The sequence below is a fragment of the Labeo rohita genome, chromosome 5 (genome assembly GCF_022985175.1).
Source record: "Labeo rohita strain BAU-BD-2019 chromosome 5, IGBB_LRoh.1.0, whole genome shotgun sequence".
In the NCBI taxonomy this organism is placed as follows: Eukaryota; Metazoa; Chordata; class Actinopteri; order Cypriniformes; family Cyprinidae; genus Labeo; species Labeo rohita.
The window spans coordinates 6,997,307-7,069,395 of NC_066873.1; the positions used below are offsets into that span (position 1 = coordinate 6,997,307).

The 72,089-nt window shown below is 40.7% G+C and overlaps 1 protein-coding gene across 1 annotated transcript; it reads right to left on the reverse strand.

The window, feature by feature from the left end:
- Positions 1 to 5,008: 5,008 nt before the first annotated feature.
- On the reverse strand, positions 5,009 to 59,977 carry LOC127165735 (transmembrane protein 47-like). Its single transcript, XM_051110619.1, has 3 exons — positions 59,607 to 59,977; positions 37,936 to 38,076; positions 5,009 to 6,508 (listed from the first exon to the last, which is right to left on the reverse strand). Exons 1-3 carry the CDS (start codon positions 59,800 to 59,802, stop codon positions 6,327 to 6,329), a joined length of 519 nt encoding a protein of 172 aa, XP_050966576.1. The 5' UTR covers positions 59,803 to 59,977; the 3' UTR covers positions 5,009 to 6,326.
- Positions 59,978 to 72,089: the final 12,112 nt, after the last annotated feature.

Sequence of the window (72,089 nt, forward strand, 5' to 3'; positions counted from 1 at the left end):
AGACTGTGGAAACTTAACACTGGACTTAAAGCAACTTGAGCTATGAGCTTCTCCACCCTTCCTCCAGACTCTAAGACCTTGGTTTCCAAATGAAATACAAAACTTACTCTCATCTGAAAAGAGGACTTTGGACCACTGGGCCACAGTCAATTTCTTCTTCTCCTTAGTCCAGTTAAGACGCCTCTGACGTCGTCTGTGGTTCAGGAGTGGCTTAACAAGAGGAACACGACAACTGTAGCCAAATTCCTTGACACGTCTGTGTGTGGTGGCTCTTGATGCCTTGACCCCAGCCTCAGTCCATTCCTTGTGAAGTTCACCCAAATTCTTGAATCAATTTTGCTTGACAAGCCTTTCAAGACTGTGGTTCTCTCGGTTGGTTGTGCATCTTTTTCTTCCACGCTTTTTCCTTCCACTCAACTTTCTGTTAACATGCTTGGATACAGCACTCTGTGAACAGCCAGCTTTTTTGGCAATGAATTTTTGTGGCTTACCCTCCTTGTGAAGGGTGTCAGTGATTGTCTTCTGGACAACTGTCAGATCAGCAATCTTCCCCCACGATTGTGTAGCCTAGTGAACCAAACTGAGAGACCATTTTGAAGGCTTAGGAAACCTTTGCAGGTGTTTTGAGTTGATTAGCTGATTGGCATGTCACCATATTCTAATTTGTTGAGATAGTGGATTGGTGGGTTTTTGTTAAATGTGAACCAAAGACTTAAACTACTTCAGTCTGTGTGTGTTAAATTTATTTAATACACAAGTTTCACAATTTGAGTTGAATTACTGAAATAAATTAACTTTTCCACGACATTCTAATTTATTGAGATGCACCTGTATATCTTGGAATACATCAGGGGTGGCAAACGTCGGTCCTGGAGAGCCACAGCCCTGCATAGTTTTGCTTCAACCCTAATCAAACGCACCTGCACAAGCTAATCAAAGTCTGAAGGGTTACTAGAAAGCTATAGGCAGGTGAGTTTTAATTAGGGTTGGAGCTGAACTCTGCAGGGCTGTGGCTCTCCAGGACCGGAGTTTGCCACCTCTGGTATATATAAATGACAATTTATATGAACTCTATTCAAATTGAAATATTATAGCTTTTTGTTAAAATTAACAAAAATAATAAAGAAAAAAAAAAAAGAAAAGAAAAAAAGAAGAGAAAATAAAAGAAAAAGTTCACCCTACATATCTGATTGTATAGAGCAATCTTATTGCCACATTCTTTCAGTCTAAAGGAATGACGTAAAAATTTACCATAGTTTAGTTGGTACACTAACTGTAGTCTACCCATGGCCCATGACATTTGTAGAAAAACTGTGGTTATACAAATGGTAATCAATAAGCCAAACAAACGTAAAGCCATGCATACCAAAGCACATTTTGACATCTGTATACTGTAATGGACCACTCAAAAGTGAGTACATTTTCAGGAAATTGTCATTTGTGGGTGTCCTTTAATGGTTGACAGCTGTCCATACCAGACAAGAGCATCACATTGGGTCAAAAGCAACTAGAATCTATTATAATCAGTTACACTTTCTATATTGGAGGATGTGGATACATACATGCTACTCTCAAAAACTGCCCCAGTAGACAGGATATGATCATGATTTAGACATGTTTTTATAAGCTGTAGTTTACCAGTGCTTCTCAAAGTCCCACCACTGTACATTTCATATGTCTCCCTCATCTAACACAGTGGTTTACCCACTTAAGAACTGCAATACCACTGAACTGCTAACTCCAGACTATAAATGTTTCAGACGCCTTGACCCAAGGAAGAGAATTTCATTTTCATAAGATAAGGATAGTGAACAGAGTTCAGCTGGGCTCAGGCTAAAATGGACATTTATACACAGAGTCTCATTAGAATATGGTTTTATCTAACCTCAAAGTTTTATTCCCACCCTCCATCTACCTTATTTAGTTTTCATTGCTCTCATTCTGTCTTTTTTTTTTACTTGCGCGTTTTATTTATTTTCTTTCACTGTGTATTTTTCTCTTTTTCATTCCTAACTCAAGATTGTCTGACTCCCAGCCTAAGTGTATGAATGGCATTATAGTTTTCCTTAACCATGTGAATATGTATGGAAATAATTTCAAATCAGCCCGTCTCAGTGAAACCAACTGACTCTGTGAATGAGAGAGTGAGGAAAACACTGCTGTGAAACCACAGGAAAACATCCCTAGTGAGGGATCCCATTTTATTCCGCTTGGAAAACTCTAGCACTGGCTCAGTCACACATCACCCATCACAGGCCGGACGGCGCATTGCATGTGACTAATGGTACATTTAGCATGCGTTTTTCTTTCCTTTGCTGTGGAATTGTTTATCACAGTAGATTTAATACGAAAATGAGCTTTGAAAAACTGCTTATAGGCATTTTATTATTATTATTATTATTATTATTATTAATAATAATAATAGCCCCAAGCTCAAATCTTATTGGACAATGTGAAGTGGAGCAGTATCTTGCCAGTCTTATTAAGAAATTGGTTGAAAACTAACTACAATTTTAATTACATACTATTTTATAATACTTTTGATCCAGCTGCTTGTGTTATGAGGTTTGGAAGCAGTATAATATACGTGTTTTTAGAAGGCTGAGGAAGCATTATCAATATCCTGCCAGCTCATCTCATGGAGCTCATATAACAGCAACCTGAAGCTCTACCCTTACATGCCCATTTTGCATCTCACTTGTAACTGGAGGTAAGATTTCCCTATACTAAATAAAGTTGTTTGGGTAAGATAATGATAATTATCTTAGAAAAAAATAATTTCATCCTTTCTTACCAAGAGAGAGAAGAAAAAAGAATGAAGAAGAAGAAAACACTGTCAGCAATTTTGTTATTTTAGATTAATCCTCACCCCAACACATGCTATATAATGGCCCTATTGTATTTAGAGTCTTACATTCCTTTAACAGTGGCTATTTTGGGATATGAGAACCAGTGGTGGGGGAGGGTTTGTGAGGGGTGGTGGCAAAAGTATCAGCCTGACCTTCTAGAGCTGTGCTTTTAAAACTTGTCCAGCCACTAATTGCCAGGAAAAGACGAAGAATAATAATGATAATAATAGTTTTAAATCAATCAATCAATACATAATAAATAAATAAACAAATAAACAAACAAATAAAATACAGCCGTTTAAGGCACTCAATAATATCATGTTCATCTCAGCTCTGTCCATGTAATGCCACACAATTCTTCAACGTCCAACACAAACTATTTCCCAAAATAGAGATGAAAAGGGTCTCAAGTTTTTTAGAACTGAAATGTTTGAAAGTTTTAAATGTTTTGAAAGTTTGAAAAACTAAGAGTTTTGTTTTTGAGGGAAAAAACTCAAGGCTTCAAAGGCATAATGCCCAATTAGTCCATTGTGTCTTGGTTGGTGGTTTTTCAGAAATCCACTGCAGCAGTATGCAGTGTCTGGCAGTAAACTATACAATTTTGAGCAACTGAATCTTAGAAGAGCTCCAAGATCTATAGCTTATGTATAACTCTAAATTGCATTTCAGCAGCCTTATTGATAACTAAATATCCAGACAACCCTAACTACATGGCATCTCAGTCACACCCATCGATCAAAGAACCCAGATCCGTTTCATACAACTCTTTAGACCCACGCATGCTTTCCCTTGAAGATTCCAACAGTGCATACATACATATTCCATATGGATTTTCTCTTAGTATTTTTAAAATGAACCTGGAGGAACCTAAAAAAAAATGTAAATTTGGTAGGCCAAATTTTTCCTTGAATCCATCAAAGGTTATAATCTCACCATATATTAATAGGTCTCCGATATCAGAGATTCCTTTTTCCATCCAAATCAAAAAGGTCCTGGTTCAAGGCCTGGAGGGAAATCAGGACTCATAAACAGAGGAGTAAGAGGGAAATGCTCACTACAGAGACCCTTCCAATGTGGAATGCAGCAAAAAATGTTGTCTGACAGCTGATTTAATCTTATTTTTTGAAATCCAGCAAGAACAGCATATGCTGGTTAGGTAGATTTTGAAGCATGGATGCTGGTTTTACCTGGTCTTTAGCTGGTTTATGCTGGTTCTAAGATGGTCTCTCCTGCTCAGGACCAGTTTAAACCAGCAAAGGACCAGCATAAACCAGCTTAAACCAGCTCAAACCAGCTTCCATGCTTACCTACCTAACCAGCATATGCTGCTTTTTTTTTTTCAACAGGAATAGGGGATATTCTTTCTATGGAAAACTCAGGATTGCTTAAATATAGAAGTATGTCATTAGCATTTAATTTTATTTTGTGATTGTTTGATCTGCATTAATCCCCTCTACAGTGGTATCTTCTCTAATGGCCTGTGCCAAGGGCTCCATCGCCAGAGCAAATAACTATGGGGACATAGGGCAACCTTGCCTTGTTCCTCTGCCCAGTGAAAAGAATGGAGAATGAGTGCCATTGGTCAAGACAGAGGCTCGTGGAGAGAAACAGAGCCATCTTATAAGATTGTTACCAAGGTTAAATTTGTCTAAAACCTGGAAAAGTTAGGGCCACTCTATCCTGTCAAAAGCCTTTTCCGCGTTGAGAGACATCACCAGTGATTCACCCTAAATATTTTGCCCATGCTGTATAACATTCAATAAGCATAGAATATTATTACAGGAATTTCAGACTGGAATAAAACCAGTATGAGCAGGATGAGCATTCTTCTGCTGGCCTTTTTTGTTGCTGTTGTTTTGTTTTGTTTTTAGAACTAACAATATATTAGCCCCTAACACTGAATGTGGCAAGCTGCCCATGTCAAAAGAGTGAGACAGTGTTCTACGTAAAAGAAGGACTAGAAGATCTTTGAATTCTTTATACACTGACTAAAATTATAAATGCAACACTTTTGTTTTTGCCCCCACGTTTTTTTTTTTCTTTATAATTTTTATATAATTCGAAAGTCTTCTCCAACTTTCACCAGGTTGTCTGAAAGTAAAATGTTGATATTACATATACTTACTTTTGATTTTATATATATAAACGTATTTAAAAAAAGTGTACAGTATGTATTTTTGTACTTGTTATACATGTTTTATTTCTTTTTTTAAAACAGAGAAAGGAAACCAATATGTTTGAGCTGTAAAGCCTCATTAAATGCCTCTTTCCCAAATCGAGTTAGTATTTCAAAAACTGCAAATATCAAATAACATGACATAAAATAAATCATTTAAATCCAAATATATGAATATTATAAACACATTACCAAGATCACACAGCACAAGTAATATACAAAATGGTAAAATCAACTATATATTGGATATTTCTTTATAAAGAAAACAATCCCTCGAGAACCTGCTCCAATAATTTTTCTTCCTTATGGAAGGAGATCCATGGGATATGCTGCTGAAATGGCCAAGAGCCAAACCAAGTGGGTATGGCACATCCATATCTCTATAAATGCTCATCTGAACATTTAATATCAACACTGAATTCTTGCAGTCCAGTTCACACAGCTGTTCTTCATACTTCATCGTCATCCATTCTGAAGCTTGTAACAACAGCCTGTCATGCTCAGTTTAGGCTCACACTCTGTACATGAGCAAAAGAGTAATAAAGCTAGGGTGTATGTGTACTTGTTTATGGCTGCATTCCAAATCACATACTATATCTGTCCTGAATCCTAAGTCCCAAATCATAATACTTGAAAACAGTATAAAATTAGCACCAAGGGTGCCCTGACTGCATATTATTTCTAGTGGATTTTCAAAGTATGCATCAGTGCATACTTTGTTTTATAATTGCCCACAAACCCATGGAAACAGAGGCAATCACATTCAAGTCTTTCAGCTGTAGAGCATATGCCACAGTCAAAACAGCATTTTTTTAAATGTATGAAACTGAAAGTTAGGTAGCTAGAATAATTAAGCTACATGTGAATGCCAACAGCTTTTAAGAACAGCATAAGCATTTGCATTGGGAAGCAGCCAACACAGTCCCATGATTTATTATTATTTTTTTTTAATTTGTGTAAATTCATAAGATCAAAAAGCCCCTCTTATGGATAAGTTTAGGAGTTGACTTTCCTGGTCATGTTTTACCTACACATATGTTGTTAATAAATCATAAGTCAGATCAAACAAATTTATACAAAATTTCTAACTTTTACAATACCTAGGAATTCTGATGACATCGGGTTGGACAAAACCTATGTTTGTATGTGTTGTGAATTTGGAGTATGTGTGAGTCTGTAATATGTGAGTAGGCTGCATGTGGGTATGCTGTGCTTGATGATACCACTTGATTGTTACTTTTTTGCTTTGACAGGTGTAGTGTTCGAGTCTACTTTGTGAGCATGATCATGTATTGGAGCCTTTAGTACATGGCATCTTCATACATATCCGTTCTAAGGCATAACAAGATTCCTCCACCCAGCATGAAGATGGTGGCGCCCCAACCCAACCCATAGCCCCAGTTGAACTCATGATATGTTTGCAAGACTTTGCCATCAATGAATTTGATTGGGTAGAGAACCAGAGCACACGCCTGGACGACCACTGTAAGAGAAAAAGACAATGTATTAGAATACATGAACAACACAGGTATAAATAATGAGAGATTTAAAAGTCACTCTACCCCAGTTAAAGGACTAGTTCACCCAATAATGAATAGATAATATATATAACATATAATATATAATAGTGGGTTAAGATGAGCCATTTTTTTTACTTGATCCTCAAGATAAGGGAAAATGAGGCAGAAGTACAATTAAAGTATCTAAAAATATTGGTTTAAATGAGTCTACTCCACCAAGCTACTGTTATAAGCATGACCCCCTGTCAGATTGGTCGTGGCGGTGGTGTTGCAATAATAATACAGTGATATTCTCAATGTTACTTAGAGAAAACGTGTTAATGTAACACTGTCAGATATGCAAAAGAAATCTCTCCCATCTCTTGCTCTGGCTACTGTGTAAAGACCACCAGGTCTAAAAGGATTTGGAGTTTTCCTCTCAGACCTATTGGTTAATATTGCTAAAGCGCTAACTCTCGAAGACTTTAACATTCACGTTGATAATACAAATGATGCATTAGGACTTGTGTTTACGGACTTAATAAACTCTTTTGGAGTCAAACTCACCAGGCACACTCATCATTTTAATCAAATGCTAGATTTAAGTATATTGTATGGAATTGATCTTACTGATATAGCTATTGAACCCCAAAGTGATGATGTTACTGACCACTACCTTGTATTGTGCATGTTGCGTATTACTGATATTAACTATAGGGCTCTGCGTTATCATCCAGGTAGAACTATTGTGCCAACCACCAAAGTTAGATTCACAATTAACCTGCCTGATTTCTCTCAACTGCTCTGTGCACCCATAAATACACATGGACTAGACAAAATGACTAGCAATATGGGCACTATCTTCGCTAATACATTAGAAGTTGTTGCAGGTTCTCCAAAATGCAGCTGCTAGAGTCCTTTCCAGGTCAAGAAAATATGATCATATTACCCCAATTTTACAGTCTCTGCACTGCCTACTTAAGTTCCGTATAAGTTACAAAATAGTGCTACTTACTTAAAAGGCCCTTAATGGTTTAGCTCCTGCCTACCTAACTATTCTTCGGTAACACTAGTATAGGGAACAGTTCTCAGTATTAATTAGTTGCTTATTAGCATACCTATTATTAACATATTGGCTGTCAATTGTGCTTATAAAGCATATATTCTACATCCCTAATCCTACTCAATGCCTAAACTTAACAACTACCTTACTAACTATTAATAAGCAGCAAATTAGGAGTTTATTTAGGCAAAAGTCTTAGTTAATGGTTTGTTAATGGCGAGAAGTGGACCTTAAAATAAAGTGTGACCTAGTCTTCCATCATGCTTCCCTAAGGTTGAACAACTCTGGACTCTTGGTAGCACCTAGGATAGCAAAGTCCACTAAGGAAGGTAGAGCTTTTTGTGCATTTGGCTTCCAAACCAGGTTTTAGACACACTCTGTTTAAATCTAGATTAAAGACACTTTTCTTTAGCCAAGCATTCACATAATATATCTCATAACCTTGTACTTCAGTTATATCTGATCAAATGCACATTATCATTCTTTTGCTTGGGTTGAACACACAATTTTTGCTTGGTTGGAACAGTCTCTATTGTCTCTATTTGCTTCTCTGTTCCTGCCACGGGACTGGCATCCTGAGGTAACTAAGATTTACTCAAGCTTCAATCTGGATCCAACCATTACAAAAATCTGAGATGAACAAACACCTGAGAAGAGATAATGCCAACCCCTCAGAGGACCTCAGATCATGCCAACCCTGAAACGACATACAAAACTACCAAATTTTGCTTTCCAAAGTTTGTTCAAAACATATGATCATTGCTGTTAATAGTGTTCACCGTCTTTTTGATGTCATTAACTAACTGTATGATTTTTACTGTACATTTTTGCCATATGGACTTCAACTTGACAGTCACCACTGCCAAGCTACTGCTAAATATAATGTAGAACCTTTAATTTTCCCGAAAAGCTGCTTTGCAATGATTTGTATCATAAAAAGCACAACACAGATAAACTTAAACTGAATTTGAATAGTCATTGGTCTCAAACTCAATGCCTGGAGGGCCACAGCTATGCACAGTTTAGCTCCAACCCTAATCAAACACACCTGATCCATCTAATCAAGGTCTTCAGGATTAGTGCTCCCTTCATGCCATGTCGTAATTACCGTAATTCCGAGATGACAACATGTGACATTTTACTCATAGCTTTCCATGTTGTCGGACTCAGAGGTAGCGCCTAAGTAGCGCCAAAACGTACTTGACAGCGGTCATGTGGTACATCTGTAACTGGTTTAAGTGGTAATTCTAAAAACATTCAGAGTTTACAAGTTGTAATTACGAGTTCAGAAACACATGAGGGCTTTGGCGCTGATAGTTTTACCATAGAAACACATAATTCAGATAGAGTAGAATGTCACCTGTTTTCATCTCAGAATTACGGCATGGCGTGAATGCAGCATAGTAGAAACTTCCAAGCAGGTGTGAATTGGAGCTGGTTGGAGCTAAACTCTGCAGAGCTGCAGACCTCCAGGAATTGAGTTTGAGACCTCTGGTCTAGTTTCAATGTAACAAATTTAAGTATGAATTGCTAATCGATTTGTGGGCATCTGGTGCAACTGAGAGAGCTGTGTGTCATCTGCATGCAATTTTAAAGTCAAAATGAATGTTCTACAAATGTCAAGATTTTATTAAAAAAATCATTGCATTTTTGGGCAGTCTCACCACATGACATTTTACAACCTGAACTGACCTTGCATTATCATAAAAAGGTCTTATTATTTTTAGTTTAAAGGTGAAGCTTGTTCAACTTATTTATTCATTCATTCATGTATCTATCTATGCATGCATGCATACTTGTATGTATGTGTGTATGTATGTATGTATGTCAAAATACAGGGGTTGGACAGTGAAACTGAAACACCTTGGTTTAGACCACAATTAGTATGCCGTTTGGCCTCCTTTTGCAGCCAATACAGCATTATTTCATCTTGGGAATGACAAATACAAGTGCTGCACAGTAGCCAGAAGGATTTTGAGCCATTCCTTTTGCAGAACAGTGGCCAGGTCACTATGTGATGTTGGTGTATGAAAACATTTCCTGACTCGCTCCTCCAAAACACCCCAAAGTGGCTCAATAATATTCAGATCTGGTGACTGTGCAGGCCATGGGAGATGTTTAACTTTACTTTCATGTTCATCAAATCACTCTTGTCACCAGTCTTGCTGTGTGTATTGGTGCATTATCATCCTAATACACGGCACCACCTTCAGGGTACAATGTTTGAGCTATTGGGTGCACAAAGTCAACCTTCACACTCTGCTCTTATTGGTGGAATGTGCGATCAGTAAAGACTGGCCACCAGGCTGCATAAATATAGCCATGAAACCTCCAACACTATATTGGCCAGTGTTTCAGTTTCATTGTCCAACCCCTGTACATTCTTTTAATACATTCTCTTAGTTTGTTTACTGACTAAAGTATGCCATTCATGGGTTTATCTTCTCTAAAAGTGTAAACATTGAGACCATCAAAACATTTAGAGGGCCACGGTCCTTCTCTTTTCAGCTCAAGCTATAGCAAGATTTTATAGCGGGCTGTAGTTTGTAGCACTTTACCAGGCAAAGCCAGAGCCTGTTTAACCAGTAGGGACCATCGATGACACGTTAATCCCAAAGTATACATAGTTTTGTACATGTATGCTAGCATATGCATGCAGTTGAATGCGTAGCTTTTCAAAGTATACTCCATTTGATAGTGTGTGCGAACGCAGGCGGTTGACACGTGTTTTAGCAAGCTTCATCTTTGTCCAGCATCTGCATTTACAAGTTATAAAACAAAGTACAAGCAAACACACCTACCTAGCATTCAACTCCACAACATATAACATTAAAAACCACTACAAATATAACACAAGTCTGAACGAGTGCAACAAGACATATAAAGAAGCACTTACATCCTAACATCTCCTCCCTGGTGCAATCAGAACCAGATGGAATAATCCACCATGATGCAAATGCTAGGTTTAAATATGGCTTCTTTCCAAATGCACAAGTTTGACAAGTGAGAGGTGAACCACCAGGTATGTACAGCGATTTGAAATAAAGTGCAATAAAAATGTTATGTATGAAGTATTTGAGTTATTTCTTTGAGTAAAGATGTTGAAACAACCATTATATCACTTTTGAAACAAACATTAAACATTTAAACGAGCCAAACCCTAAACAAACAACAATAAAACTAGCAACTTGGGACAATTAATGCGGTGATACAACACCAAACCCGGAGGTATAAACACAAACTATGTAAAGATGGTATATTTGCCGGCATTTAGTTTGTGTGTATGCACAATGGTGGAAACAGTTTGTGTGTGTAGAGACCCACACTCAGTCCCTTGAATATTAAAGTCCTGGGTCACAGTTAATCTGTGACACACATACTATTTTGTTGATGAAATTTGTGTCATGCACACTGTATGTGTGTGACGGGTCTAGTGACAGATCCGGAGACGTTAGATCCATGTGCGACATCTTTAATGAACAATGAGAGTGGTACACCAGGCAGAGTTCAAAAGCCAGCAAACGGGAACAACAAAGGTAATCCAAGAATAACCGTAAATCCAGGCAGTAGGTCGGGGCAGGCAGCAAGAATCAAACACGATAACAAACAGTCCAGTCGGTAACAGGCAATCAGAAATACAAGGGAAAACGCTCGGAATTGCTAGACAAACTAAACAATACTTCGCGAGGGAACCCGCCGAACTGACGGTCCTAAAATGGCCGCCAGAGGGGAAGTGAACCCGGGTGAACCGGAACCGGAAGCGGGGGGGTCCCAGGTACGGGGTTATGGGAAATGTAGTGAGTCAATAGTCCGGAGACGGTTCCCGCTGACGGCGGTTAGAGGGAGCCACAGAGACCGCTGTCGTAACAGAGCCCCCCCCCTGCGAGCGACTCCTGGCGCGAGGAGGTGCCCGACGCCGGGGTCTACCCCTCCTACGGGGAGCAGGTCGGTCCGGGTGCGCCGAGTGGAAGTCGAGTGTGAGAGAGGGGTCGAGGATATCCTCAGCCGCGACCCAGGACCTCTCTTCGGGGCCGAAGCCCTCCCAGTCTACCAGATACTGGAGGTGACCTCTGCGGCGTCGGGAGTCCAAGATTGCGTTGACCTGATAGGCCTCCTCGCCGTCGATGATTATGGGGGGGAGGTCCCTGTGGTGCGGTCTCGTCTAGGTCCTCCGCTCCTCCCGGCACGTCAGCAGGCTTCAACAGAGAGACATGGAAAGTGGGTGAGATACGATACTCAGGAGGTAGGTCTAATCTGAATGATACGGGTGTAATTTGTTTAGTTATTTTGAAGGGACCCACGTACCTGGGACTTAGTTTCTTGCAGGGAAGGCGGAGACGTAGGTCTCGGGTAGATAGCCATACCCATTGGCCCGGTTCGTAAGGGGGGTTAGGCCGACGCCTGCGGTTGGCCTGGGTCTGGGTACGGCGGACGGCTCTTTGTAGATGAACATGGGCGAGATCCCACGTCTGCTCGCTGTGCTGGAACCAGGAGTTGACTGCTGGTAGATCTGCGGGTTCGCCGGACCAGGGAAGAGTGGCGGCTGGTAGCCCAGGATACATTGGAACGGGGTGAGTTGAGTGGCAGGTTTGAGTAGTGAGTTCTGGGCATATTCGGCCCAGAAGAGGTAGCGGCTCCAGTCCTCCTGTTGGTCGTGGCAGTACGAACGGAGGAAGCGAGTCAACTCCTGGTTCAACCTCTCGACCTGGCCATTGGCCTGAGGGTGGTAGCCCGAGGTGAGGCTCACGTTAACTCCTAGGAAGCGGAAGAAGCAGGCCCAGAGACGAGAAGAGAACTGAGGTCCCCGGTCCGATACTATGTCCTCTGGCAGGCCGTAGAGTCTAAACACCCAGTTACAGAGAATTTCTGCTGTTTCCATGGCGGTGGGGAGTTTAGCGAGGGGAATGAGTCGGCAGCCTTTGGAGAACCGGTCAATAACAGAGAGGATGGCGGTGTAACCGTTGGAGGGAGGCAGATCCGTGATAAAGTCCACAGCGATGTGTGACCAGGGGCGTCGCGGTACGGGCAAGGGCTGGAGCAGCCCAGCGGGCAGACGGCGGGGAACCTTGGAAACATTGCAAGTCGTGCATCTCCTGATGAACTCTACGGTGTCTGCACGTTGAGTGGGCCACCAGAACTTGTTGGACAGCAGCTGTAGTGTGGCCTCGATCCCTGGGTGACCTGAGCTGGGGGTAGTATGTACCTCCGTAAGGATCCGGGGTCGAAGGGTGCGTGGAACATAAACGAGGTGGCCTGGACAATCGGCTGGTGTAGGGTCCAGAGCCTGGGCCTCTGTTATCTCACTCATGATATCCCAGGTTACCGGTGCGACGAGAACGGTGGGGGTAGGATGGTCTCCGACGATTTGACTGGCTGGTCGGGCTCTTGCTGTCGGGAGAGCGCGTCTGCTTTGGTGTTCAAGGAGCCGGGACGATAAGTAACTTGAAAGTTGAAACGTGAGAAGAACAGAGCCCACCGAGCCTGGCGGTGGTTGAGCAGCCTGGCCGAGCGGAGGTATTCTAAGTTCTTATGGTCGGTTAGCACCGTGAAGGGGTGCTTAGCGCCCTCTAGCCAGTGCCGCCACTCCTCGAGGGCCAGCTTGATTGCCAGAAGCTCACGATTGCCCACATCATAATTTCTCTCGGCTGGACTCAACTTGTGCGAAAAATAGGCGCAGGGGAACATTTTCGGAGGTTCTCCTTGACGCTGGGAGAGCACAGCTCCAACACCCGTGCTAGAGGCGTCCACCTCCACGAGGAAAGGCCTTTCGGGGTCCGGATGATGGAGAATGGGTGCTGAGGTGAACCTCTGACGGAGGTCGTTGAAGGCCTGGAGTGCCGGTTCGGACCAGGTGAGACGTGTGGTTCCCTTTTTACCATGGCCGTGAGTGGGGCGGCTACGGTACTGAAATGGCGAATGAAACGCCGGTAGAAGTTCGAGAACCCCAGGAAGCGTTGGAGTTCCTTGAGCGTGGCAGGGCGAGGCCAGTTCAGTACCGCGTTCACCTTCCGTTCGTCCATAGAAACCCCCTCGGGGCTGATGACATAGCCGAGGAAGGAGATCTTTTCCAAGTGGAACTCGCACTTTTCCTCCTTTGCGTAGAGCTGATGAGCAATGAGACGCTGCAGCACCGCCCGGACGTGAGTGACATGTTCCGAGTAGTTGTTGGAAAAAATGAGGATGTCGTCTATGTAGATGATCACCCAGCGGTTTAGCATGTCTCTGAACACCTCATTAACGAAAGCCTGGAAGATCGACGGACTATTGGCTAGCCCGAAGGGCATCACCGTATATTCATAGTGGCCTGAGGTTGTGGAGAAGGCGGTCTTCCACTCATCCCCCGCACGAATACGAATGAGGTTGTAAGCGGATCGCAGGTCCAGCTTTGTGAAAACCTTGGCCTTGCGTAACTGTTCAAGGGAGGCGGGGACGAGCGGGAGTGGGTATCTATATTTGATGGTGATATCGTTGAGACCTCGATAATCGATGCACGGACGGAGACCCCGTCCTTCTTCTTGACAAAGAAGAAGCCCGCCGAGGCGGGTGAGGTAGAAGGTCTTATGAAGCCCTTGACTAGTTCCTCCTGAATGTAGGTGTTCATGGCTGCTGTTTCCGCCTGAGACAATGGGAAGATGCGCCCTCTAGGTGGAGTAGTTCCGGGGATCAGGTCGATGGCGCAGTCCCCAGGCCGATGGGGAGGTAACTGAGTGGCCTTGATGCGGCTGAAGGCCTCGAGAAGATCCTGATACTCGAGGGGAACGGTTCTTCGGGATGGTTGAGGTGACGTCTCAGGCTGGAGACAGTGTTCCGTGCAGTAGGGTGACCAATTGGAGATGGAGCGATCCGCCCAGGTGATGGTAGGGCCATGACGGTCGAGCCAAGGGTATCCTAATATGACAGGTGAGTGAGGTGATGTGATGACGAAGAACCGAATTATTTCATGATGGTGGGGTCCGATCTGGAGGGTGAGGTCCTGAGTGGTGTGGTGGATCTTGCCGGAGCCTAGCGGTCGCCCGTCGAGGGCGGCCACTGTGACATGTGAGGAACAAGAGGAGACAGGGATTCGATTAGCAGTGACGAAAGCAGCATCAATGAAGTTACCCGCAGCCCCAGAGTCAATCAAAGCAGTGGTCTTGAGAGTAACATTCCCTGCCCTCAGCATGACTGGTATCTCACAACGTTTGAGAGAAAGTTCCTCCGTACTCACCGAGGCTGGCTGGCGTGGCGGGCGCGTGGGGCAGTTGGCTCGGATGTGTCCTGGTTGTCCGCAATACAAGCAGAGATTACCGCGGAGACGCCTCTCTCTCTCCTCCAGTGATAGCTTCGTTGCGCCAATCTGCATAGGTTCGGGCGCCGCCTCGGCAACGGGCGCAGCCTGCGGGATGGGTACGAGCAGCCTACCAGGCCTGCGAGCCCGCATGACGTTATCCACCCTGATCGAGAGATCGATGTACTGTTCACAGGAGAGACCCTCGTCCCGACACGCCAACTCCACCTGCAGATCCGGATTGAGTCCCCTTCGATAGTGCAGCTTCAAAGGGCCATCGTTCCAGCCGCTCTGGGCCGCGAGGGTTCGGAAACTCAGGGCGTAATCCGCTGCGGTTCTCCGGCCCTGTCGCAGCGTCAGGATCTGCTCCCCCGCCTCTCCATCCTCCGTGCACGGCTGAAAGACCTCCTTGAAGCGTTGCAGGAAAGCGGAAAACGAAGGGAAGGTAGGCTGGTCTAAGCGCCACACCGCCGTGGCCCACTCCAGTGCTCTTCCTATGAGCAGCGAACACACAAACGCGATTTTACTCTCGTCGGTGGGGAGAGATGTGGCTGTTGACCAACGAAGAGGGAGCATTGGAGAAGGAAGCCCTTACATTTCGTGGGAGACCCGTCGAATTTCTCGGGAAACGCCAGGCGAGGGCTGGCGGCGGCCGGTGGTGCCGTCGGAGGTGATGTTGGGGGCGCTGGTGGTGAGGACGCTGGCGGAATCAGCTGGAGTCCCTGCAGCGCTTGCACGAGCTGTCCTGTCAGGTCGGTCAGACGGTCCAGCTGTTGTTGGTGTATTTGCAACGTTGAGGCTTGAGCGGACAATTCCGTAGCGATCTGTTGTACCGCCGTGGGGTTCACGGATGACGTTGTCGGAGAAGTCGCTGGATCCTGAGGTGGCGAAGTATTCTGTGACGGGTCTAGTGACAGATCCGGAGACGTTAGATCCATGTGCGACATCTTTAATGAACAATGAGAGTGGTACACCAGGCAGAGTTCAAAAGCCAGCAAATGGGAACAACAAAGGTAATCCAAGAATAACCGTAAATCCAGGCAGTAGGTCGGGGCAGGCAGCAAGAATCAAACACGATAACAAACAGTCCAGTCGGTAACAGGCAATCAGAAATACAAGGGAAAACGCTCGGAATTGCTAGACAAACTAAACAATACTTCGCGAGGGAACCCGCCGAACTGACGGTCCTAAAATGGCCGCCAGAGGGGAAGTGAACCCGGGTGAACCGGAACCGGAAGCGGGGGGTCCCAGGTACGGGGTTATGGGAAATGTAGTGAGTCAATAGTCCGGAGACGGTTCCCGCTGACGGCGGTTAGAGGGAGCCACAGAGACCGCTGTCGTAACAATGTGGACCCTTGTGTACGCATAAAAAACAAGGTCACTAAGTGTGCAAGCCAAAATTCAAAGACAAAATATGCAGACAATGTGATAAAAAATGGGGTAAACATTGACAGAGGTTTAACAAGATGGAGTTACTTAATGGTATGTTTGGGCTTTAATCGAGATGCTGAATTCGCAGTGTTTCTTCTTGACAGATAAGCTAAAGTCAAATTTTTGCCACATGTTAACTCTTTACTTTCAAGCCTCAGATAACGGTAATGATTAGGGTGTGGTGAGTGTACTGGAAGTAAAATAATGATGTAATATGTATGAATCAGAAAAGCATGGTGCATGCTAATTGGGGAAACAAAAAACAAAACAAAACAAAACAAAACAAAACAAAACAAACAAACAAACAAACAAAAAGACAGTGCTTGCATTTTAATCCCCTGTATTTTCAGGGCTTGCATTTTTAGGGGCTACAATGTTGTATTTTGCAATGCAAAATTTGCTTCCACAACATTGCTCATCCGGGAACTGCAGGATTAGCAGTACTAGATGACCTAGATGAGATAGATGACCTCCATCTGCTGTTAGTCAGCTCACCAGCAGGTAATGAAAGCACGGGTGTTGACGAAGACCAAAGCAACAGGTAGAGTAAGGGTATGTCTCAATCAGCTCAGTTTTTGACTCTACTAAAGTAACAAAACTAGTGATCGACCGATATTGATTTTTTATTACCCATACCGATACTGATTATTTGCATAATTATGTGCCCGATAACCGATATGCAGAACCGATATTTATTTACTGTTATAAAGTAAATCAGTGACTGAGTAAAGTAAGTCCATACTTCACTTTGGTTTTTCCTCCTTTAAGTCATGCTACAAAGGGTTGAAAATTAGCATACAACAAACAAACATAACACATAAAACATGGTATTTTATTGTATTTCTCAACTGGCATGTTATATCAGAATTACTAATATTGTTTTAGTCGTTCTATTCTGAAATGCCTGCTGACAGCACGGTTTATCTATGCATTTACATAGAAGTATACTCAAACTGTGATCGCTGGCAAAGATAATACATAATTTCCATAGGGTTGTACATATTTAGAAGTGTATTAGAAAAATAATGGTTATATAGTACGTTATAGTACAAGTTGAGGGTGTTTTAAACAAGTGAATTTTGTTAAAAGTTACATGCATTGGCCGTCAGAGCATCAACCCGGTGAGTGAACTTAGAGCCCTGCATTTCACCCCAAGCCTGATGGGCCCCGACTTTTTTACGTCCCTAGGGCCGGGCTTCGGGATAATATTCACGTCATAGCTCAGATGCGGGCCGGGCTTCGGGTCTGTTTTATGCTTCTTCTTATTTTTATACGTTTGACATGCACAATTTATGGTGATGAAAAAATTCCGCGCTGGTGAAAACAACACAAAACTTCACTTTCACTTTTGAGACCAGCTCGGAAGGCGTTTAGCGTCTCCATCAGCAGCATCAGCGAGCGCGCCTTCAGCGCAGCGGGGAGAGATTCGCGTTCAAGTGCGCGCAATAGGCTAAAGCTTGCTGCAAAGCAAAAGTAATTACCATGAATGTGTCGAGGGGAAAATAGTAAGGAGATTTTTTAGATTTATTTATAAACTAGTGTTTTGATTTCAGGAAAAAAAATGCCGATCCGGACTCGCCATCTTCTCTTTGAACGCGCCTTTAAAAAACATCATTACAGGTTACATAATGAAAGAGTTTTTGTTTTCGATTTGATTTATTTCGTTAAGTAATAATTTTGAGCTTTCTATAGGTATATTTATCATGTCTGTGCGGTTTGTATTCGCTGAGTTTCGGTTTATTTTTGTGAAGCGCTCCTGTTGAGACAACAGAAAGCGCATAATGATTGTTTTATAAAAGCACCGTTTGCAACGTTTTGTTGATATTGTGAGTACACACAAACAAAAGTAGACCCTTTACAGTTCCGAATGATGTATTACTCTACCTTTATGACCAAAAATGACGGAATAATCAAATAGTTTCCACTGAAAGAGATGTGATCGCGCTGGCGCCTCCGTGTCCTGTAAGCAGCTTTAGCTTCCACTCTCCGCACAAAGCATTGGGTATGTGCCTAATAGCGCACATTTATCCAAGTTTAACATTGAAACTCACATTGCTTTATACTTTAACTCTTTTAGACCTATATCTATAGATTTTATTTAAGGCAAGGATTATTAAGTGAGTGAGTTCAAGCTATTTCTCATGACGGTTTAAGCTTATATGTGACTTCATAAGACTATAATGAACATACAACAGACAGAGAATTAAATTCAGCGCTTTCATTTCCAACATGTGCTCATTAATGGCTGTGTATTATTTAATTCAGGCAAAGTTATGTTTATTGGGACAGGACTTGAATAAATTTACGTGACTGTAAATTTAAATTTTTTACTGTAAGTTCTAACCAAAAGGGGTTAGAGTCAGAGATCAAACATTCTACCTATTCTAAAAAGCCTCGGCAACCATCAAAAAAAAAAAAAAAAAAAAAAAAAGTGTATGATCAACGGTATAATAAAAGCCATATAAACATATTGGAGATGCATTTGAGAGATGGAGACAGCTTAAAACAGACAAAGGTTTCAAAACGAATGCTGACTTGGCTAATTTTCTCCTTGGCAGGTAAATAATTATTTACCTGCAACTGAATTAGTTGATGTGGTGAAATTATGCTAATGTACACTGCTAGGTGGACACTTCTGTTATATTCTATATTCTATATTATTTCAGCATAACAGGCTTAACTATGTATGTTTTATGCATAAGTCATTGAGGCAGTCTTGTTTGAGACTAGTATTTATAGTATTTTACAACTCACAATGAATAACAGTCTAGATTATGGTTTCAAATACAGTAATCAACATTTGAAGTGGATTAAGTCCAAAGTTGTCCTAAGACAAGAATGGGTATTGTTTTTGGTTTTAGGACAACTTTGATGAAATGTTTTGATCCACTTCAAATTTTGACTACTGTATAGTTATCTTTATAGTTATCATTCTTGGTGTGAACGGGCCTTAAGGCAGATGCTTTCCATCATAATGTGCGCTTGTTCCTGTTGGTGTCTTCAATTTGGCAACTTGCCAAAAGTCTGAAAAGTGTGCTGATCAAGAGTCTGAAGCCAACAAGGGTAGGTGAGCCAAAGTACCTCGGACCAGCCACTGTGATTGCAGTAACCAGGACGGGAGTTCTGACGGACTACCAGCCACAGTGGATACACGCATCAAGAGTGAAAAGCAGACATGACATAAGTCTAGCCTAGAGAATCATAAGACGTTGTACTTCCTTATATGGATGTGATGTTTGATCTTTCTGTATTTCTGCTGACAACTAATATTTTTACTTCTCTGTATCTACCATATATATATATTGGAAGCTTCTCTTAATAAAGTACCTTTGAGTGAATTGCACTTCTGTGTGTGGTCATTTCATTCACTGGTCCAGGATCCTGACTCTATTTTCCATCGCTCAACCAAACTGAATCTCAGCAGTTGATTAGATATTATATTCTAACAGTGTGCATCAGGTCTGAGGAGCAGGGGCCGGTGAAAAACCCCTCTCCAACATTTTGAATTTGGACTCCAATACCTTGTTCAACCACTACATACAGCACCTTTAAGTCTCAGCCTTAGACGTCATGCTAGCGTTCTACAGCATTCTACAGAAGTGTGTCATGTTCTTTAACGTTCTATCCGGAAACAAAGATGTCGTGACACCAAACCCCTCATGGAAGAAAAAAAAAATGTCACGTTTAAAACTGTGACAAAGGCACTGGATTTTCCCAAAAGTATTTGAAATATGTTAAGTTAATGGCACAGACAACACCCTATTTTGGGTAAAAATAGGAAAGATAATACTTTTCTATAAAGAAACAGGATTTCCCTGAATTACCATCATTGATATCGTTATCACAGTAAATACCACAAATTATCGTGATAAATTTTTAAGCTCATATCTCCCATCCCTAATCACTCTTCTTACTCTGATGCACCCATCATTCTGCAACAGGGTAAATCTGGACTCATCAGACCACATGACCTTCTTGTATTGCTCCAGAGTCCAATCTGTATGCTCCCTAGCAAATTGAAGCCTTTTTTTCCAATAAGCCTCACTGATAAGTGGTTTTCTTAATGCTACACAGCTGTTTAGTCCCAATCCCTTAAGTTCCCTTCGCATTGCGTGTGTGGAAATGCACTTAATTTCACTATTAAACATAGCCGAGAGCTCTACTGTTTTTTTTTTTTTGTTTTTTTTTATGATTTGATTTAACGTTTAATTGATTGTCGATCACGATCATTTAAGATTTTTTTCTGACCACATTTCTTTCTCGAAGATGATGGTTCCCCACTATCCTTCCAGTTTTTAATAATGCGTTTGACAGTTCTTAACCCAACTTTAGTTGTTTCAGCAATCTCCTTAGATGTTTTCTTTGCTAAATGCATGCCAATAATTTGACCCTTCTAAACACAGATTAACGCAGGATGTGTTATTTAAGAAATGAGAAGCTACTCACTGCACCAGTTAAGGTTAATATAACTTGTTGCCAGCTGAAACATAATCATCCATGCAGTAATTATCCAATGGGAGGCTCTTACCTATTTGTTTAGTTAAATCCAGGTGGTGACTTTTTTCTGTACATAATAAAATGCAATTTTGTGGCAAAAGCATGGAAATTTGTATTTACATGCTTGGTGCAAAATGTGCAATAATGATAATGAGAGTAACACTAATAAGAAGAAATGTTAAAACAGAAGGAGATCATGTCAATCAAATAAATACAGGGCACATTAATGAGAGAAATTGTGCATGGTACCATGCTGCAGGGTCTGGCACAGTATGTGTAGAAGACCTGCCAACATGACACGCATACACAGACTCACACAGAACTCAGTCCCTCAGGGTCTCTTCACACACTTCTGCTTCTCTGTGTGAGACTGAAACAGATTTGTGGTGCTGCTGGGTAATATACCGTAAAGCTCCTATGAATATGCTTCATATAAATAATCAAACAACAACCCTAGAATAACACACTGCTTTTAGACCAGCGACTGACATAGCTTCACACATCTGCACCAGACTGCATTATATGCAGTTGTAATGATTATTACAGCAGAAGTTTTTTAATGTGAAAAAAAGTAATTACTGTGTTACGGTTGCTGGTGCTGGATGGAAGACAGGATACAACGTACGAAACAAATCTTATTTTAATTACTTTCAAGAGGAACAGGCAGGAACACAGAGTGATATCCACACACACAGAAACTCAAATCAACAATAAAGACCGACAAGGAACTCATGACAAAGACAGATTTATAAAGGCAAACTAATAATGACAGACAGGTGAACCAGATAACGTTAACAAGGACTAAACCAAAGTAGACAGATCGACGGGGGGAGACAATGGGAGAAACCAAGAATACAAACAGACAGAACTGTGACATTATGCCCCCCTCGGAATAGGCACGTCCTCGCGCCGTAGAAAACAAAAAACAAAACAGACAAGAGGGGCAAAAAAACAGCAGAAAGACAGAGTCCATGTGGGAGGAGGCTTCGGCGGAGGACGGAACCCCGGGAGGGGGACAAAAAACAGAGAAATAAGGGCAAAAAACAAAGTCCAAGGCGGTGACGATGGTGGGAGGAGCCAGGGAGGAAACAGGAGGGACCCAGAGCAGGAGGAACCTAGCAGGACCCAGAACGCAGCCATGATGACCCACGGTGGAGCCGATGGAGGGAGGAGCCATGGTGAAAGAAGAACTGACGACTCCATGGGGCCGACCGACGGAGGCGGAGCCGCTGGCGGAGGAGCCCGAGGCGGAGACGGAGAGCCGAAGATCCAGGGCGACACCGAGGATCCGGAGGGCCAAGGCGGAGCCCTAGGCTCTGGCGACCAAGGCGTAGGCGGAGATCCGGAGGTCCGCGGCGGAGCCGGAGCGACAGAGGATGGAGGCTGTGCCGGAGGGAGGGAGGAGTCCTTAGGAGCCGATGGGACGGAGTGACGAGGCGCAGCCGGAGGAACAGAGTCCTGAGGTGACGGAGGGACGACGACCGACCAGGGCGGAGCCGGAAAGACGAGGGAGCCCGGTGGAGCTGGTGGACCGATGGGCGACGATGGAGACGAGGGCGCTGAGAGCCGTGGTGGAGCCGCAGGGTCGGAGGGCCGAGGCGGAGTTCTGGACTCTGAGGCTGGAGGCGGAGATGAGGGATCCTCCAGCCCTGACGCCAGGAAAGCTGGCAGACCCGCGGCGAGCCCACTGCACAGGTGGAAGACTGAGGGTGAGCAGAGGGGCTGTCAGGGGACAGCGGTGAGCAGACAGACGTTGACGTAGGCAGAAGAGGGAGGGTGGGTGGGGATTCCATACAGGCCGGCATAACGTGACAGGTAGATATTTCTGTAAAGAAGTCTATTAAATCCCCAGAGTCATTTTCTAGAATTTCCGTAGAAAAATCAATTAAGTCCCCAGAGTTATCTTCCAGCTCACCCCCAGCAGTGGTGCAGCGGGCAGGGCTCTCCATAGCCCTCTCTTGCTCCACGCAGCACTCCACCGTCACGAATGTAGTGGCCGGCTCTCGCACCTGGTCAGATGTGTTAGGCTCTGGCTCTGGCTCTGTCGCTCTTGGCTCTGGCTCTTCATCTGCGGTGGGCTCGGGCTCAAACTCCGCTTGTCGGGGTGATGGTTGGCTGGGTTCTGGGTCTGGAGTGGGGATGACGTCCTCCTCGATGATGTCGATGGTCCACGACGATCCACAGGACGCCAGCACCCACTCGATGTACTCCAGCAGGCTCTCTTGAGGACCCTCCCCAGATAGCAGCGCCTTGGTGGTGGTGTTAAGTCCAGTGTAGTAGAACTTGCATAGGCTGCTATCCGTAAAGTGGGAGTGTTCTGCCAGGAAGATGTAATCACGGGTGTGATCCTCAAGAGAACGTTCCCCCTGCTTCAGGAGGATGAGGAGAACGGTAGGATCCATAAATATAAACAAAAAACAAAAACACTGAGGGAAAAACGGAAAAATAAACGCAGGGGAAGATGCCGGGAAAAACTGTTTAGGTCGGTCTTTCTGTTACGGTTGCTGGTGCTGGATGGAAGACAGGATACAACGTACGAAACAAATCTTATTTTAATTACTTTCAAGAGGAACAGGCAGGAACACAGAGCGATATCCACACACACAGAAACTCAGATCAACAATAAAGACCGACAAGGAACTCATGACAAAGACAGATTTATAAAGGCAAACTAATAATGACAGACAGGTGAACCAGATAACGTTAACAAGGACTAAACCAAAGTAGACAGATCGACGGGGGGAGACAATGGGAGAAACCAAGAATACAAACAGACAGAACTGTGACATACTGTGCCACTAAGATCATCAGATGCATTTAATTAAATACTTAGGTGTTTTCTGAAATCTGAAAACTTATGGCTGGAACAACAATTACAGTACAGCTCTTCACCAGCCTTAATCTGATCACATTCTAAACTATGTTAGTGTCACTGCCCAAACACCTTTGGCTATCATTATAGTAAATGATCACGCTATCTGTGCACTGCTCACCAGCACCACAAAGTGTGAGTAAGCGGTGCAGAGATAGCATGATCATATATTGAAACACTACCCAAAAACTAAATGGATACTGCTGACAGTGTTAAAGAGCAAATATAAATCACAGAAATAAACACGCTTTCCCATCCCTAATATACATATATACAAGTTAGAACAATGGAGAACAAAAATAGTAAAGTGACGTTGTATATTCAGGAGTAAAGTGTCCACCTCATACGTGAATGTAAATGGGAATGCTTCTCGTCTTTTAGCAATAAACAATTACATGAGTTATTGTACTGTACACAATTACAGTACATGAGTTATAATAATGTAAAATTAATTCTTGATTAATTAGCAGAATGTATGGTCCCACTGCATACATTTATTTATTTGGTCACACCTTATTTTAAGGTCCAGTTCTCCTTTAACTATGGACCATTAACTATGGCTTTTGCCTCAGTAAACTCCTAATTTGCTGCTTTTTAATCGTTAGTAAGGTATGTAAGGAATGTTGAATATGGGCATACAGAATAGGTGCTTTATAAGTAGTAATAAACAGCCAATATGTTAATAATAGGCATGCTAATACGTAACTACTTAATAGCGAGAATTGTTCCCTATACTAAATTCTTCCCTATACATTTATTTCAGGTATAATGTAAAACATTATATACACAATTACTATTTTATCAAATGATCAAATTCAATGGTGCGACTCCGCTTGTTTCCTACAGCCCCCTCAAAGTGTAGGTTTATGGGATTTTCTTGTGGGGAAACAATCAAAGGGATCATGAAATTATCAGTTTTAATCATTTGATTTTGTTACCGTGCAATTTCAATTTTTGAGCTGGTTTTCTAATACACAGTATTTGGGCATCACCAGTGACAAAAACATGCACATTTTATTCTCACTTTAATATTTTGTTTGAGACGGTTATTAGTCATACATGAGAGTGTAGTTAATACACACCATAGAACTTAATTTCAAAGAATGAAACAGGTTGGTAACACTTTAAAATAAGGTGCATTAGTTAACATTAGGTAACTATTTTAGTTAAAATGAACTAAAAATGAACTATACTTCTACAGCATTTATTAATATTAGTTAATTTTTAGTTTAAATTAAAAGTTGCATTTGTTAACATTAGTTAATGCACCTTGAATTAACATGGTAACACTTCATTTTAAGGACCAATTCTCCCTATTAACTACTTGCTTATTAAAATGCCTATTACTATCACATTAGCTGTTTATTACTTATGAAGCACATATTAATGGGTAATTCTGCATTTTCATACTTAGATCCCTTAATCCTACCCATACCTAAACTTCACAGCTAATTTATGAGCAACAAATAAGGAGTGTGTTCAGGAAAAACTCTTAATAGTGAAGACAAAGATATAGGTAAACAGGAATCAGTTCCCCAGTTAACTGCTCGAAGTTTAAATGAACTAATAACAATTTGAGCCACTGGTTTATTGAAAGAGCTGTTCTGTCTTTCCAGTTAAGTAAGATGTGTTTCTTTGCTACTGTTAGTGAAATCAATAAAAATGGTGATGAAATTGATTAGAAATCTGCAGTGTAGAAGTGTCTCCAGGTAAAGCGATTTTTGGACAAACTGGGATGCTGAATTCGAGGATATCTGAGAGCCTGCTCATGACCTCTGACCAAAATGAATAAACCAGTGGACATTGCCAGAATGCATGGAAATAATCATCAGTGGAGCCTGGACAGTGTAGACAATTATCATTTTTAATATATCCCATTCGTTGTAATTTGTATGTTGTGAAATGAGTTCTATGAATAACTTTATATTGAATCATTTGAATTTTGGCATTGCAGGACATTGAATAAATGTTATTGCAAACTTCTTGCCAGTTGATAATTTGATCTGTACCCATGTCCTTAGTCCATTGTTGAACTGGAGCAACTATGTCAGTTTCTGTAGATAATAAGAATGTATATATTTGTGATAATGTTTTACTAAGTTTTAAAGATTCAATAGTTTGGTATATGTGAGAATTACAGTTTGACAGAGTATAGGAACCAATAGATTTTTGTATGACTTCTTTTAACTGTAAATACTGAAAGTAGGTTTGATTTGGTAAATTGTATTAAGACTGAATATGTTCAAAGGTCATGAAATGGTCCCCATTATATAAGTGGCCCAGGGTAGTTACCCCTCTCTGACTCCATATGGAGAAATGAAAAGGTTTACTGTTAATTAAAAACATTGGATTATGCCATATGGGTGTACTGGCTGATGGTTTCATTCTACAGTGTAATATCATATATTTTAAATGGTCAGCCGGGTCCGGGTCGGGTCCCAATCTATTACCTCGGGTCCTGGGTCTGTTTAACATTTGTGTGTAATACCCGAATCGATCAGAGAACACCGCACCCACCAGCGATCAGTGTCGGTCAGCACTTTGCGTGTGTGTTGTAACTTGCAACTTGTAAAATTAAGATGAGAAAAGTGTGAGCGGGAAATAAGGTGGGAAAAAAGTTAAACGCTAGTATACTGCAAGCGGACGGTATCAAGCTGTCTCATGTGAATTCCTCCTTTAAGCTTCATAAGATTAACTAGGTGGAGCTTTAAGCATATGTTTTGTATTGTTTTCTTTTACTGAAGAAGAGACGCACCTATTGAACACGCACGATGGTGCAGTGCAGTCGGCTTGTACCCACTCCTAAATCCATTCAGTAGTGTCTTGCATTAGCCAAAATCATGACAGTCGACCACATAGTATCTTATCCAATTGCATGTGAATAAATGCAAATACTCAATAAAAGCAAACTGCTCCAAGCTGGAATAATAAATAAATTAAGAAGGTTCTTTCACTTGGCAAGAGAGAGGAACAGCCAAACATGGACGAAAATGTTAGTGTCAAGGAGGATTTTTGTAATATGTGCCGACCTGGTGCAGTCGGGTCTGTGTCAACCCAGCCAGGTTCGGGTCCAACTTACGAATAACGGTCGGGTCCGCGTCGGGTCCGGGTAGTAAATTTAAGGCATTTCTCGGGTCTGCACGGGTTCGGGTCCCACTTTCAAATTAAATACGGTTCCGGGTCGGTTCCGTGCAACAAATTTACGGGTCTCTTCGTGTTCGGGTACGAATTTTGGACCCGTGAAGACCTCTACTCCTAAGTCACTAAGACCAAATCACAAAATGTCTGTTGCCGGCAATTTGCCTCAGAACTCAAACATTTTAGAAACATGCTGCATGTATCTGCACACATGTTTTTTGGTTTTTCAGGTTATCCCAACTCCAAATTTTCCTTTGATTATATCCTTGTTTTCATTAACAAGTTGGGCAGGAAGTAACACTGTTCTTGCACCCAGTTTGGTTTTCTTTTACGCATGTCTTGCCATGATTATTCTACTCTGTTAATTAAAAGCCTGTTTATGCATATCTGCTGATTGTTTATGAGAAGCACACATGTAAGAGGCTGACATATACCCTGTTTAATTAGTGACACTTAGCCAGCATTTTAAAATCTTTATTTGAATGTGGCAACATTATGTTTAAATGTTTATTTGAATATGCCAACATATCACACTCTACAATATTTCTATGAATAAATCTCTGACAGAGACCCCTCCCCTATCAGCCAATCACTGTGTGCATAATTAGTAAGAATGCTGACATCATCCATAGCAACAAGGTCAGCCCTGCCCATATCTTTGCTTAAACGGGTTATCGGATGCCATTTTCCACAAGTTGATTCTTTAGGGTCTTAATGAAAAGTCTCTAATATACTTTGATTAAAAATTCTCAATGGTTTTGTAAAACAACACCCTTTTTACCTTGTCAAACTGAGCTCTGCAAAAATCATCTCATTCTAAGGGGTTGTTCCTTTAAATGCAAATGAGCTCTGCTCGCCTCGCCCCTCTCTTCTCTCTGCGGAATGATGAGCTTGTTTACTTTAGCCACGTTTGGCCGCATTTAGCCACTAAACTTCCTAACTACCACGTTATAAGGAAAGGCAATCGCAAAGATTCATAAAAAATGCTTATACACACTTCTGCTGTAGGTGAAGCTGGATCACGAATGATTTGCGCGAACATAGATGGATATATGTAGATCGGGAGGCGCATTCCATTCACAAACAAATGTAATCCACTGCATCTTTAGCGGCTCAGATGTCTGGGGTAAGTGACGACCACTATTTTCATTATTAAATACAGCAACACAACACCTCAACCGCTCAATCTGAGATATTCTTGTCTAACTTACATCCCTGCTTTGGCATCGAAACAAGGAAAGTTACTGGACTGTGACAGCTGGTCTGAGGTAAGAGCTTATGTCAATCAGCTATCGTGGGAGCAGCCTCTGTCAGTGTGACAGGCACCTGAGAACGGTTCGATTTGAAAAAGGGGTTATTACTTTTACAGATTAATTAAAAAACACTGCATGGATTTTTATCATTATAGGGTAGATTTGTACATACACTGCCAAAACACATTAATGTTCAAACAACATGAAAAAGTGAATTTTGCATTCGATGACCCCTTTAAGACATCTCTTTATTCTCTCTGTTTGTCTCAGCAGCTTTGTTAATAGGTTTTAAGAGAAAACTATTAGCTAAAAACTTTTACTGCTATTTAGGAGAACTCTTAGTGGTAAGATAAAATGTTTTGTGAATACGGGGCCTGGAGTCATTATGTTTGTCTCAGACAAATAGTGTTTTAGTATCAAATGCTATTAGGACAAGCATTAATGCATGTCTGCATCAGGTGGTGGAAGGATCTACAAAGTTGCTGGCACTTTGAAAATGGACGAGTACTTAGGAATCCTGCTGAACACAATGTAACCAATTTGTTGAGTCAACTTAAAATAATTTGTAACCTGGCTGCCTTAAAATTTTAAGTTCAGTCAACTAAAAAAAAGTTAATTCAAACTGAAATGTTAAATTATACTAAGTGACAACTTAGATTTTTGAGTTGCATCAACTTCACATTTTAAGGCAGCTGGGTTACTTACCCATCTGTTAAGTTTAGCAAACACAAATATCTTGGTACAACTTACTTAGTACAACTTAACATTTCAAGTTGAATAAACTTATTTTACTTGACTGAACTTAAAATTTTAAGGCAGCAGGGTAACAAATTATTTTAAGCTGACTCAACAAATTGTGTTTTTTATATTTTTTACAGTGTATGGAGGATCTGTTTGGAGATCAAATGTGTATTTCCAACATGATAATGATCCCAAACATGCTAAATAAGAAAATAAATAATATAAAATATGATGAATATGAATAATATTAAAATTAAATAATTTGAAAATAATGTCTATAATAAGAAATACATGCTTTATTAGGTTATGACATTTGTTTGTGATGTTAAGTGTTATTTATTGTTCATTGTGTGGTGCTGTCTCGGTCCTTAAAAGTAAAAGTAAAAGTTGTTTGTAAATCCTGCACTGAAACTGACTCGTTCACCAAAGAATTCACAATGAAATATACTGGACAAACAAACAATGCTCTTTTAATCTTGAAATCAGCTGATAAAAAACAAAACGCAATGCATATTTGTTGCTTTCAGGGACATGAGGATGAATTGAAGATCAGATTTATATTTATTGTGTGGAGACATATTTATGTTGTCAAGTGTAAACTGTTCCATTTACAAATCGATAGCCAGTAATGTTTTAACAAATCAGATAGCTATCTGATCAAAGTGATCACTTTAAAGGGGTCATCGGATGCCCATTTTCCACAAGTTGATATGATCCTTCAGGGTCTTAATGAAAAGTCTATAATATACTTTGATTAAAAATTCTCAATGGTTGTGTAAAACAACACCCTTTTTACCTTGCCAAAATAAGCTCTGCAAAAATCATCTCATTCTGGTCGAGGCTGCTTTAAATGCAAATGAGCTTTGCTCGCCCCGCCCCTCTCTTCTCTCTGTGGAGAGACGAGTTTGTTTACTTTAGCCGCATTTAGCTACGTTTAGCCACTAAACTTGCTAACTAGCACATATTTAGGAAAGGTGATCGCAAAGATTCAGAAAAAAAAAAACCTTATACTCACTTCTGCTGTAAGTGAAGCTGGATCATGAATGATTTGCACGAAGATAGATGCATTTATGTAGATCGGGAGGTGCATTCCCTTCACAAACAAACATAATCTACTGCAGCTTCAGCAGCTCAGATGTCGGGAGTAAATGACGACCACTATGTTCATTATTACATCCAGCAACACAACACCTCAATCGCTCAATCAGAGATATTCTTGTCTAACTTACATCCCTGTTCCGGCATCGAAACAAAGAGGGCGGACTATTACAGCTGATCTGAGGTAAAACGCTCATGTCAATCAACTATCGTGAGAGCGACCTCTGTCTGTGTGACGCCACACCGACAGGCTTCTGAGAATGGCTCGATTTGAAAAGGGAATATTATTTTTACAGATCAATTAAAAATCACTGCATGGATTTTTATCATTATAGGGTAGATTTGTACATACACTGCCAACACACATTAATGTTCAAACAACATGAAAAAGTGAACTTAGCATCCGATGACCCTTTTAAGTAACAAGTGTCAACCAGGACTGAAAACCATTGCAGTAGCCCATTGCTACATCAAGCATAAGTACTGCTATTTTCAAAATACAGCTAAAAATGTTAGGTGAAGCATATGAGACAGAGACATGAGCCGTTTCTCAATACCAAGTACGCAAAGTTCGTACTTGCGTCCTTCGTAGTTCAGACTTCGCAAGTTTGACTCGGGAGTGCGAACTCCCCAGGACAGGAGGACGCAAGTCCGGTAATTCCGCAAATGGAACAGCAGCATACTTCACAACATCAGTCAGCTCGCCTTTTCTACTCTGGTTATCTTCACTGTATGAGACGAAATATGATATCAGCCACCACGGCCTCTTTTCATTTTCATTTAAACATATTAATAGATGTAAAAATGTAGTACATACATTAGAGTGAAACGAAATATTATATCAAACAGCATTGCCTCTTTTCTGTTTCATTTAAACATATTAATAGCCACAAAAATGTGGTTCATGCAACGCATGCACGCATTACAATAAAACGAAATGTAAAACACCACTGCCTCTTGTTGTTTTCTTCAAAACATAAACCAAAACCCTATTTTTCATTTTCATTTTAAAAATATAAAACGTATTAATGTGGTTTAGGCAATATGTGCACATGCACTCTGATTATCTTCACTGTGTGTATAATAAAACAAAATATGACAAGCACAACTCTGCCTTTTTGTTAAATGTCGGTTTTAATGAACACTAATAGCCATTATAAAAGTGTAAGTATAAAGTATAAGAGACTTATGTAATCGGAAATAAAGACCGAAGCAAGCAATTCAGTCAGATGCATGCTACAAAGTCAGCGCTGTATTACGATTGATAAATAAATTATTTAAGAAACGTAACTTTGTCCTCAGCCAAAACGATATCACCTGGAGCAAATAATAGCTTCACAAGACCAAAAATGACCTGTTAGATTTACCCAAAACGAATCATACTTCATGTTTAAACACTACAGAGACACCAAAACCAGCGGCAAATATCAGAAGGACTAGCCGAGGTGAGGTGGGATACATGAGCTCTGAGCGCCCAGTGATCGCCTGGAGCTCACATCTCCGAAATCGGCAAAGCAAATGTTCAAATAGGCGCTTTCTTTATAAATAAACTGCAGATTTGAGTTTTAAACAACTATATTCTCACTTGAAATACTCTTAAAACTGCATTTCATAACAACATAACAGTAATATGTTGAAAATTATGTGGGTTTTCTCCTCTGCCATTAATGCTCGCTGATTGGTACGAAATGCATTCAGGGATACCTGGCTGCCTCAAGTTTGCACAAGTCACCTCTTGATGCGTCCTTGATAAAAGGGGCGGTGAAAGATCTGCCGACCTTGAGATTAGCTTTGTGTGCAAGCCAATAAAAAGCTTGTCTTGTCTTACTCTGCCTGAACTGTTTTTTTGTCTAGCTCATGACATGTTCTCCCTTAACTTCAAAATCATCCTATATCGGGATCGTTTACAACCACATTTGGGATCGTTTGAAGCTGCATTTAAACTGCATTTTGGTTCAAACTCTGGGCACCATAGCAGTCTATTATATGGAGAAAAATCCTCAAAAAACAATTTCCTTATGACTGAAGAAAGACAGACATGAACATCTTGGATGACAAGGGGGTGAGTACATTATCTGTAAATTGTTGTTCTGGAAGTGGACTTCTCCTTTAACGACTTATTATTTTCAGGTTTTTTTTTTTTTCAGATTCAGACTTTTTTTTCCCCCTCAACCCCATAACGGACAAAATAGGACTGGTTTAAAAAAGATTTTACACAGAACCTGTTATAAATTATAAATCTACCTACTGCTCAGGTGTCCCTAATAACAATTCTTCCATGACAATGTTAATGTATTTGGTCTTGGTGGAACAGATCTGCTACGCTGCTACTGAATTGCTGCTGCTGTTGGTTATTGCTGTAGTTGTAGATTATTGCTGCTGCAAACAAGTACAGGAACTTGCTAGTGCTAAAGCATATGGCCATATGGGGCTGTGAGTATTTAAGACATACTGCTGCTGCTGCACAATGGCATAAAAAATAACCCGTAGCAGATCTATACAAGTGGAGCTGGGGAAGGTGGAGAGTTTCAGAGGAACTCAAAGCGCGCTGCTGCGAAAGGCTCAAATGAATGCCAACCAGCCATTTAAAGGTAAAGGTTCAAACTCATTGGCTGTATACGCGACGTGAACCAATCAGCTTGTGCCAAGTGATATAAGGCTATGAATATCATCAGTTACGTTAACACCCGTCAGCCTGCTCCATCTAGAGTTTCATGAATAAACTAGGCATTTTAATGATAACAATGTAACACTTATTACATTGTTCACATTTTTATAGGACTGAAGCTAAAAATACACAAATTGTGTGTCTATGGTCTCCATATATTTGTAAAAACAATATTTTTAATTTAGAAGTTAAACTAAAACTACAATTTTATTGTTTTAGTCATTAGCACGTCAGAGGGTAATCAGCAAGAAATGCTTTCATTCTTAATTGTCTTCCCTATATTTTCCAAAATAATTTATCCAAAATAATTAATATGACAAGGTGTGATGCTGTTGAAGTCTGTAATATATTTGAAGGGATAGATTGCATTCAAATTTAATTTTTGGTTTTGTTTCTCCCTCATATTTTCCCCATCTTTCTGGGTGAACATATCTGCATGGCCAACATTGTCTTTCTACTACAAATGTGGGTGCAATTTCTGATCTAGGATGCTTGTTTAAATTTAAGTGGACATACTACATCAAAAAAAAAAAAAAAAAAAATTGAGTTGTCATGATTTTGGTAAGTATATATTTACAGAAACATACTTTTTGCATTAAACTTATTCATAAATGATGTAAATAACTCAACCCCATCACAGATTTACCCTGTAACAAAGAGAAATACATATATTTGTGATGGGTTTGATGTTTTTTGCTCAAAAATAGCCACTGCTCCTCATGTAGTTAAGAGAGTAGACGATATATGGCAGCAATAAAATAAGTACATTGTATATACTTACAGATTAAAATAAAAGGTTGAAAAATATTTATTTTTCATCTTCATTTTATGTGACAGGGTTCAGTTGTTAGGCTTCACAGTCCCTAACTATAATATGCCTCAAAAATATAAATAAAAAGTACTAATTATTTTCTGCACCACTTAAAAAGAGACCTGAATGATGCCATTGTTGGTAAATAATGCCACATATGAGCAGAGTCATGGGTGCACGTTATGGGCGTAGAATGGTTAGTGTAATAGAGTTGAGTTCAGACGGAGGGACATAATTTTTTTTTTCATTAATTAATTAATTAATTAATTATTTTTTTTTAAATAAAATATCTTGCAGTTTTTTAGAAAAAAACAAAAAACAAAAATATTCTTCACAAGAAAGGAACACAAATAAACAAATATATTATTGTCAAAAATCACAGACACTACGCACATTTTATTAAGAATTTTCTAAGTACAGACTAAGTGAAGTGCTTCAGGGTCATGACAATGCTTAAGATAGATATATACAGATATACAGATAAATATATAATATTTATGGTTAATAAGTCACTTACAAAGCATTATCTTACATATGAGATAATTAACCAATAGCAACTGTTTAAATTACAGTGACAATGAATGAAGAACTCGCTATTTATAGTCTATTAATGTGTATTAATGTAATGTATATACAGTGCCCTCCACTAATATTGGCACCCTTGGTAAATATGAGCAAAGACGGCTATGAAAATAAATCTGCTTTGTTTATCTTTATGATCTTACATTCAAAAAATTCACAAAATGCTAACCTTTCACTGAAGTAGAACAATTAAAAGTGGGGGGAAACTTACATTATGAAATAAATGGTTTTCTCATATGCATGTTGGGCACAATTATTGGCACCCTTAGAAACTATAATGAGTAAAATATCTCTGAAGTATATTCCCATTCATATTTGCATTTATTTAGCACACTAGAATGACTAGGAGTATGATACTGTCCAGCAATAACTTCCTGTTTCACAGGATTATAAATATGAGGAGCACAAAGGCCAAATTTCCTTAATCATCCATCAAGGAATAAAACCAAATAATATAGTTCTAATGTGCAGAACAAGATCGTTGAGCTTCACAGAATAGAAAGTGGCTGTAAGAAAAGAGCTAAAGCATTGAAAATCCCAATTTCCATCATTAGGACAATAATTAAGAATTCCAATCAACTAAAGATGTTACAAATCTGCCTGGAAAAGGATGCGTGTCTATATCGTCCTAATGCATGGTGAGGAGGAGAGTTTAAGTGTCCAAAGACTCTCCAAGGATCACAGTAGGAGAATTGCAGAGATTAGTTAAGTCTTGGGCCAAAAGACTAAAAAAAAAAAAAAAAAAAAAAAAAAAAATTCAAACAGCCCCTACGTCACCACATGTTGTTCAGGAGGGTTTTAAGAAAAATCATCCTTGCTCATCCAAAAACAAACTCCAGCATATTCAGTTGTCAGACACAACTTGAATTTCAAATGGGAATGGCTTCTGTGGTCAGATGAAACTAAAAAAAAAAAGAGCTTTCTGGCAGCAAACACTCAAGATAGGTTTGGTACAAAGAGTACCCCATCCCCACGGTTAAATATACTGCTGGATCTTTAATGTTGTGGGCTTATTTTCCTGCCAGAGGTCCTGGACATCTTGTTCAGATCCATGGCATCATGGATTCTAGCAAATACCAACAGATAAAAATGTAAACCTGACTGCATCTGTTAGAAGTTCTATAATGAGCTATGGTTGGATCTTCCATCAGGACAATGATCCAAATCAAACATCAAAATCAACACAAAAATGTGTCACTGAGCATAAAATGAAGCTTCTGCCATGGCCGTCCCAGTTGCCTGACCTGAACCCTATAGAAAATGTGTGAGGTGAACTGAAGAGAAGAAGCACCAGCATGGAGCTGGGAAACTAAAGGATCTGAAGAGTTTCTGTATGAAGGAATGGTCTCTGATCTCTTGTCAGGTGTTCTCCAAACTCTTCAGGCATTAAAGAAGAAAACACAAAGCTGTTATCTTGAATAAAGGACACTGCAGTAATTGGGTGCCAATAATTGTGGTCAACATGAACTACAGAAAAACATTAATTTCATAAAGAGATTTTCCCCCTGCTTTCCATGGTTTTACTTAAATGATAGGCTAGAATATTGTGAACTTTTTGAATGAAAGATTAAAAGGATAAACAATACAGATTTATTCTTACAGCCACCTTTGCTCATATTTACCAAGGGTGCCAATATTAGTGGAGGGCACTGTAACTACAGTTACTATGTAGTTAAACTATGAATTATCTGTAATAGTTTGCAAATGACTTGTAACTACTTTATTAGTGTACACACTTAAAGAGGTCCTGTTATGCTCTTGTCACAGTTGTGTGGGAATGAGACAAACTAAGACGTAATATAACGAAAAGTCTTTAATAAACTCCACGAATGGTACATCCAGACAGGTAGGGCAGGGGAACACACACACCAACATAACGTTAAGGTCCGACAACAAACAATGAACAGAATCCAACTTATAAAGGAGTGCTAACGATACAAAGACAGGTGTGGGTGATTAACCAATAATGACTTAACAAGAAACGGAACAGGAAAAACCATATATGGACACAAGAAGGAGAAACCAACAAAACAGCCCAACGGGGTGTGACAAGGGCAAAACCAACACAAACAGTCCTGACATTACTCCCGCGACCTCGCACCGTAGAAAAACAAAAACAAAAACAAAAGAGTGAACGTAGGAAGGTAACAAAAAGTTCATTGTACGAGGAGGTTCAGGCGGAGAACGGACACCTGGGAGGAGGACAACAAAAAAAAGTCCAGGGTAGTGACGACGGAGGGAGGACCCAGGGAGGAGACGGGAGGGTCCAGGGTGGGTCTGACAGAGGGTGGAGCCAAGGAGGGGACAGAAGGGACCCGGAGCAGGAGGAGCCAGGTGAGACCCAGAACGCAGCCACGATGGTAGCCCACGGCGGAGCTGACGAAGGGAGGAGCCATGGTGGAGGTGGAGCCTGAGGTGGAGACGGAGAGCCGAAGATCCAGGGCAACACCAAGGATCCGGAGGGCCAAGGCGGAGCCCAAGTGGTACGGAGCGACGAGGCGCAGCCGTAGGAGTGGAGTCCAGAGGCGATGGCGGGACGACGACCAACCAAGGCGGAGCCGGAGGGACGATGGAGCCCGGTGGAGCTGGTGGAGACGAGGGAGCTGAGAGCCGGGTTGCAGCCGCTGGGTCGAAGGGCCGAGGCGGAGTCCAGGACTCAGAGGCTGGAGGCAGAGACGAGGGATCCTCCAGCCATGACGCCGATGGAGACCCGCGGCGAACCCACCGCACAGATGGTGGACTGAGGGTGAGCAACGGGGCTGTCAGGAGACAACGGTGGTGAGGCTGATGCAGCATGGCCAACAGGAGGAGATAACACAGGGAGGGTGGGTGGGAAATCCAGGCAGGCATATTGTTCAGAGCAGGCAGGATTTTCCACATGTATATCCTCAGTGAAATCAATTAAGTACAGTTCAATTTCTAAATGTCCCAGTTCCAGAATAAATCTCTTACCACACACTGCACACGTCTGTGGCGCGATACGGCTCTGACACGGCAATTGGAGTAGATCACGGCTTCGGCATGTGTTTCAACCCCTTGTACTGCACACATCTGCTGTGCGTTACTGCTCTGAGGCGGCCACTCTAGTAAATGCTTGTGTTTATACCCGCCGTGGCTTGTTGAAGCGGTTCTCCACGCTGCATCAGTAAAGTTTGGCTAATCCCCCACCTCGTCCCTACCATCCCTCCACCACACGAAATTCTTTAAATAGGATTTATTTTAATGATATTCTAATGGGCCGCGGATGCGGAAAACTAATATTGTAGTCCAAAGGAGCCGTTCGTTGTAGTGCTTGAAAAGGGATTTTTTAAAAATGAAATATCTCCTTTTGGAGTGGACTTCGAGACTTGTAACTTTGTAGATCTTTTTTATGCCCAAAGATACACACCACACACTGACTAAAGTTCAAAAAGTGAAAAAGCATAATAGCACCCCTTTAAAAAGGATGTGCTGAAAACAACGCAACCTGTGTTGTTTTTTAACACACCTCTGTGTCTAGTTAAGGACAACATGTTTTGGGCTGTGCAGCAGCACAGATGCTGGAAAGCATCTGCTGTGTACAAACATCTTGCAGACGTCTGTAAGATGTCAGTTTTACATGCATTCTAAATCATAAGCATCTTAAAAACGTCTAATATATATGTCTATTTTACATCTGATAGGAAACGTCCTATAGACGTATTGCAGATGAGCAAACCATCTAAAAAAATATGACTTGCAGATGTAAATGCAGACATCAAATAGACGAGATGTACCTGTGCTATCAGGGATGTGTTCTTGACCAACTTTAAAGGTATTTTGATTGATTGGGACAGCACTGAATGTGTCTCCAAGACACACTGGTGCCTGGTCCACACTTTTGCTTAGCATTATCCACTTGCTTCTTGAATCTTAGGCATAAGTGGTCAAGGGTCACATAATCCCAGAGTTCTTCTACTAAAGGCTTGTGACCAAAAGCCACTGTAGTCCAGCAAGATGTTAGTGTCTTACCTGCTGAGAAGAGGAATACAGCAACCATACGATAGTGCTTCCTTTGTGTGCCTTTACACAAAGAAATCATTGCGATTAGAAATGCCACTAATGTCACAGATGCTCCGGCTAATAACAATATCAGCGTTGCAATCTGCCAATCTGAAAGAGACACACATAAAAAAAAATAAAAAATCAGTTAAGAGATTTACCACTGACATATTCATGGCTGTCATGATTATAAGTTTTAAATGGGATTAAAATCAAATTAATCAATCAATCAATCAATCAATCAATCACTCTGCATGATCTTGTTTTCATGTGTTGTTTCTTTTTTTGGGAAAAACAAACAACAACAAAAAAAGCTAAATAATAAACTGAATTTTGCTTTGTTTTTTTCATCAGACCCTATCACTCATCCTTAAAACACAGCAGGAGTCACATGGGACCATTTGTATCACAAATGTTTGAAGCTGGTCGCTGTTCCCTGTCATTATATGGATAACCGTGAACTGAACGCTTTTTTGTTTGTTTTCTTTATTCAATTTCAAAATTAAACTATGACTGAATTTTAATTTTTCAGTGAGCTCTCTTTAAGCACACACACAATTCTAAAAGCCTATTCACGCAGAATGCAAATTTTCACGGCAACAAGCCACTGAATGGAAACAACAGACCTCTCTGCACTGAATGCATGTTACATTTGTTTGTTGATTAATCACTTTATAATACTGAAAATCTGACTCATGACTCACTTTCATTCAAGTTTGTTATCTTTTTTTTTTTTTTTTTTTAAGCTTAAATGTACATAGTTTTGAGGTGAAAATGTGTTGGTCATTTGCAACACTTTGTCTTGGTTTAAATGTTTGACTTGGCTTAGTGTTAAGACCAATTTAAACATCTCCAACTTTCAAGTTCTGTATCGGTCCAGATACAGTAACACCATGTTTACTCCCAATTTCCTGACAGGAGATTTGTCAATCAATAAATGGGGAAAAAAGTAACTGTTGTTACTTATTTGAATAAGAATTTCTTAGAAATTCAAAAGTAATGTGTTACTTTACTAGTTACTTAAAAAAGTAACTAGTAACACTGGTCGTCAGTAGGACAAATGGAGTGAAAACAACCAAAATAATCTGCCAATGGGGTAAGCAAAATAATCTTGTTTTCTGCTTGAAAACAAGACAATAATTTTTGCTTATCTCGAAAATCCTTCTTGATTTAAGAATTTTTAGATATTTTGGCTGGAAACAAGACTAAAAAATCTAAGTAAGAAAAACAAAAAAACACTCAAAACATGCAATAGCAAGGGGATGTTGATACTGTTCCCTATGCAATGATGTTAGCCAATCATAACAGTGCCCCCTAAAAGAGCCTGTTTCTGAGAGAGGTTCAGAATGAGGGGTGAAAATAATCATTTTTCCACATATTTATGATTTAAAAAAAAATCATGCCATGACCCATTTAATGGCAGAGAGACATTGACAATGTCTGACAATTCTCACTTTTGTAGGTGTAGCACAAGCATCACAATCGATAAAATGTGTTTACACAGCTGGACAAAGTCAATTTCACATTTAAGCAACTTTTACACTAAAGATTTGGTACAAATATTTTTTATGAATATACAGTAGGCCGCAAGAACCATATTGTGGATTCCACTACAACCAAACAGAATCGGATTCTCTTTAGTTGTAGCGGAATCTGCAATATGGTTCATGTGGCTTATTGTATATTCATGATAAATGCAATAAATATCTGTAACGGCTGACTGCACATTCAATATTAATGCCAAGTTGCTATATTGTTGCATTTTGACACTAGCACAAGTACCATTATAGTGATCAGAGTTCCCCTTGGTTGGGCACTCAGAACTTTGTTTATTATAATTTTCTTCCTATTGATGCAGCAATGTCTTACTTTCACTTACGAGATTCGTGATCACACGTGCTCTGTGTATACCAGAGCGGCGGCTCTTACCACACATTCTACAAAATTAGATGTTTGTAAGTGGTGCTCAGGATCTGCAAATCATGTTCTCTCCTTACTCTGTTTAAGTGGTAAGTGAAATTTTATAAACTGTAATGTAACAGGCTACCGCTAGCAAGAAGCTAAGCATGTCCATTTAGTGGCTCGTTTCATTGTATTATAATGTGTTATTTATTTTCCGTCAATACAGACACCAACCCATCCACGCCAGATGGGCCTAGTTTCAAGAACACAGATTAATCTCAGCCCATCGAGTCTGATCCAGAACCTACACTACACTGTAACTAGCCATGACAAAACTGACTAAATGTAACATCATGTGCAATCAAATAATATTAAATGAAACGTATGTGATCACTTCTGACCAGATTTCAATGGGAGTGTCTCTGATTTCATTTGACCTTGATTTCATACATTTTCCTACATCTTGAATGTCAGTGTGCACATTTTCTAACTATATTTTAAGAAACAGTATGAATTATTTATTCCTTAATATAAATAGGTTTTTCAGAAATCACTAGGCCTGCCACAATTATCACCTGATTACTGTCATTTGACCTAATCACAATTATTTGAGAGAACACAATAATTGTGCAGGTTAAATTTCAAACTGGCACTGCAGACTTTGGACAAATACATTGAAAAATTAATAAAAGAATCAAACTTCACTCAACAAGCATGAAGATTATATGGGTCTGTTCTTTCATTCAAAACCAAGGACTAATGTGCACAAAAACACTGCTTTTCATTTAACATTCACGTCATGCCAAATGTCTTGGTTATGTATGTTACTCTGCTTTCTGAGAAGGAGAATGAAATGCTGCATTTTGGGAGTTGAGGTTATAGGGAACCTTTACAGTGGGTGTAGAAATCCATTTTTTTAAACAGTTTTATTGTCATGGTGTTTTTTTTACAACATAGGATAGTGCACTGTCCTGCATGAAAATCAATTTGTTTCAGAAGGCATGGTCCTTCTTTTTATATTGTAGTGGAAAATGATCAGTTATGAACTCCACATATCTTGCAGAACTCATGTTGACACAGAAACTCTTAAAGCCGGGCTCACACTACAGGATTTTTAGCCCGATTTTGCCCCGATTTTCCCCTCCCGAGAATCAGAGCAAAAACTTGTTGAGCACCTTGAACGTTCCTGTTGTTCGGCGCAGATTATCAGGTAATCAGGTCTGCTCGCACACAGATTGGGGCCACCCAGATTAATATCAAACATGTTTGATATTTAGAATTTTAAATCGGGACAATGGTGGCTATATGATTATATCAGTACTTTCACAACAGCCGTGTGCGACCGCAAAACAGCTGCTGTACGGGCCTGTTGGATAGTGAAGATGGAGAAAACTGCTTTTTGAGTTTTTGTAGTAACACCGTCTGTATAATGTGTCGAAAACGTACCACAACGATAAGGAGTAAGAGAAGCTTATTCATTTGATGTGTATTTAAAATAGGATTTTACTTTAATTGATCCTTTTCTTTCTCTCTCTGTCTCCTCTGTATATACTCGTCAGGATATATTTGACAGGTCTGTAACCTCTATTCCATTTTCACAAAATACTGCTTATATATGCTTTTGCATAACATCGCACTGTTTCATGGTTTTCATCTTCAGAAAGATCCTTCTTCTCCATATTGCATAGGAAGTGTGACTTGCTTAATTATGTGAAACAACCTCTTTATGTACACTGCCCTCCAAAAGTTTGAAAACACCCGTGTGGTTTTGGACGATATCAGCATAAATCCTTATCATTTTTTGGTGCAAATACATTAAAGTAACTTGACATTATCATTGAAGACCAGCAATAATAATTTTAATTTTGATTACAGAATAATGGCAATATACATGTCAAAGTCATACATGCCCCTTTGCCAGCTGTGATGCCTGGTTTAAACTTGGCCCAGGTTTTTAAAAGATTTTTGGGTCAGCACACCTTAATAGCTTCAATGATTGATTGCCAATTACGTTTAGAATACAATGAATTTAGGCCCAGATTATGTAGAGCTGTAATAGCTGCTAATGGTGGATATTTTGATGAATCAAAAATTTAATTTTTTTCTGTGTATAGACTGTTTATGTAATAAAATATGTTTTCGTAGTTTGTGTTGTCCCTTATCAGTGCAAAATTATCACAAATTAAAAAGGATTTATGCCAATATTGTCCAAAACCCCACTTGTCTAGGGTGTTTCCAAACTTTTGGAGGGCAGTGTACACTGCGTAGATTCAGCAGCATGATTGAAAAGTGTGATAAGATTTGCGCGGGCCATTCCTATCACAAGGCTGATAGGAATTTGAATTCTTTTGAGAAACTGCCACTTTATAATGCCATGGAGAAAGTAGAATATGATCTAAAACAGCCACATAAACTAAAAAGACTGATGAAAAGAGGAGAAGACAATCTTACACCAGCACTAACATATATTAAATTCTTTTAAACCACTCATGACCACCTTTACTAGAATTTATCATGTTTTATTGTAGGCTTATTTACTGTCATAAATTGTCTTACTTAGAATTTATAATAGACAGGTGTGCACATAAGTGGTCCGTGTCACGCTTAGAAGAAGCACATGAACAATGACGTAAATAAACGAAAAGTATAAATCCAACAGGGAACACAGGAGACACAGGAACACAGGGTAGTAACATTAACGTCCGACCAGGAAAGGGGGAAAACACACGCTATAAATACAGACTGATTACAACCACAGGTGCAGACAATAAGGGAAATACCAAAACACACAAAGCTGTAGGGGGAATTGATGGGAGAAACCAACTAAACAGTCCAGGGGTGTGACATTACCTCCCCCTCCCGGAAGGCGCGTCCTCGCGCCGACAAACAGGAAAACAAAATGTACAGTCTTAGGAGGGGGCTTCGGCGGAGGACGGACTCCCGGGAGGAGGGCAATAGATGGAGTCCAGGGTGGTGACGGAATAGTCCAAGGAGGTGATGATGGAGGGAGGAGCCAAGGAGGAGACAGGAGAGGGCTGGAGCAGGAGGAGCCAGGTGAGACCCAGACCGCAGCCATGATGGAACCCCACGGTGGAGCCGATGGAGGGAGGAGCCATGGTGGAGGAAGGGCTGACGACACCATGGGGCCGACCGACGGAGGCGGAGCAGGTGGTGGTAGAGCCCGAGGCGGAGACGGAGAGCCGATGATCCTGGGCGACACCGAGGATCCGGAGGGCCCAGGCGGAGCCCAAGGCTCTGGCGACCGAGGCGGAGGCGGAGATCCGGAGGTCCGCGGCGGAGCCGGAGCGACAGAGGACCGAGGCTGTGCCCGCGGGAGGGAGGAGGTCCACAGAGCCGGAGGGACGGAGCGACGAGGCGCAGCCGGAGGAGTGGAGTCCAGAGGCGAAGGTGGGGCGACGACTGACCTGGGCGGAGCGGGAGGGACGATGGAGCCCGGTGGAGCTGGTGGACCGACGGGCGACGGTGGAGACGAGGGAGCTGAGAGACGGGGTGGAGCCGCAGGGTCAGAAGGCCGAGGTGGAGTCCAGGACTCAGAGGTTGGAGGCGGAGATGAGGGATCCTCCAGCCATGACACTGATGGAGACTGGCAGACCTGCGGCGAACCCACCGCACAGATGGTGGGCTGAGGGTGAGCAGATGGGCTGCCAGGAGACAGCGGTGGCAGGACTGAGGCAGCAGAAACAATAGACAGAGGGAGGGTGGGAGGGAAATCCAGGCAGTCAGGTAATTTAGATGGTGGAAGGAGAACGGGCATATCTTCATATACATCTTCAGAGAAATTACTCAAATTTTGTTCCAGAAAAATTAGTCCCAGATCCAGGCGTTGCTCACCCTCAGCGGTGGTGCAGTGGGCGGTGCTGTCCTCAGCACCCTCACGCCCATCAGGAACGTCCACCGTCGCAGGCTCTGTGGCCGGCTCTCGCACCTGGTCAGACGCAAATTCCTCCGGCTCCGTGGCGATCGCTCGCTCTGTCGCTCCGATGGGCGATGGCTCCTGGGTCGCGCTGGTAGCGTTGGATCCGTCTGCGGTGGGCTCGGGCTCGTGCTCCGCGTATCGGGGTGGTGATTGGCTGGGTTCCGGGTCGTGCTGCGAGACGTCTGCGAGGTGTGGCTGGATGGGGTCGTAATCCTCCTCCGCTTTGTCCAGACAGAGTTCTGAACCCCAAGCACTCAGTAAGATGTTAATATATTGAGTTAGGGTCCAGCATGGTTCACCTTTGGGCATGACGAAGCGGAGGTCATCATCCAGTCCACACCAAAATCCCTCCATAAGGCAGACGTCATCGCAGCTAGCAAGATGGCAAATGCTAATAAACTCCTCCACGTAGTCCTCAAGACCCCTGCCATCCTGGAAGATAAAGATGGTTCTTCCTCCTAGAATGGCATCTCCCCTCCTTGGGGGGACGTTGATGGAAGCGAGTTTCATGGAGTAACTGGTGTAAACACGACGGAAACAAAAGACTGAAAAAACACGACAAACAAAACGGGGAGGAATACGCAAAAAAAAACTGTATCGGTCGGACGTTCTGTCACGCTTAGACGAAGCACACGAACAACGACGTAAATAAACGAAAAGTATTTAATAAATCCAACAGGGAACACAGGAGACACAGGAACACAGGGTAGTAACATTAACGTCCGACCAGGAAAGGGGGAAAACACACGCTATAAATACACAGACTGATTACAACCACAGGTGCAGACAATAAGGGAAATACCAAAACACACAAAAAAGGGGGAATTGATGGGAGAAACCAACTAAACAGTCCAGGGGTGTGACAGTCCGCAGGTCCACAAGCACGACCAAAATAAGAAAATGCGCTGTGTAAATAAGTTTAGAGCACGCATTTGCGTACTGACATGGTTGACAGCTGTTAATGCACAGTTACCATTTTAGATCAACAGACTGTAACACTCTATAAGATGTCTATTTGAACTGAAAGCATAACTGTGGGTTACGTTTTCAAAGTACAATGCAAAAATGTGACATTTCATTTCACTGAACGCTCTTCAGTCGTAAGCGCAAAACCTGGGAGTGCATATACCTGGGAGTGCATGTACTTGTGTATAATTATAACTTATGTATAATAGATAATCTGTAAAGAGAACAGATTTTTCGCTATGAATTTATATTACAACTGTGGCATGTTGTAATATAATTGTTGTTACTAATGTACCTAAATGTGCGGGCTGTTGTTCTTCAAAACAAATGCTATATAGATTAATTTAAAAAAAAATAAATAAAAAAAAAGTTTAATATAGATTTAAAAAAAAAAAAAAGTTGGTATTATTGGCCTGGTAATGATTAATATGCTAGCCTCGTTATAACAAATGAAATCGTTAAGAACTATGGCACATTTTCATGAGAGCAAATGGGTTCTAATGATGAGTGATGAAAAAACCTGGCCTTCATTCCAAAAGATGGCATAGATTAAATCATTAAAAGCTTGATGAACTATTAAAGGAGTAAGAAATAAACAATATCAGTATAAGAAAATGTTAAGTTAGATTGACTTCCCATGGCGTGTTGAATTAGAACATTCTGTCAAACTATAGGCTGTATATAGTTTGAATAATATAAATATTTTGGCATGTATAGTTTAAAGTGGCTCACTCCATCAGATGCTCTGACAGAGACGCTACTTGCACTGTTTAATGCATTTGAGAGATGCTGTTTTCCTAAGTGCATAACTTGCATTTCACAGGTATATTCTCGATGTGTAAATGTTTGAAAGTCATGGAAATATTTCCATTTTGCTGTCAGGAGCTTTCTGCAGGTGATTCTCCGCTTAACTTTACAGACTTTATTGAACGAGCGCCGGCAAACAGACAGAGCACAGTGGAACAGGAGTGCAACGATTGTGTTATATGTAGAATTTTAAACCTACAAGTAAACAATAATGGAGTGACCAAAATATATTGCAATTAATCTGTGCTCTTGTGTTTATTTCATTTTAGCCCTTTTTTCCATATAATGTTTTTTTTTTTTTTTTGTTATATATAACAAAAAATATATTTGTTTTCATTGTTAAAAAATAAAAATTGTTTCATTGTGCTTTAGTCTGCCATAAGGGAGATTTCTTGTCATATATTACATATTACAATAAGTCAATGAAATGCAGGTTAAGGTGTTTACATGCCGGTGAAATTGGGGTAACGGGCAAAAATAAGTCAGTTTATGCTTAAGCTGTTTATGACCTTATGCTAATAAAGCAAAACCCACACACACTGTCAGCCTATTAGGCATAATTGCTTTGATAACGTGCATGTAAACACGCTCTCTGTATGTTTATATGCACGTTCATTTTTAACTGTACTTGTATATCACTCAAGGTGGATTTTAATATCAGGTATAAAAGGGGTCAAAGAGTTCTCTAGAACATTCTCGTGCTGGGATAACAAGGAATATCATATTGTGTACACAATTGTTCATGCCAGTTTGAGAGCTGAGTGCTGCTATCATTTGAGCAAGCAGGGCTAAGACATTTGTGTCAATTTTTCTATGCAAAATTTACTATAATTTGAAATGCCTTTTCAGTAGTGCTCTCAGGCTTTTAGACCCCACAGCACATCTGTTCTATTTCAGTTCAGGATTTTTTTCCAGAGCATTCTGTACTGAGAATGTGACCATGGGTTTGAAAGGTAGGGATCACCACACTAAGTTAAAAGAGAACATGAACTGACCTACATGAATGAATCACAAAGAGAGACAAAGTAAAAAACAGGTGTGACCTCAAAAATAACACCTAACCTATAGCCACACAGGCTATTTAGGCATTGTTCAAGCAAATTTGAATTTGGTGTGGCTCTATTATGTTGTGTGATTGTCACATTTGACAGTCCAACCATTTCTGAGGGATAAAAATCCTGTCTGCTCTACATTACATTCCCTTTGAAAATCAAATACGTCACACTTGCAAAATTAAATTAGGTTGCTTGCACGTTAAATATGATTCTTATGAAAAGCATTAACTGTGTGTATCTTTCTCACAAGAAATCCTCTTATCTCTGTCCCACAATACACACAACAACCCCATCTAGGCTAAGTTTAAGAGTGTATCCTCAAGCTTCCCCTTAGGACAGATCTGAACAGAGAGATAGGCTAATGATTAGAAAAAAGAGAGAAATATGAACTATATAACTATACAGCCATATTTGCAGAGAAAACATCTCTAGGGTTCTCCTTCACATTCTTGCACCCATATACAAACTCCATTCTCTGTGAGGAGCCTGCTGTAGGCTCCTTATCATCAGAAGCTGCTGTGGGATTCTTCAGAGATTGCCATCTTTCTCAGTAGCATATACTAGAAGGACAACAAGAGAGCCAGACAGAGAACATAAGAAAGAGAATGCACCAAAAAACTGTCAAGACATGCCAGGGACCAAACTGCAGCACAGTGGGGAGAAGAAAAATATCTTTTTCTATACTCCTTGCAAATGTATTCTCAACACTGACGTGGTACACTATTTTTTAGACCTAACAGGGAGGTGCGGTGGCACCTATTGTATCCGTTGGCGTTATTAGGGGGGCAAGGTGCGATGGCACCGAAGGTGCGATGGCACCTATTGTATCTGTTGGCGTTCTTATTATTAGGGGCCAAGCACCAGAGGTGCGGTGGCACCTATTGTATCCGTTGGCGTTATTATTATTAGGGGCCAAGCACCAGAGGTGCGGTGGCACCTATTGTATCCGTTGGCGTTATTATTATTCCGCTTCTTCTTCTTCTTCTTCTTCTTCTTCTTCTTCTTCTTCTTATTCCGCAAAGTCTATGGCAGCCCTATGGCAGCCCATAGAACCGCTTGCGGGAAAGTTGTATAATTTTGCACACTGATAGAGGACAGTCCCAACATTAACCATAGCAAGTTTGGAGTCTCTAACTCAAACTCTCTAGCGCCACCACTTGTCCAAACTTTCAAAAGATTTATGCTAATAACGTTTGAACCGTAAGCCACACAACAAAAATTCTTTTTTTCCTCTGATTCCTTGGCTTATGCCGAGTTGAATGGACACCAAAATTCAAAAATCGTAAGGTTTAGTTTTTTTTTATATTCTCAATTGTTTCGTAAAACCTACTTTTTCGAACTCGTCCTAGGCCGTTGCACCGATTGTCACAAAAATTGATCCAGATCATCTTCAGACCATGCTGGCAAAAAGTTATGGAATTCAAGTCGATTCGTCCAGCCGTTCACGAATAACACGCGAAAGAATTCTACGAAAAGCTAGCAAAAATCAATGTGAGGCTATATCTCCGTAATAGTTTGTCATATTGACACCAAACTTGGTGTGTGTTATAACAAGCATGACCTGAGCCTACCTGCAGTGTTTCGGTGCAGTGCCCCCTAGTGGTCAGGAGATACGAAAAATGGCTATTTTTCTTTATAACGTCTGAATGATTTGTCCAAAAATCACAAAACTGGTCTCTTTAGATTCGGTGTGTCATACCGAGTCGAACCATATCCAATTTTCCCATGTCAGCCATTTTGGGTGTCGGCCATTTTGAATTTAGCTTTAAAATGCTGTATCTTGAGAACGGATTAGCGTATCGTTTCGACATTAATTACAAAAATGTTCGGCACCATGCCCTGAATGTACATAAAAATTTTGGGGCCAGCGCCACCTTGTGGTCAAAAGTTATAACGAAATTTCAAAAATGCTAATAACTTTTGCGTACATTAGCCTATTGAAATGAAACTGATTTTGATAGATTCCTTCGGTCATGCTGAGAACACCGATACCAATTTTGCCAATTTTGGCTGAACTTCCTGTCCGCCATTTTGATTCATGTTGAAAACCTACTTTTTCGAACTCCTCCTAGACCGTTAGTCCAATTTTCACCAAATTTGACTCAGATCATCTTCAGACCATGCTGACAAAAAGTTATGGATTTTGTGTCGATACACGAAACCGTTTTTTTAGTTTAGCGCATCAACGAATTTACTGGAAAGATGCCAAATTGCATCCGAGTCTGTATCTCTGCAAAGCTTTGACATATTGACACCAAATTTTATATGTGCTATTGTCACCACACTCTGACCAAGCCACATCAATTTGGTAACAGTGCCACCTATGGGTCAGAAGTAATACGCCATTCACTAAACATTAATAATGAAATTTACAAAAATGCTAATAACTTCTGTTTACATTAGCCTATTGGAATGAAACTGATGCCAATAGATTCCTTGGGTCAAGTCGAGAACATTGATACCCATTATGCCGAAATTGGCCAAACTTCCTGTCCGCCATTTTGATTAATGTACAAAACCTACTTTTTCGAACTCCTCCCAGACTGTTAGTCCGATCTTCACCAAATTTGACTCAGATCATCTTCAGACTATGCTGGCAAAAAGTTATGAATTTCGTGTCGATATACGAAACCGTTTTCGTTTAGCGCATCAACAAATTTGCTGGAAAGATGCCAAACTACATCTGAGGCTGTATCTCTGCAAAGCTTTGACATAATGACGGCAAACTTTGTGTGTGTCATTGTCATTTCACACAGAACACGTCACATCAATTTGAAAACAGCACCACCTGTTGGTCAAAAGGTTATAGCCATTAAAAGTGATAAGCCATTAAATTGGTTGTATTGTATTTATGATTTTTCAGCCATTTCAACTGATATCATCCTAAAATGACTTTAGTTACTCATTGTTACAGTCGGTCTGTTGCTCCTTGCCATGCTTAGCTCCTCATTCTGCCTCTGTTGTGCTTGCTGCTTGCAGCTATATTTATTGCTGCTTGCAGCTATCCGTTGGCGTTATTCCAAGCACCTTCTTGCGGTGGCACCTATTGTTCCGTTGGCGTTTCTTCTTCTTCTTCTTCTTCTTCTTCTTCTTTCTTCTTCTTCTTCTTCTTCTTCTTCCGCCGCAAGTCTATGGCAGCCCATAGAACCGCTTGCGGGAAAGTTGTATAATTTTGCACACTGATAGAGGACAGTCCCAACATTAACCATAGCAAGTTTGGAGTCTCTAACTCAAACTCTCTAGCGCCACCACTTGTCCAAACTTTCAAAAGATTTATGCTAATAACGTTTGAACCGTAAGCCACACAACAAAAATTCTTTTTTCCTCTGATTCCTTGGCTTATGCCGAGTTGAATGGACACCAAAATTCAAAAATCGTAAGGTTTAGTTTTTTTCTATTCTCAATTGTTCGTAAAACCTACTTTTTCGAACTCGTCCTAGGCCGTTGCACCGATTGTCACAAAAATTGATCCAGATCATCTTCAGACCATGCTGGCAAAAAGTTATGGAATTCAAGTCGATTCGTCCAGCCGTTCACGAATAACACGCGAAAGAATTCTACGAAAAGCTAGCAAAAATCAATGTGAGGCTATATCTCCGTAACAGTTTGTCATATTGACACCAAACTTGGTGTGTGTTATAACAAGCATGACCTGAGCCTACCTGCAGTGTTTCGGTGCAGTGCCCCTAGTGGTCAGGAGATACGAAAAATGGCTATTTTTCTTTATAACGTCTGAATGATTTGTCCAAAAATCACAAAACTGGTCTCTTTAGATTCGGTGTGTCATACCGAGTCGAACCATATCCAATTTTCCCATGTCAGCCATTTTGGGTGTCGGCCATTTTGAATTTAGCTTTAAAATGCTGTATCTTGAGAACGGATTAGCGTATCGTTTCGACATTAATTACAAAAATGTTCGGCACCATGCCCTGAATGTACATAAAAATTTTGGGGCCAGCGCCACCTTGTGGTCAAAAGTTATAACGAAATTTCAAAAAATGCTAATAACTTTTGCGTACATTAGCCTATTGAAATGAAACTGATTTTGATAGATTCCTTCGGTCATGCTGAGAACACCGATACCAATTTTGCCAATTTTGGCTGAACTTCCTGTCCGCCATTTTGATTCATGTTGAAAACCTACTTTTTCGAACTCCTCCTAGACCGTTAGTCCAATTTTCACCAAATTTGACTCAGATCATCTTCAGACCATGCTGACAAAAAGTTATGGATTTTGTGTCGATACACGAAACCGTTTTCGTTTAGCGCATCAACGAATTTACTGGAAAGATGCCAAATTGCATCCGAGTCTGTATCTCTGCAAAGCTTTGACATATTGACACCAAATTTTATATGTGCTATTGTCACCACACTCTGACCAAGCCACATCAATTTGGTAACAGTGCCACCTATGGGTCAGAAGTAATACGCCATTCACTAAACATTAATAATGAAATTTACAAAAATGCTAATAACTTCTGTTTACATTAGCCTATTGGAATGAAACTGATGCCAATAGATTCCTTGGGTCAAGTCGAGAACATTGATACCCATTATGCCGAAATTGGCCAAACTTCCTGTCCGCCATTTTGATTAATGTACAAAACCTACTTTTTCGAACTCCTCCCAGACTGTTAGTCCGATCTTCACCAAATTTGACTCAGATCATCTTCAGACTATGCTGGCAAAAAGTTATGAATTTCGTGTCGATATACGAAACCGTTTTCGTTTAGCGCATCAACAAATTTGCTGGAAAGATGCCAAACTACATCTGAGGCTGTATCTCTGCAAAGCTTTGACATAATGACGGCAAACTTTGTGTGTGTCATTGTCATTTCACACAGAACACGTCACATCAATTTGAAAACAGCACCACCTGTTGGTCAAAAGTGATAAGCCATTAAATTTTATTACGATTGGTTGTATTTATGATTTTTCAGCCATTTCAACTGATATTATCCTAAAATGGCTTAAGTTACTCACTGTTGTAGTCGGTCTGCTGCTCCTTGCCATGCTTAACTCCTCATTCTGCCTCTTTTGTGCTTGGCCCCGCAATTGCTGCTTGCAGCTATATTTAGCTGCGGTGGCACCTATTTATTTTTCTTATCATCACCGAAAATTCTTCTTCTTCTTCTTCTTCTTCTTCTTCTTCTTTGTATCTTCTTCTTCTTCTTCTTCTTCTTCCTCTATGTCTATGGCAGCCCATAGAACCGCTTGCGGGAAAGTTGTATAATTTTGCACACTGATAGAGGACAGTCCCAACATTAACCATAGCAAGTTTGGAGTCTCTAACTCAAACTCTCTAGCGCCACCACTTGTCCAAACTTTCAAAAGATTTATGCTAATAACGTTTGAACCGTAAGCCACACAACAAAAATTCTTTTTTTCCTCTGATTCCTTGGCTTATGCCGAGTTGAATGGACACCAAAATTCAAAAATCGTAAGGTTTAGTTTTTTCGCTATTCTCAATTGTTCGTAAAACCTACTTTTTCGAACTCGTCCTAGGCCGTTGCACCGATTGTCACAAAAATTGATCCAGATCATCTTCAGACCATGCTGGCAAAAAGTTATGGAATTCAAGTCGATTCGTCCAGCCGTTCACGAATAACACGCGAAAGAATTCTACGAAAAGCTAGCAAAAATCAATGTGAGGCTATATCTCCGTAACAGTTTGTCATATTGACACCAAACTTGGTGTGTGTTATAACAAGCATGACCTGAGCCTACCTGCAGTGTTTCGGTGCAGTGCCCCCTAGTGGTCAGGAGATACGAAAAATGGCTATTTTTCTTTATAACGTCTGAATGATTTGTCCAAAAATCACAAAACTGGTCTCTTTAGATTCGGTGTGTCATACCGAGTCGAACCATATCCAATTTTCCCATGTCAGCCATTTTGGGTGTCGGCCATTTTGAATTTAGCTTTAAAATGCTGTATCTTGAGAACGGATTAGCGTATCGTTTCGACATTAATTACAAAAATGTTCGGCACCATGCCCTGAATGTACATAAAAATTTTGGGGCCAGCGCCACCTTGTGGTCAAAAGTTATAACGAAATTTCAAAAAATGCTAATAACTTTTGCGTACATTAGCCTATTGAAATGAAACTGATTTTGATAGATTCCTTCGGTCATGCTGAGAACACCGATACCAATTTTGCCAATTTTGGCTGAACTTCCTGTCCGCCATTTTGATTCATGTTGAAAACCTACTTTTTCGAACTCCTCCTAGACCGTTAGTCCAATTTTCACCAAATTTGACTCAGATCATCTTCAGACCATGCTGACAAAAAGTTATGGATTTTGTGTCGATACACGAAACCGTTTTCGTTTAGCGCATCAACGAATTTACTGGAAAGATGCCAAATTGCATCCGAGTCTGTATCTCTGCAAAGCTTTGACATATTGACACCAAATTTTATATGTGCTATTGTCACCACACTCTGACCAAGCCACATCAATTTGGTAACAGTGCCACCTATGGGTCAGAAGTAATACGCCATTCACTAAACATTAATAATGAAATTTACAAAAATGCTAATAACTTCTGTTTACATTAGCCTATTGGAATGAAACTGATGCCAATAGATTCCTTGGGTCAAGTCGAGAACATTGATACCCATTATGCCGAAATTGGCCAAACTTCCTGTCCGCCATTTTGATTAATGTACAAAACCTACTTTTTCGAACTCCTCCCAGACTGTTAGTCCGATCTTCACCAAATTTGACTCAGATCATCTTCAGACTATGCTGGCAAAAAGTTATGAATTTCGTGTCGATATACGAAACCGTTTTCGTTTAGCGCATCAACAAATTTGCTGGAAAGATGCCAAACTACATCGAGGCTGTATCTCTGCAAAGCTTTGACATAATGACGGCAAACTTTGTGTGTGTCATTGTCATTTCACACAGAACACGTCACATCAATTTGAAAACAGCACCACCTGTTGGTCAAAAGTGATAAGCCATTAAATTTTATTACGATTGGTTGTATTTATGATTTTTCAGCCATTTCAACTGATATTATCCTAAAATGGCTTAAGTTACTCACTGTTGTAGTCGGTCTGCTGCTCCTTGCCATGCTTAACTCCTCATTCTGCCTCTTTTGTGGTTAGTGTACATAAATTAAAGCAGCGCATTAATATGGTACGGTGATTAACCTGACTTAGAACTACCTGTGCATTAAATGGTCCACAGCCCAGCAAAGAGAGTGTGTGTGTGTGTGTACTTGTTTTTGCTACATAGTGGGGACCAAATGTCCCTACAAGGACAGTAAAACCTGAAGTTTTTGACATTGTTAAAAAATTATTAAAAATAGTAAATCATGTTTATCTGAAAGTGTAACGATGCAAACATGTTTTCTGTGAGGGCTAGGTTTAGGGTTAGGGTTGGGTTAGGGGATAGACAATATCATTTGGTCAGTATAAAATCTATAGAAGTCTATGGAAAGTCCCCACAATTCACAAAAACAAACGTGTGTGTGTGTGTGTGTGTGTTCACTACGTTCTGAATTAACTGGTGCTCCCAAAAGTTCTGTCTTTCATGGTTTTATGTCAAGTTACAGACGTTTAACTTGACGCTACATTGCATTACTTTGAAGCGCAGCGGAGTGAAGTGAAGGTTGGCACCTATACCTTGGGTTTGTTGTTTGTAGGAAAGCATGGCAGGTCTTAAAGATAAAGAGAAACACTCAGGACAGTACAACACACATGAACAGGTGCGTGAATTGATGGAGCAACAGAAAGCTTTCTATAAAACACTGCTGCAACAACAAGAAAGCAACTTTAAAGTTTGCATGTACACCTTTATGGAAACAACGTGCATCAGAATGGACGCTATCGTGAAAGAGCTGCAGGAGTTAAAAGTTAGTCTCCAATTTACACAAATGGAGGTGGACGATTTAAAAGCGCCAAGTGTAAGTTTGTCGTCTAATTGTAAACTAAATGAAGATGACATACATAAACTGGCGGAATTTAATGTTGGTAATAGATGAGAAAACAGATTTTTTAGATGCCCAGACCAGATGACAGAATGTGATCATTGATGGAATTCCTGAAGCTGAGAATTAAAAGGGGTCAGACTCAGAAGAGAAAGTGCTAGCTCACTTTAAGAATAAACTGGACCTGGACCACACACACCATCGGTGTACAGAAAGTTCAACGAGTTGGAACCCGGAGTCTGCCTCGCCCAATAATGGTGTCGTTTTTAAGAATCAAGGACAGAGATCGAGTGATGGCCAACGTGAGAAAGCTAAAGGCTTATAATATTTTTATAAACAATGACTTTCCTGAATCGGTTCAAAAGAGGAGAAAATAACTGATTTCTAAAATGAAAGCTGCAAGACAAAGAGGGGACATTGCTTTTTTTAAGGTATGATAAACTCATTACGGCAAGTAAAAGAAGAACATGGGAGGATTTGATAATGATCAAGGTGTGTTGCAATCTGCCTTATATTGGATGTCTACTGCTGTTTTATTGGCAAAAAAGTAAAGTTTGCTCATTTGAATATTTGTAGTTTGAGGAACAAAGTACATGAAGTTGCCGATTTGTTGCTGTCAAACACAATTAATATTTTTGCTATATCTGAAACTCATTTGGATGAGACCTTTGATGATAATGCAGTGTCTATAAGTGGATATAATTTGATACAGAAGGGATATAAATAAGTATGGTGGAGATGTTGCTTTTTATGCGCAGAATCACATTTTTTAAAAGTAAGGGATGATATTATATGTAATGAATTAGAGGTTTTATGGCTGCAAGTTAACTTACCTCATGTCAAGCCAGGATGTAGTTATAGGCCACCAGGTTTAGATAAATATTTAGAAGACATGGTTAAGATGCTGAATAAGGTATGTGAAATGAATATAGAAATTGTTTATAATATAGAATAAATTGGTAAATGTAATAGATGCAGATGGTTAGACAACCAATGAGAATAAGCATAAATAAGGGCAAGTCCACATCATCTTGTATAGATCACATTTACTTGAGTGATGAAGATTTGTATACAACAGCGATATCAGTCCAAGTAGGTTGTAGTGATCACAATATAGTTGTGATTGCAAGGAAAAACTAAATATCCAAAGCTAAGCAAAGAATTGTGTATAAAAGGTCATATAGGAAGTTTTCCCAGGAAGCTTTCTTGGGAATATAAAGTGGTCAGAGATTTATGACGTTGAAGAACTAAATGATTCACTTGAATTATTTATTAGAAAATATCAGTCAGTTATTGATAATCATGCGCCTATTAAGAAATTACTTATAAAGGATTGTAGAGTATCCTGGATTGATAGTGAATTAAAGGATTATATGGCTCAGAGAGATGAGGCGATGAGAACAGCAAAAAAAAAAAAAACAAAACAAAAAAAAAAAAAACAAACAAACAAAAAAAAAAAACTGGTAGTATAATGGATAGATAGAAATATTGTAAACTGAGAAACTATGTTACAAGTCTTAATAAAAAGAAAAGGCTAAGAAAAGGCTAATAAAATCTGTAATGACAAACAACCAGGGATAGATAATATAGATGATAATCTGATCTGATTAGCCATAGATTATGTGTCTGGTCCAATACATCATATTTTTAATATGAGTCTCAAGCAATCAATACTTCCACAGGCCTGGAAGGAAGCTAAAATTATGCCTTTGTCTAAAGTTAGAAAAATACAATATAGTGGCTCTAATAGCCACCCAGTGAGTGTTACAAGTGTTAAGTAAGATCTTAGAGAAGGCAGTATTTCATGAAATACAAGATTATGTATCACAGAATAATCTGATCAAATTATCAACATGCTTTTAGAAAAGGACACTCCACAAGTACAGCTTTAGCACAAATGACAGATGATTGGTATCGAGAGTTGGATTAAAAAAAAGATATGTAGAGCAGTCTTATTAGATTTTACAGCTGCATTTGACCTTATAGATCATAAGCATCTTTTGGAAAAATGTGAGTGTTATAGATTTAGACTGTCAGTAATTGTTTGCATTGAAAGTTATTTGGATAAGAGATCACAGAGAGTTTTTTTTTTTTTTTTTTTTTTTTTTTTTTTTTTTTTTTTAATTAAAAGTTATTCGGATAGAAGGGAAATTGAATGTGGAATTCCACAAGGGAGCTGCCTAGGACCATTGTCGTATTCCATTTTTACAAATGATTTATATCTGGTGTTAAAAAGTGCTAACTTAACAGTTTATGCATCTGCACAAACATCGACTGAATTGATGGCTATTTTGAATGAGGAGTTGGAGAGTATAAAAAAAAAAAAAGTGGATTTTAGAAAACAAGCTCAAACTAGAAACATCTAAAACAAAGAGTATAGTATTTTGGTATAATTATTTTCTACAGTCCGAGCCAAAGTTAAAATTAATATATATATATATATATATATATATATATATATAATCACTTATTCAGCAAGTTAAGGAAATTAATTATTTATTATTAAATATTTTTGGGTATCACTCTGGATAATAAACTGTCATGGTCAAAGCACATTGAGAAAACAGTGAAAAAAATGGGAAGGGTGGTAGCTGTAGTAAGGAGATGTAGACAATATTTTACGTTTGATATAATGAAAATTATATTGGATACTCTTTTTTTCTCACAGCTAGACTATTGTCAGATAATATGGGCCAATGCTGCAAAAAGATTTGAGGAAACTCCAGTTAGCACAAAATAAGGCAGCGAGATTAATCCTCCAGTGTCCGTATGGTACAAATATTAATAGTATGCCTTTTGATCTTAAATGGCTAAGAGTGGAAGACAGGATGATTACTGCAATACTGTTATTAACAGGAAGGTTTTACAGTTTAAAACTCCATTGGATCAGTAAAATCAATTACAATCCAGTGTTCAGTTACATGAATATGCAACTAGATGAGCAACAGAGGGTAGATTTTTACTCCCCAAACTAAGCAAAAACGAATTTTCTTAAACATACAGTAACATTTAGGGCAATGAAATCATGGAATCTTTTACCATTGCCATTAATATAGGATAAAAGGCAGGTAAAGGAATTCACCTTGGAATTCTGTACTTAAAGAAGTTTGGGGTATAGGAATTAATTGAATGAGCAATTAGTTATATATATATATATATATATATATATATATATTAGGTGTTTTAGATATTAAAAATGTGGAAGAAATGTTTATGGAGATGGTCTGGAATGTATTTAATTGTTATTTTTTCTTTACTTAGTTTTTTAACGTATGAAATGTATGAATGTTAAGTGTTGTGTGGAACCCAGGAAGACAAGCAATGCTTTAGGGCATAGCTAATGGGGATTTGAATAAATAAACAAACAAACAAACAAAAAAGGTTTTACTGCATACCTGCCAGCCAATCAGAACCCAGTATTTAGACAGACCATGGAATAAATGGTTTTAATCCATACTTGCCAGCCAATCAGAATCAAGTATTCAGATAGACCATGGAAAGATAATATATCATTACTATATAATTCTTTAGAAAAACAATAATGTATAATAACATTTTTTTAATTAAAAAAAAAAAACTAAATGAATGTGTTTTCTAAAAAAAATTAGTAGCAAAGAAATATTTTAATTTTATCTGAGAAAAACGGAAGTTAAAACAACTTTATACATAACATTCCCTTTTAATTTTAAATTTGCCTGGAATGCAAATGCTCTGCGAATATCTTGACCACATGATCAGGGATTGCCAGCTCTTCCTCACCCCATTCCCTGTGCTTTTTCACTCTCCAGATTGTCCAGAAGGTCAGACGCCAGCATCCCACTGCTGCACAGAAAGCTGGGCTCTGAGCTCTTATGAAGTTGTGGTGTAAACAAGAAAGTGTCTAAGATCACTTCAGTGCTGAAGAGGACCAAAAAAGAACCAGATTCTCTTTTGAGTTAACTATGTGTGAACACCATAATGACTGAGGTCACTTTTGGCTGCTTCCCTCTCTGGGTTACTTGTGAACTGGGTTTAATTATTTTAAAACAGACTATGTAAAAAACCCAAAGATATTATACTGATTCAAAAGACTTTAATATACAGCATTAAAAAAAGTCATAGGCCTAATTTTGTAGTATTCTTATGTTCCAATCATCCTAATTGCATGAAAAATAGATCTTAAAAAAAAAAAAGATGACAGATTTTGAACTATACTTAAGTGAACTAATAAATGGATTAACAAATTAATTAGCACACCATGATGCATTTGGGTTCCACAAAAAAAGGCATGAAAACAAAGACATTCCTGCCATCTAGACAACAATAGTGAGGATCACGCCCACCCCAGCACAAAACACACTGGAGTCGATGCATAACCTCCCAGATGGTGAATAATTGCTCATCAACAACTTACACAGCAGAGGGGTGTAAAAGGATAGCTACACATCTGTCTTTCCCAGATGATTATGGTGGAGCTCGGCCAGGAAGAACAAGGGACGTGAACTCATTTAAAGTGCGCCCAAGGAGAACAAAGCAAAAGAACAACTCCTATGGCTGTGAAAGAGAGAAACTGAGAGTCAAGTCACTAACAATGACCTATTGTTTGATCTGGTCATCCGTGACGCTACCCATCGTAAATTCCGCAGATTTCCAAATGTAATCGCGACCGTATATTGTTATATTAAAAGGGGAAACGGCGGATCGCCACATGTTATGGGTTTGTTTTCGTAATTTTAAACATCTGTTTACAGAGTTTACGTGCAGCGGGAAAACACAGCAAAACATAACTATAAAACGCGATTAAGTCAATTGTCGCTACTGCGAGAATCAAGCAAAAATAGTCGTTGTGGAAGTTTCCATTTATTTATTTATTTTTGTTTGTTGTGTGTGTGTGTGTGTGTGTGTGTGTCAAATGACTCTTCCCCAAGCTGTAAAATCGTTCACAAGATTTACAATTGAACACCAGTAATTATATTCTAACATGCAATGACACGATCACCATATTTTTAACAACATACATTTCTCTCAAATTCATTACAGCCCACACTGGGCTTCTTACCAGACTTGAGGGTGGAGATGCAGCTCCAGTCTGTCTCGATCTCCCTGCATGACTCCCATAGCGACAGCGCATAGCCATCCGCCGTCACCCACGCGGGGCTCAGCAGCGCGACAATGTCCAAGCAAAGTGCGAGAAACACGCAAAGAAGAGCGATCAGTTTGAACGGCCGGAACAGGTATACTTCGTTCACGGACATTTTCTCATACGAGACTGTTTCGGGTCTCGCGTACTCGCGTTACGATAGGGAGTACCAGGACGCGGCAGCGATGTAGCGTTGATAATTCAGCAGTTAAAGTTTGTCCGTTTTTGAAGAGCTGAGCTCTGCGTGCAGATGACACTTTCCTGAGCACTTAAAGCTCTGCAAACAGAGGAATGCGCCACCCAACGACCAGTGGAAAAAAACACAAACATAATGGGTGGAGGTGGATGTCAATTCAAGGGAAACGCGTAGCTATGGTTTATCCGTATGTATGTCTCATAGTTTTAGACCACGACTACATTTCAATAACAAGACTAGGCTACAATGTTTTGAGTCAGATGCACAAAGTTTGTTTCACTGAATAAACCTAGAATAATAATTTGGTAAATTTTGTCGTCCAAATGTAATTTTTAAGTCTTCAATATATATATTTGAAGACTTAAAAATGACATTTTTACATTTGGACAAGATATATATATATTTTTTTTTTTTTTAATTTATATATTTTTTTTTTTTATTGGCAATATTTGATGCAATTTCAATGTTAGACCAGGCCTGGCTCCAGAATCAAATCAGTGAGGGTGTTTCGTAAATTAGCATGTGACATGTGGCCAAGTATTGTGACCAATACTTGGAAATTGTGCTCTGCATTTTACCCATCCAAGTACACACACAGCTCCTGCAAACAAGCCTGCACTGGCCCTTTACGGGCCCTCTTAGGGTTAACCTAAGGGCCCCCAGCGGGCTGCCAGCGCAGGGCCTCTGAGACTTTGCTCATTGGCAAAACGTTGGTCCCTTAACGATGGCCCTGCACAGGCAACCTTTACTTAGCCCCCAGGAAGCCCTCACTAGGCCCACACTATTAATCTACATGTTGTATTAAACAATACATCCGTTTTACTTTACATACTTTTCAGCTGCTATCACTTAAGTCTTCTTAAGTTTTACCGTTATACATCTGAAATGGATGCAGTCACCACATAATTAATGTCTATATTGTCAAAAATGTACAGGAGTCAAAGGGATTTCAAATCAATGTAAAATACAAAATTGAAAACATTCAATTCAAGTTAATACAGCTACATATAGCCAAAAATGTAAATACACAAAAGTACAAAAGAAAGCAAACAAAGCAATGTAAGATTGTATCATCATGTGAAAGTTAATGTGTGCAAAAGTCTTATCTGTAGTACATCAATGTCCAAACACTGACCATAGCTGAAGTTGGCTGATAGCAAATTAATAATCCAACCCCTTGTAATGAAAACACAACACAGCTCTCAAATGCCAAACTCCTCCTAACCAGGAACAGTCAAAAATAGTCCAGACTATGGTCCTATATCAAAAAGAACTTTAAATCCATATTCAAACTGGACCGTGACATGGTGACCTCACCAATAAAGAGTCTTTCTAAATGCATACATATACACTTGCCTTGTCCAAATACTCACACTTGCGGTCTTTGCACTTGACCACTTGACAGCTTATATGATGTATTTCCTGTATTTGGCCCAAGTGTTCAAGTAAGGATGAAGACCACACGTGTGTGTCGAATTTTTCATTACCTGATGGGACACACTTATAGTGCTGTAAAAAAAGTTTTTTTTTTTTTTCAGAGCTTTAATTTTATTTTCAATACTTTGTATTTTAAAATCAACATCTAAGTGTCTGTTCAGGTGCTTCTATTTAAGTGATAAAAGTGAAAAAAGCATTTGCAAATGTTGTACTAAATAAATATCACCACTACTCTTCTTTACACCAATAAAACGTGCAATGCTTTGTGTTTCTACCACATTAGATGTAATATCTAAGTATTATATTAATATTTAACTCGGCAAAAAGTCTCACGATTTATTTCCAGAACATGATGCATGATGGGATACACTAAGCCTCTTTTGGTTTGAGCCATTCCAGTTCAATTGAGTGGCTAAAGAACGGCCAGTCAATGTTGTTTGTATTTTTCTAGTTGCATTACAGTGCTGCCTGCACAAAACCTGCATGGGCTTAAAGGGCTTAACTCCCCTACAGTTAAACAGTAGAGTTTTACTGGTTTCGAATCCATTCAGCCGATCTCTGGGTTTGGCGGTAGCACTTTTAGCATATCTTAGCATAGATCATTGAATCCGCTTAGACCATTAGGATCTTGCTCAAAAATGACCAAAGATTTTCAATATTTTTGACCTATTTAAAACTTGACTTTAAAACTTCTGTAGTTACATCGTGTACAAAGACGGACGAAAAATGAGAAGTTGCAATTTTCTAGGTCCATATGGCTAGGAACTATACTCTCATTTCGGCGTAATAATCAAGGAACTTTGCTGCCGTACCAAGGGTGCAGGAGGCACAATGATATTACACTCTGCCGGCTGTAACTCTGCATCTACACAATCTTAACACAAACCACTTTCAGGCGCTGCGTAATATTATTGCGCCTGCTGCACCCATGGTATGGCAGCAAAGTTCCTTGATTATTACACCGGAATGAGAGTATAGTTCCTAGTCATATCAGCCTAGAAAATCACAACTTTTCATTTTCCGTCAGTCTTAGTACACGATGTAACTACAGAAGAGTCAAGTTTTAAATAGGAAAAATATCGTCATTATATATGGTCATTTTTAAGCGGGATGCTATCAGTCTAATCAGATTCAATGATCTATGCTAAGCTCTGCTAAAAGTGCTACCGCCACACCCGGAGATCGGCCGAATGGATTCGAAAAAGGTAAAACTCAACTGTTTAACTCTAGGGGAGTTGGACAATGAGCCTATTTTCAAAAAAAGTGGAGTGTTCCTTTAAAGGATACAAAAGTTCCTCTGGGCCATCATGGGATTAATGTGGTCAGTCTGCTAGTGTGGCTTGCTCTCTGAGAGCCTGCAGTGAGCCCAAAGCTGTGGGCCTCGCCTAGGCAAACCCACACAGGGCCTGTTTAGGTTTGGTGTAGACTGGCCCTAGCCTACTGTGCCCACAAAAGGCCAGCATGGGCACTGCAAGAACATGTTTGCAGGGGCAGAAAGTAGTGAACAAACACACACCAGGAACATACACCTGGACCAGTGGGCAGCCATTTTTGCTGCGGCAACCGGGGAGCAGTTGGGGGTTCAGTGCCTTGCTCGAAGGGGCTCACCTCAGTTGTGGTACTGAGGGTAGAAGACAGCACTGTACATTCACTCCCCCCACCTACATTCCCTGCTGGTACTGAGACTTGAACCTGTGACCTTTGGGTTACAACTCTATAATCACTAAAAAGCTGTCACTCATCTTAGTTCATCACAATCTCACAAAGTTACGTTATAATCAATTAAGTTCTCGGCGATGCACAATGAATCTTTATTTCATTTTTTATCTCGTCTACACTTTTTTATAATGAAACAATTAATGAACACCTAAACAAAACTGGCTGCAAGTGGAACAACTGGCTGTTGCGTTCAAGAAACATATGTCTGTGATTGGCTCAATGCTGAAAAATACATGGTGAATAGAATACGATCTCCAGAGCCCAACTATAATGCACTGGATAGTTTGCCAAATCTGCAGTGAAATGCCATTATTACAGCTTTACCTGAGGGTGCTATTAATTTTGTGCTTACCACCCCCATAGAAGCAGGCCTGTGTTAGACATTTGAACAATTGTTTGATTATATAGCCTATTTTGTTTAAGAAGTTTTCTTCTCCTTTTGCTTTTCTTTTGCTGGTGGAGTTTTTAAATTGTTGCCAGTTACTGTAGATAATGTCTGTAGACTATGATGACATCAGACAAATAAAGTTGTCTACTAATATTTAAAGCACAACTGATCAACTGAAACTTACTTGTCTCACTTTTCTGGAACTTTATCTAGGTATTTTCATGACTGTCAGGTTAGCCAAGTTGTTAAATGCATTTTATGATGTAATTTTATGTACTTCAATTACAGTTTTAGTTAGTAAATAATGGTTTAATATATGGCATTTTCTTTTTTTTAATGTGATTTAATGCTGTGTTTTTAATGGTTGGCCCTGTTTACACCTGGTTTTAAAGGGGTCATCGGATGCCCATTTTCCACAAGTTGATTCTTTAGGGCCTTAATGAAAAGTCTATAATATACTTTGGTTAAAAATTCTCAATGGTTGTGTAAAACAACACCCTTTTTACCTTGCCTTGTCTGCAAAAATCATCTCATTCTGGTTGAGGCTACTTTAAATGCAAATGACCTCTGCTCACCCCGCCCCTCTCTTCTCTCTGTGGAGAGATGAGCTTGTTTACTTTAGCCGCATTTAGCCACGTTTAGCATCCGATGACCCCTTTAAGATTTTAACATTTAAACACATCGTTTCCACTAAAAGCAATCTGATCAGCTGCATTTTCAGCTAGTTCTGAACAAATACTGTTTACACCTGTATTTGGTGTTGTCCACTTGCAATCAAATCGACGAAAGTGCATCTTAATATCAGGTGTAATTTGGGCCTTTGATAGTTAATGTATTAATGAACAGTTAGGGATAAACTAAATCAAATATGCTCAAAATAAGAATATATAACGGTTACTCTCACTTTAAATTAAACATGAATGATTTAATATTGTCATGAGTTAAGGATTTGCCATCTGCAGCTTTGTGACAAATATTTGGATTGTGCATGTTTATTAAAGTAATTGTCATGCTAGCACAGAGGGGCAGAGGCAGAGATAACGTTTTAACAGTTTATTTACATAGAGGTGCAGCGACAGAGTGATACGATGAAACACAGGTAAGTAGTAAAGTCTTTTGAGCAGGTAATTCACAGCCGTTCCGGAATACACAGGTAAGTGCACAGTCAGCGGACAGAACATTCCACAAGATCAGGTCAGTCACTTCCCTTAAAGTGTCTGAATATCCTTCCTTCACAGATCCGTTCAAGCCAGAGTCCTCCAGGAAATCCTCGTGGAGCAATTCCACTAACAGAGACGGGTACCCTTACGAAACGAAAATATATTGCAATATACTAGAATTTATATTGCAATACATTAGAAAATATATTTCAATGTATTAGAAACTTCCTCATATATTTGAAAATATATAGCAATATATGGATGGACAACCTATTGCTATATATTGATTCATATATTAAAATACATTGATATACAAACAAAACTGTATTACATTATTGCATGTATGTTTATTGAAACAAAGTATTTTTTTTTATGAGTTAAGCAAGCTCATGCATAGGTTTACAGAGAGGTTGATTAACAATACTCCAAATCAGATTTTTGCATGACATTCATTATATTTTACATTATATAGCCATATGGATGGACCATATATGGCTATGTATTGATTCATATATTGTAAAATGTAGAGAGTATTATCCCCTTTAGGATCCCAGCGGTAATGCCTGATCAAAAATGTTTTACATTTTTATAAAAAGCAACATACATATAATACATCTAATAAAATGATGTAATTATACTACACAAACTAATTCAATAACGTATAAATTTGTAATTATCCACAATACTTTCTTTATGAAAAAAACATATTTAAATACTATATAGCACTATAATGTATGATAAATAATGCACGAGTAAATCAGTTTTTAAGTGGTTTTAATTGTCAATGTATATTCAGAAAACGAGAATAAATCACTATTAGTGTAAAACGCTGTTCTATTATGTTTTAAAGACATAATTCTACTATGCAATTTAAAAGACATTATTGGTCATTATAACGCATTTCTAACTATATAACATACAACGTAATTTTGCAAGAATTGTAATCAGGCACTAAAAAACAATACCCATTAGAAGTCAATTGAACCAATAAAATGACTCTGGGTGCTAATGGAGACCCGATTACGGGTGGGGAATGGATTTCTCATGACACACACTGTTAAAAATAAACATAATTTTACATGTAAATTTCTGTATTTTTTTTTTTTTTTTACAGTATTTTACCCTTTTTTCATTATACGATGAAATACCTGTTGTTTTACAGATATTTTCTGTATTTTAAATTTCCACCATTAAATTTACAGATAATTGTTGTATTTTGATATTACATACATTTTCTGTTTTTTAAAAGGAAATGTTCTGTATTTTTACAGAGTAATGTGTAATTTAACATAAAATGTCATGTAATAATTACAGATTATTTCCGTAAAAATTAGAAAAAAATGAACCCCATATCATTTAGTCAAAGTGTTTTTATTACCATTGAAGGTCTTAATTATGTGAAGGTTAATGTGAGGTTTTAAGGTCAAATAATAGTATTTGAACATACAGTAGCCTACATTTACTGTTAGTAAACAGTAGGTTTAAAGAGTGTGTGTACGCGCGCGCGCCCGCGCACAATCCGCTCATGAACGCAGATTCAAATTTGCCGCTAGTTTAGCTCCGCCCACGACGGTTGGCTGAGTTGTTTCTGTATTGGACAACAAGGATGGAACGGCGCGCAGGAATGATTTGAATTTATTTCAGATCATCCATTCGGAAATGTGTGAGAAAATAACGCGCTCTTTCTTCAGTGAGCCTGTTTCACCAACTACAACAAACTCGGACAATACTACAGCAGACATCATGACAACCACTGAGGTGAGTCTTTCATACAACAGTAAACGATATTTTTATAGTGTAGCTGCGCATTTGTGTTATTTAGTTTTGAAGGTAACATTAGCATTTCTAAACAAATTTTTCGTAGTTATTCGTATCAAAATCCATTCGAGTGTATATAACGTTAAAGTCTTTGATTATCCGGAAGTTCCCGGCAGTTTTTCAAACTCTTAACCCTTTCATGCATGAATTATGAAAAACATTACCTGGATTTTTTTATTATTATTTTTATAACTTTAATATGACACTAAAATTGAAATCCATTTTCATTTTTACAAAATTTTGTTTCATTTAAAAATTATTTAACTGTCCACATACGTGGACACCATGCAACAAAGGTGTAAAATGGGACATAAAGACATAGCTGACAATATGGAATATTGTGTTTTTTTTAATGGCCTGTTATTCTATTCATATCAGCTCGTTTATTAAAAACAATAATAGTACAATAGTACAATAATAGTACAATATAATAACAATAAAACACATATTGTAGGAACAATAATAACAGTAGTTATATATATGCAGAAACGTTTGCAGTATGGGTAAATCATGGAAAACATTCACTGCTGATTGTAACAACTTATTTCATCCTTATCTTACTTCATGTTAAATCATCTCAGTTATAGTATTCTGTACTGACTTCTTGACCTATTCTTTCCCTGTTTAGAAGGCAAAATGCAAATTTGTTTCCATATGAATGCGTAAAATTGCCATTTAATGCTGTCCTATGTAATTTTAAATAACTATTTATGTTGATATATTTGTTAAATGTCTGTTTTATTACAATATAAGACAATTATAACATCTTTGATAAAACAGAATAGATATACTAGCAGGTTACAGAAAAAAGGACTTTTATGCAATCTGACTGCTCTGTAGCATGACGTCCACATACGTGGACAGTTGGTTTTTGGTGAATAAAAACTACATTTTACCCTAAATTTTATTTTATAAATTACTAACATATTCATCATACTTTACTGTACATACTGATATTTTTTTTTACCTCAATTGACCTCCTTGAATAAAAGTTTTTCACAGATATGCCTAAGGCATTAAGCACACGGCCATGACTGTCAGCCATCTTGGATTAATGATGTCATCAAGCAAAGAATAACTGGAATGCAAGAGAGTAGCCACTGTGACAATACTGCTGACAGTCTACTGACACTGCCCTAAAGTGGTTTGGAGAAAATTACCATGATTAATGAACCTTAAATTAAGTTAAATTAACTGTCCACAAATGTGGACACCATGCATGAAAGGGTTAAAATGCGGGACATTTTGAAACGCTGACTGTGGCGAACGTTACCTAAGTGATATCAATCAAAAACGTTTTTAGAGCGAATTCAGTAGCTGTTCACTTTATTGATTATGAATATGAACGCAGTATGATAACGTTAAATCGCGAGGTAGGCGCTTTCCCCCTTTCATATTCTCCTGTACGTTACGTATGTTTTTTTAAAAGTACTCAGAATTTGGTCCTCCATTGTCACTAATGTGTCGAGCGCTTTGTAATGGTTTTCTATGGGAAAACGCTCAATCTAACTTGCAAATAAAAAGCGTTGCATTCACATTTTGGCCGCATTTTCTCGCCTACATCTATATTATACACGTGTTAGTACATATTTTAGTCTTACAAGTAAAAATAATTGTTATAATCTTTGTGTTCTGATTAGGAATAAAAGGCACATCTTGAGGCCTGAGGCTGAGTAAACTGTCATTACATATGGGATTGTTGATTATGAAAACTTCATCCATCCTGGACAGTTACACTGCTACTGTAGGCAGTAATAGGATGCAGCTAAGTCAAAGTAAGTAATATAAGTTTACTTTCTATAAATTGTGCTAAAGTCACATGGTGAACCAAAACATCACTGTTAACCTTTCCTGCTCAGCTTCCAGATCATTGTCTCAGTGGAGTATAGACTATAATGTCTGAATGAAATACAAAGTATTAAATTATTATTATTATTTTTTGTTTCAGGTCGTGTGGAAAGACTGTGGAGATCTACAGCAGATAAGCATGGCAATTCAGGTGTGGAACTTTTTTTCAGTTTCTATGTGGTAAGGAGTGAATAAATTAAGCATCAGTGTAATTAAAATCAGTGTATAACGGCTGTATGAAAAGATATCTGTGAATTTTATTGTTTGACAATCATTGTCATTTTATGCAGAAGCAAAAGTTTATAGTTAAACCCTAGTGCTTTGTTTCATTATCTGGATCCGTATGGGTTACCTTTATGCTTTCTACATTACATTTTTGAATAATCAGAATGTTGGTATACCCACTTAGATGCATTTGTCAGGATTGTGTTCTGTTTTGTCTTGTCTATTCTGTTTTCCTTGTGTTTTTCCCCTGTGTTCCAGTGTATTTTGGTATGTTCCTTGTCTCCCCCTTTAGTTCTGTCTCCATTTGGTTTAGTCTTGCCCATATTTGTACTTCCCCTTATTATCTCGTTTGTGACCACTCCCTTGTTTCTGTGTATATAAGGTTTGTTTGTTCCACACGGTCTTGTCGGTGATTAGTTTGTCTTCAGTTTGTTTTGCTCGTCGTTGGTTGCTGGTTCCCGTTGTTTCCCTGAGTCTGTTCCTTTGGATTGTTTATTAAAAGTGCATTGTTTGGATCTCCGCTCTCCTGCGTATCTGTTCCCGCACACGACGTCAAGCGTGACAGAATCACCGACCACATTACAACATGGATGCCGAGAGGAGGATTATGAGTATTCGGCGGGGGATGAGGCCGGTGGAACGTTATGTGGAGGAATTCTTGGATGTTTGTCATCTGGTGAGTTGGAGCGATGCCATGGTTAATACGTGTTTTCTAATGGGGCTAAATGATTCCCAGTTGCTCAGTTCCATACCCTATGAGGATCGCTATAAACCGGTTGCTGAATTTATCAACCAACTCACCCTCTGTCATTCCGATTTTTACGTGGATGTGAAAGATTCCAATCTTTCCCCCATTAGAGAACACGTTGCCGCTCCAGCCCACCATCAACCGGCTTCCTCCACATGCCGTCCCAACCGGTCCGCTCCCTCTGGTCTTCCTGCGCTTCCTCCTGTTCATACTCCCTCCTCTCTCATCGTCAGTCCGGAGATCGCGGCCAGCCCTCCAAGGTCATGGCCAACCGTGGTGGCCAGTGTGCTGGACCCCCCGCTAATGTCAGCATGGGCAGCGACGATCCGAGTGTCCACCCCTGCTTGCACCATGGAACCCGCGGCGAGCACTCGGACACCGCCCATGGCACGCAAGATGGCTGCCGCCACGCCAGAGTCTGCACGCAAGATGGCTGCCGCCACGCCAGAGTCTGCACGCAAGATGGCTGCCGCCACGCCAGAGTCTGCACGTAAGATGGCTGCCACGCCAGAGTCTCCGGCCAAGATGGCTGCCAAGCCTGAATCCCCGGCCAAGATGGCCTCCGTTCCTGAGTTCCCGGCCAAAATGGTCACCAAGCCTGAATCCCCGGCCAAGATGGCAGCCACGCCAGAGTCTCCGGCCAAGAGGGCCGCCAAGCCTGAGCCCCCGGCCAAGAGGGCCGCCAAGCCTGAGCCCCCGGCCAAGATGGCCGCCAAGCCTGAGCCCCCGGCCAAGATGGCCGCCAAGCCTGAGCCCCGGCCAAGATGGCCGCCAAGCCTGAGCCCCCGGCCAAGATGGCTGCCGCACCCCGAGCTCACGGACCCGCCAGAGCGCCCTCAAGCGACCGCTCGTACAGAGCCTGCTCATCCAGTGTCTCCGCTGGAGACGCCCAGCCCTCCAGAGTCTCCGTTGGGGTCGCCGTCCAGCCGCTCGCCCAGAGCCCGCTCCTCAAGAGCGCCGTCCAGAGCCCGCTCCTCAAGAGCGCCGTCCAGAGCCCGCTCCTCAAGAGCGCCGTCCAGAGCCCGCTCCTCAAGAGCGCCGTCCAGAGCCCGCTCCTCAAGAGCGCCGTCCAGAGCCCACGTCTCCTTCGGCACTTCCTGAGTCTAACCAAGTCACAGCTGTTCCCCACGAGCCAAGCCAAGACACCGCTCCACTTCCTGAGTCAAGTCACGCCACAGCGGGTCTTCACGAGCCTAATACAGAGATCCTGCCATCCGCAGTTGCTCTTCCCCTAATGGCGGTGGCTATTTGGTGTGTGTGGGCGGCACACTGTGCTCCCGAGGTCACGTCGGCTCACAAGTTCGCCACTGAGAGCCCGTCTGGGCCCAAGGCCCCCTCCGCCAGAGAAGCCGCGCCCATGCCCCCAGAGGTGTCAGCCATGGCTGTAGATCCTCCAAGGGAGGCGGCGTCCCTCAACAACCTTTCTGCTTCTCCCCCTATTCAGTCTTCCTCCTCTATCACTGCTTTCCCCAGGTCCCAGGCCAGAACGCGGTTTCCTGCTCCGCTCCAGCTCCCGCCTGGTCTCAGGCCTGCTCCAGAGTTCCTGTCTGGTCTCAAGTCTGCTCCAGAGGTCCCGTCAGGTCTCAAGTCAGCTCCAGAGCTCCTGTCAGTTAGAGAAGCCGTGCCAATGCCTCCTGACGTGGCTGCTTCTGCTGTGGATCCTCCCTCGGAGTCGGCGCTCCCCACAGACTCTCTGCTTCTCCCTTCCTTCTGTCCACCTTCTCTATCCCTGCTCTCCCCAGGTCCCAGGCCTTGTCGCAGTTGCCCTGGAACCCTCCTGAGTCTGCGCGCCCTCCTGAGTCTGCGCGCCCTCCTGAGTCTGCGCGCCCTCCTGAGTCTGCGCGCCCTCCTGAGTCTGCGCGCCCTCCTGAGTCTGCGCGCCCTCCTGAGTCTGCGCGCCCTCCTGAGTCTGCGCGCCCTCCTGAGTCTGCGCGCCCTCCTGAGTCTGCGCGCCCTCCTGAGTCTGCGCGCGCCCTCCTGAGTCTGCGCGCCCTCCTGAGTCTGCGCGCCCCTCCTGAGTCTGCGCGCCCTCCTGAGTCTGCGCGCCCTCCTGAGTCTGCGCGCCCTCCTGAGTCTGCGCGCCCTCCTGAGTCTGCGCGCCCTCCTGAGTCTGCGCGCCCTCCTGAGTCTGCGCGCCCTCCTGAGTCTGCGCGCCCTCCTGAGTCTGCGCGCCCTCCTGAGTCTGCGCGCCCTCCTGAGTCTGCGCGCCCTCCTGAGTCTGCGCGCCCTCCTGAGTCTGCGCGCCCTCCTGAGTCTGCGCGCCCTCCTGAGTCTGCGCGCCCTCCTGAGTCTGCGCGCCCTCCTGAGTCTGCGCGCCCTCCTGAGTCTGCGCGCCCTCCTGAGTCTGCGCGCCCTCCTGAGTCTGCGCGCCCTCCTGAGTCTGCGCGCCCTCCTGAGTCTGCGCGCCCTCCTGAGTCTGCGCGCCCTCCTGAGTCTGCGCGCCCTCCTGAGTCTGCGCGCCTCCTGAGTCTGCGCGCCCTCCTGAGTCTGCGCGCCCTCCTGAGTCTGCGCGCCTCCTGAGTCTGCGCGCCCTCCTGAGTCTGCGCGCCCTCCTGAGTCTGCGCGCCCTCCTGAGTCTGCGCGCCCTCCTGAGTCTGCGCGCCCTCCTGAGTCTGCGCGCCCTCCTGAGTCTGCGCGCCCTCCTGAGTCTGCGCGCCCTCCTGAGTCTGCGCGCCCTCCTGAGTCTGCGCGCCCTCCTGAGTCGGCTCCTCCGTCAGCGCGCCCTCCTGCGCGCCCTCCTGAGTCGGCTCCTCCGTCAGCGCGCCCTCCTGCGCGCCCTCCTGAGTCGGCTCCTCCGTCGCGCCCTCCTGAGTCGGCTCCTCCTTCAGCGCGCCCTCCTGCACGCCCTCCTGAGCCAGCACCT

What these genes read in the sequence shown, in the direction of transcription:
- LOC127165735 (XM_051110619.1), bottom strand. Translation starts at nt 59,802, where the DNA reads ATGTCCGTGAACGAAGTATACCTGTTCCGGCCGTTCAAACTGATCGCT. An exon ending in CATCTCCACCCTCAAGTCTG is followed by an intron (nt 38,077 to 59,606) that starts GTAAGAAGCCCA and finishes TGTCTCTTTCAG; the next exon opens with ATTGGCAGATTGCAACGCTG. An exon ending in TGTATTCCTCTTCTCAGCAG is followed by an intron (nt 6,509 to 37,935) that starts GTAAGACACTAA and finishes TTTCTCTTACAG; the next exon opens with TGGTCGTCCAGGCGTGTGCT.